The 61,363-nt window shown below is 42.4% G+C and overlaps 1 protein-coding gene across 1 annotated transcript; it reads right to left on the bottom strand.

Moving 5' to 3' along the window:
- Positions 1–17,402: 17,402 nt before the first annotated feature.
- On the bottom strand, positions 17,403–47,383 carry ATP7B (ATPase, Cu++ transporting, beta polypeptide). Its single transcript, XM_009882364.1, has 21 exons — positions 47,135–47,383; positions 39,052–40,276; positions 37,248–37,484; positions 35,942–36,105; positions 34,889–35,050; positions 33,312–33,388; positions 32,782–32,956; positions 31,970–32,203; positions 31,692–31,783; positions 31,422–31,549; positions 30,148–30,302; positions 29,804–29,938; positions 28,865–29,059; positions 27,114–27,296; positions 25,366–25,564; positions 23,870–24,016; positions 22,411–22,553; positions 20,621–20,824; positions 20,398–20,515; positions 19,452–19,554; positions 17,403–17,942 (listed from the first exon to the last, which is right to left on the bottom strand). The coding sequence occupies exons 1-21, from the start codon at positions 47,381–47,383 to the stop codon at positions 17,678–17,680; spliced, it is 4,590 nt and encodes a 1,529-aa protein (XP_009880666.1). The 3' UTR covers positions 17,403–17,677.
- Positions 47,384–61,363: the final 13,980 nt, after the last annotated feature.

Here is a 61,363-nt window from a genome sequence, read left to right as displayed (position 1 = left end):
CTTCTTTTGATGCAGCCCAGATTATGGTTGGCCTTCTGGGCTGCGATTGCAGAGATCGATCGCAGAGATAGATGAGGCATTTGCCATTGTGGCAAAGCTTTTAAGCAGCTTCCACCAAAAATCCTCATTTCCGAATGAAGCAGTAAATGTCTCAGTGTAACGACTACGTTGATGGTTTTTAATATCTGTAAACATATGTGCATTTATGTGTGCAAATGTGTATATGCAAACAAGCATCTCTGGGTGTATAGTCACACCCACAATGAGACTCAGACCCAACTGAGGCCACATAAGCTTTACAAAGTGCTTTTTGCTCAAAGATTTACTCTAAGGGCTCTAAAAGCTGGAGGAAAATTCCACCACTTCCTCCTGCAGTGCTTGGATGCTTTTCATGGCCTGAAAATCACAGGACCCAGCCTTGCCCCCCAAATTGTCCACATTTGGTTTTGGCTAGTGCATAGTGAACTCTGGACTTCCGGAAAGTGGAGTTGGAAGACAGTACAGGAAGATTTCAGGTCTTTAAAAAGGTCTGTACAGAGCAGCTGGCACCACCAAGATGGAAACATGGATATGCACAGGGTTACAAGCCCTGCATTTTCACTGCATTATAACTCAATGGGTCCAAAAGCCGTGGTGGCATCATTAAACTCAAACCTACACCCCACAGCCTGTTGGTCCATCTCATCCTCGGCTGTCCTGGGAGAGAGAGCTGCCAGGACTATGGTTCTGCTCACTTCTGTCAAGGAGGTTTTACTGATATGAGGGAAATGTGCCCTGTGATGTTTGGAGAGGGCTTGGACTATTCTTCTGAAAATAATATGTTGTCCCTGTTGGATCAGTTCCAGGATACATTGCTGTTTTTCCATCTCAGAGTCATAATAATCATTCACATGCATTCATAATTAGTTTGCAGTGATTTAGCAACAGGGAACGTAAAAGGTAGAGTCATGTAATTACAGCCCAGGAACAATGGGTCTGTGTGAGCTTAATGTCAAGGTGTTCTGCGCACGAGGTGCTGGCAGTATTTTTGGATGTCTATTCCTTTTTTTGGAACAGATCCCTGGAAGAGGAGGGTGAGGGCAGTGGGCAATGAGCACTGGGGGGAAACCAGGACAGGGGGAGGGGCTGGGGTGGAAGGTGGAGCTGGGAAGGGATGGGAAAGTCCCAGCCAGGGAGAGTGGGGGGTCACGGGTGGGCAGAGCAGGAGCTCTCAGACCGGCCAGCTCCACACATGCAACTCCTTCTCCACACTGCACTGCTGGAGAAGGAAATTGGTTCTTCCTCGCTCTCCTCTGCCCTGCCCTGCGGGTCTGGACTGACTTCTCTGGTCAGGAGTGTGACCAGGGGAATATAATACACAGAGCAGTTCAAACATCAACACGCTGATCAAAGGGGACCAAAGAAGCAAAACAAATGTTGGGAATTAACTGAAAAGAAACAGAGTAGAGCAGAAAAATGTAAGTATGCCACTGGTCCATGGTGTGTCACCTGTTGGACAGTGTGTGCAGGTTTGGTATTTCCATCTCCAGAAGCAGAAAGGATGCACGTGATGGGAACCTGGGAAATGAAAAATGTGGGATGGGTCCTGCACAGCTCAGCCTGGAAAAGAGGTGAGTGGAGACAGAAATTAAAAATGTCTCTGAAGTCCTGAGGGGCAAAGGCGAAGCTACTAGCCTCCACTAGTACTACATTCAGGAGGCATCAAAAGAAGGGAGCTGTGTTGGCATGCACCGTATTCCCTGTTTTAAGTGCTCAGCATTTACTGGTTTCCAGAAATTTAGTTTTAATCACTAGCCCTTTCCAAGTCTTCAGAGGTTTGAAGTATGTGACCCTCAACATAACATACCAACGGCAACCTTAATTCCCCTTTAACCAAGTTCTGCTGCAGGGTTTATCACCAGGTGCAAGCCAACCAGCCATTTCCAAGGGACTAGAAGTCTTTTAGCACCTGGAAAGCCATCAGAGAGATCCTGCATGATTTTTAGGTCACTGTACTGTGAAAACCACAAGAGATGTCAAACACCACAACCACCTCCATTGTACTTCCACAAAAAGCAAAGCTAGCACAAAGCAGGTGAAGAAAGGAGCATCCATGCAATGTGACGCTGCTGCTGTGCAGTACCATGTCCCTGCTCCCAAGGGCTCTGACCTTGCCACATCACTCCCAGGGCTGGCCCAGGGCACGGCCATGCAAGAATCACAAGAAACTCTCGGGAGCTTCCCAAGCAGCCGCCCAATTTCTCACCGCTCCACTGCTAGACAAACTTTTATTAGAGCCTGGTAGGAGTTTAGGTAAACCCATTTATTATTTTTATTACTGCCTCAGCAAAAGCATTCCCGCTGTCAGCAATATTGGGGAAGTTTTATGGGCTCATACGGAAGAGACAGATCCTGGCATCGGTAAATTCTCATCACATGTCCTAAACAACCTCTGTGGTGTCAGTGTTTCTTCTGTTAGATGCCATCTGTAATTCTGTCTCTCTCATTCATCAATTAATATTCATAATGAAAATCTACATGGTGAATTTATCTCACAAGCAACTCTGCTGTGTTTGTCATCGTGGCATCTGAATGTCCAGTAGTACAATTGCAATGAAAGTGAGACATCACCCATGGTATGATTTTTCTCTCATTCCCCAGAGCCAGCCAGAAGAAAACAGCAGTAGGGGACAAAATAGCTCTCCTGTTGCTTTTAAACATCAGCCACAACCTCAGAAGAGCTGAAGAAACGGACGTCTCATTAAATTGTAAATTGCTGATGCCATATCTAACAGATTATGTTCGGCTATTTACATTTTACTACATTAGATCAGCAGTGTCCTTTTTTTTTTTTACCCCCAGTTTGACAAAAGAGCTGCATCCTGACTGGTTTTATCAGTTAAACTCTTCAGGAGGTGAGAAGCACACCCAACCAGTTGTGCCTACCTGTCTTTCTATGTTAAAGAGAGCTGCAGAGGTGGGATCTGTTCCCTACCCCAAAACATTGCAAGGAGCAGGTCTGGAAGCTGGTTACGTACCCTAACTAATACTGGGAGCTGCTGCAGTTGTTAAAGAGCTCATAGATGTTTTGCCTGAAGTAGGGGGAGAAGGCAAGTACTTACAAATACTTACTGTGCGGAAAGGCCCAGATGGCAAAATACTACGTCAGCAATAAAGCCACCCCAGGAGTCCACTTGCAACAGAGCTGTCCCATAACACAGTTAAAAATATAGTGGAACTGGGATCTTACTATTTTTTATGGTTTTTCTCTAGCACCTGAGAACAGTAACTACGTGCACAGATAAATATTCAAGCAGGGTTTAGACATGGCCTTATAACACTGCATCAAAAGAAGCGTGGTTGAGGGAGGTGATTCTACCCCTCTACTCCACTCTTGTGAGACCCCACCTGGAGTACTGCATCCAGCTCTGGAGCCCTCAACATAAGATGGACATGGACCTGTTGGAGTGGGTCCAGAGGAGGGCCACGAAGATGATCAGAGGGCTGGAGCACCTCTCCTGTGAAGACAGATTAAGAGAGTTGGGGTTGTTCAGCCTGGAGAAGAGAAGGCTCTGGGGAAACCTTATAGCAGCTTTCCAGTATCTGAAGGGCACCTACAAGAAAGCTGGAGAGGGACTTTTTACAAGGGCATGTAGTGATAGAACGAGGGGTAATGGCTTCAAAGGGGAAGAGGGTAGAATTACATTGGATATTAGGAAGAAATTTTTCGCTCTGAGGGTGGTGAGACACTGGAACAGGTTGCCCAGGGAAGTTGTGGGTGCCCCATCATTGGAGGTGTTCAAGGCCAGGCTGGATGGAGCTTTGAGCAACCTGGTCTAGTGGGAGGTGTCCCTGTCTATGGCAGGGGGGGTGGAACCAGATGATCTTTAAAGTCCCTTCCAACCTAAACCATTCTATGATTCTATGATTTTTCTCATTATAATTTTCATTCTGAAAATGGATTTTTAAAGGCTTTCAGGAATATGAAGTGTTTTCAACACATGCACTGTGGTGGCCACCGAATTGACCATGAGCCAACAATGTGGCCGTACAGCACAGAAGGTGGATGGTATCCTGGACTGCATTAGGAGGAGTGTTGCCAGCAGGTTGAAGGAGGTGATCCTTCTCCTCTGCTCCGCACTGGTGAGGCCACTCCTGGAGTGCTGTGTCTAGTTTTGGGCCCCCCAGTACAAGAGAGACAGAGACATACTGGAGAGAGTTCAACAAAGGGCCTCGAGGATGATGAAGGGACTGGAGCATCTCTCCTGTGAGGAAAGGACGGGAGAGCTGGGACTGTTCAGCCTGGAGAAGAGAAGGCTCAGAGGGATCTCATCAATGTATATAGATACCTGAAGGGAGGATGCAAAGAGGATGGAGCCAGGCTCTTTCCAGTGGTGCCCAGTGACAAGACCAGAGGCAATGGGCACAAACTGAAACACAGGAGGGTCCCTCTGAGCATCCAGAAAGACTTTTCCACTGTGGGGGTGACCAAGCACTGGCACAGGTTGCCCAGATATGTTGTGGAGTGTCCATCCTTGGAGGTATGCAAAAGCTGTCTGGACATGCTCCAGGGCAACTGGCTTTCAAGGCGGCCCTTGCTTGAGCAGGGGGCTTGGACCAGATGACCTCCAGAGGTCCATCCCAACTGCAACCATTCTGTGATTCTGTGAATCTAATTGCTCCCACCGGCGTGTGCTCTTAACACATTAATCTTTCTCATTAAAACTTTCTTAGCAATGAAGTGACATGGAGAAATGCTGGTAAATGTTGGTTGGCAGTCATGACCTCTTTCCAATTCTCAGCTTCTGGAGGCAGACACAAGCAGTGCATTTCCGTATGGTGACAGGAGTGGCTCTAGGAAATGTGTGTTCCCAACACTGTGATACATGATCCTCAGCACAGGACCAGTGATGGTGGGAACAGCACATCTGAAGTGGACGGAAAGACAGGATGTCCACATGGGCTTTTGTGGCTGAAATGCATTCCCCAGCTTTCTGAAGCCATGGGAAATGCTGGTTCCTGGCTCTTCCTGTAGTCAAACCAATCTTTTTGAGTAGGAAAGGCATCTCCCAGCTCCCTGGTAATTGCTTTTGTGATAAAAACAGTTTGGGATGAATAACACTAATATGGATAGCTTTTCTGCAATTAATTATTTTCAAAAGGAACTGGGATTCAGCCAAACACTAATGAAGTCAGTGGGAAATGGAACTGGGCCATGCATGAAGCAATGAAAAAGCTTTACCAGCAGTTTAAAAGCTGTATCATTTTCTTCACAAAACCAGATGGAGACATCTTTCTCCAGCCCTTTGCAGTTACTTTTCACACTTACGCTCTCCTTTCCTTCTGCAAATAGTATCACTTAAATCCTGCACTAGTATTTTAAAAGAGAAACCAATGTAAGATGAAAGACTGCTGGACAGTGGGAAAGCCTGAGCCAGAACTTGAAAATATTAATAGAGTGAATGAGAAATGGCTTGTTTAGTCTTAAATAACTTGCTTAGTGTGGAAAATAGGATGGTGAGAAAGGCAAAGTGGAAAGAAACCCATGCAAGACAGACTGCCTAATATTTTTTAAGCACCAGATAGAAAAAGAGATATAGGGAAACAGCGGCTTACAGGGCTGCAAGTTGTGCTGTCAAGACTGGTCTTAGGATAAATGAATGAGAGGGTGTGGTGGTCCTGGTGGTCCTACGCCCACCTGCAAGAGCAGCAACGAGCCAAGGCCGTAAGTACTGCTTGATCACACAGAGCTACCAGGGAACGGATGGTGGGGTGAGTGGTAGATGAAACCCTCATGCTGACACACTGCTAGTGGCTGGGATGATTGGCAGTCTGTATATTTAAAGTGAGACCATGTGGATTGTCAGCTTTTTCTCAAAGCTTTTCAGTCCTATTTTGGAATAACAGCCAAAGTGTATGGCTAATCCAGCACATGGGTATTTACTATCTGGCAGCCCAGGTTCTTGAGCTTTTGCTGTATAGAAATACGCCCACCTCATCTTTATGATCCAAATGACTTTATGCACCTTCTCTTAGGCATGAAAAACATCTTCGCTTAAACCTTCCCATTCATATGCAGATACACAACACAGAGGTCTTGCCAACGTCTCCTCCATATTTGAAGAAAGCTCAGCCATCCTCCTCTTTTCCAAATCATCCAGCCTCTAGTTGAAACGTCTTTTATTTTTCAATCAGTTGTATGAAATTGCTGTGTTTCAGAGTCCAGGAGAGGGTAAGGCAGACAAGCTCGCTGGGGCCAAACAGAGGAGAGCTGTAAAGACCAGAAAAGGGAAATGTATGACCACCCCAATAAAAAGCATGCTTACAATCCGCACTAAGTTACTGAGAAACAACTAGTTGCCTTCATGTCTCTTGACAATGGGCTGCTATTGGCCAGAATGATATATTTAAAATTACTCAAACCAGGCAGTTTGGAAGTCCTACCCATTCTCCTGTTCCACCTGCCCAGCTATCTCTCTCTGGGATTTCTGGGTCTGAAATACGTTAAAACATGCCTTGCAAATATGCGCAAGGTTTGATACAGTATGTGTGGGGGGGATTTACTGCACATACTGTATGAAGTTGACTTGCAGATGGACCATGGCCATTTGCCAAGGGCATGGAAGTGTCTGGCAGCCGGCTTAGAATTACTTTGTATATCCAGAGTTTCTGGGCAAATGCTCAAAATTTTCCAATGCCATCCCAAGTTTCTAGGCAGAAAAAGAAACCGTCACATGGGGAAAAGACCCAGGCATATGTCAGCCCCAATTACATGTCTGGGGATGATATACCCGAGTCCCACTATTCTGAACAAGGTACATCAGTCCACTTCAGCCTTAGCAGGGTGAAGAAAGGGGAGATGGACCTGAAGGCAGTGCATGATGACTCAGTCCAAGAAGGTCAGCGTTGCTCCAGTCTGTGCGTCACATGGGACTGAAAAAATAAAGATGACACTGGGATCTGCTAAAACTGGGCATCACCCAGCGGTGATGGTGGAAACCACCTTCACAGGCAGCAAGGAGGCCTTTTCTCTCAGTTAGTAAAACAGGAGAGGTGGCGTAAGATACTGGGGACTTAGGCTTGGTGTCTCTAGACTCTGCCCTTGAGCTGCTGTGCCTGCGCAGCCTCTGCTGCATTTCCACACACAAATCCCAAAGCGTGTTACACAGGGGACACCAGCTAAACCTGTAGGGGAAGGTAAGAAACAGAGAGTGAAGTATTGTCACAAGTGGCAAATTTAGCTGACCTATGTGCATCCTCTTGCCAGGCCAGTGACTTAAGCTTGGAGTGGCCTCATTACGTAAATGCAGAGATAATTTTCTTTCTGAGGCAACAGGAGACCCTCAGCAGAGGAGAAACCATGGTCATCAAAGCACCGAACTCTGCAAAAAGGAATCTTGGGATCAATAGAAAACTGTGAAGAAAAGAAAAAAAAAAAGACAGGACTAATTTTCTCTCAAAATAACAGAGGATAAAATGGGATAGCAGCTGATGCAGGTGAAGCAGCCCTCGGGGGAGATGTGCTGGCACTTTCCAGTTATTGCTTTGGTACTGCCCTGTATGCAGGAGATGGTGTCAAGAGCTCACGTTGCTTGGAGTGCCACGGCTTGGTCTGTGCCCCAGCGCCTGTCTGAGCAACTAACTGGAATAAAGAGAACAGAGAATATATAGTTTGCTGTGGTTTGCCATTTCTGTCCCTGTTTTCTTGGTTCTTGGGTGTTAAAAGTGCTTTTTTTGCTGAAGCCAGCGTACGCACCGCAAAAACACTGTGGCCATTCACAGCACCAGATGTGCATGTGTACAGCACAGTAAATTGAACTGGTATACTGGTAGATGTGCAGTCATTCTCATTACACCTACTGCCATTTCTAAACACATGTTTTAATTAATAAAAAAGTAAGCGGAGGAAGAGCATGCAGAGGGAGCACCGTCATTAGTACAGATGTGTAAATGTGATGCACAGATAATACGCGCACCTTGGCACCATTTGTAATCTGCTCATGTCACTACTCTTCAGGTCTCTTACTGCAGGGTTTTCCAATGTGTCTCTTTGCTGACTTACTCATACGAGATGCTGAAAATGATGGAAGAGCTGGTGAGGATGGAGGGGGGGAAGAAGTTGTTGAGGAAATAATCATACATGTCTGAATCAGAAACTAACAACTTGTCTGCTGGTGAGATATGTTTTTGTTCATTTGTTTTTATGAAGCTAAGTGAGTTCTTTTTAATTCAATTCAATTCAATTTTTATTTTATTTTATTTTATTTTTTTACAAACAAGCCAAGCAATCAGGAGAACAAGGCAAGATGGTGGTGAAGAGGCAGGACTGAAACGAAAAACATCCTGGTCCTTGCTGGACTTTGACATCGTTCAGGTCACTTCACCTGTGCCTCAGCTCAGCCTTGTGTAGGATGCAATCAATACTTTCCTGGTGGATGTGGCTTGATGTTTTATTGCTCTAAAGCACCTTTTGCTCAGGGCTTACATTTAATAAATGCGCAGGGAATTAAAGAACAGCAATGACAGTGCTACCAAATCATAGAATCGTCTAGGTTGGAAGGGACCTTGAAGATCATCAAGTCCAACCATCAACCTAACACTGCCAAAACCACCACTAAACCATGTCCCTAAGCACCATGTCTACCCGCCTTTTAAATAATTCCAGGCACGGTGGTGTGTTTTTCTGGAGAATTTAATGCTTTTTCAAAGGAAGAAAACAGTGAGGCTGCTTCGAGCTCAGCCTTGGTTCCACCTCCCTCCCCATCCCTCCCCCTCAGCAGGGCCGCAGAGGCCCTGCCCTCTCTGGGCCAAGATCCCGGGATGAAAGTCTCTGGGCAAAGCAAATCTTGTGACTTTAAAGATTGCTTAAGAGCCTATTTTTCTGCTGCCTTACCTTTGTCCAACCTGCTTATTATTTAAGCAAGAGGATCTTGTCCTGCAACCTAACATGTTCTGAAGGGAAAGCTCTCTGTCAAGTTCCCATGCTCTCCCTTCTCTTCAGGCATGTGGAGCTATTGCTGGCGCCACTAATAACTCCTTAATGGCTTCTGCAGGGAAAGGGACTTGATCTGCTGCCTCCTTCACTGCAAAGGTGCTGTGTGAAACCTGCCATGGACTCATAGGTTTTGGAGTGCTCTCAGCTGCGGTGGGCGCTCCTCAGACCCTGGCAACCCTCTGAACGGCTGAGGCTTTCCACCCTCTGGGATCCCCCAGCAGAGTGCCCTGGTGGCCTGAAAATCTGGGTGCTGCCTCCCTACAAAAGCAACCTTCAAGTCCCAGTTTCTCTCTCTGCTCATAACAGGTCGTGGCAAGCAGCTCCTACCCCCTTTAAGATACCTGTGTGCCTTGAAAATATTTCTCCTCCTTGTACTTTCCCTTTCCCACCTTACCCAGTAGCACCATATAAGCCTGTATTTTATGGTTCACAGACCACACAAATCATACTTTCCTGGCGGCACAGCTGTTATCCGCCACAGCAGCCACAAGCAAAGATCAGGCACCCTGTTTTCGGAATAGACTGGGGGTCACCTGGTGTTCCCGACCCTGCCAGCATCACCAGGAGGAGGCTACAGCAAACCTTCACAGAGGAGGAAAATAAGTTATGGCAGAGATGCTCTGCCCACAGCATCCTTCAACGAGTGCTGCCGGTCAGCAGGGCAGGCATGGTGGGACCTTACACCCAGCACCCACCTCTGGCTTTCTCAGCCCACCCATCCCAGCGGTGGGTACCTGCACCAGCAGAAGCAGGTGAGTACAGGCACCTTCCACCAAAACTTCCCTTTCAGCAGCTTCTTGTGAGCGACGGGTACAAACTTTCTCACTGCAACATGGCCTTGGCTGGGGTAGGTCAAGTCACCGTTGGCCAAGTCACCTTGACAGCCAAAATCAGCCTCCCCCTTGGGCATGAAGGAAGCAGCATGTTACCCAAAAGCCTTGCCTGCTTCCCCTTCATCCCCGAGATGATGATACGCTTAATGATCTCCATCATCTGTAAAGAGAACGATCAAACAACAGCCTCTGAGTAAGTTACCTGTGGCATGAATATATTGGCAGGTATATGTGGGGTTTTTTTAATCCTCTTGCCATAGCGAGAGGATAAAATTCCCAACACAAATGGCAACTCTGCAGCAAGTATCTGACATAATTACAGTAATTATATTGTCTCCACACTCTCTTATAAATCAGTGACAGTATATATTTAATGAGCTCTTTCCTGTTCAGCATTTTCAGGTTGTTCTCAGCTGCTCAGATTTGCGACTGCAAAGCAGAGGTATTTTAAAATAACATTAACCCTCGGAGGCGATGTCCCTTTCTGCGGGGATGCAGCCGGGGGGTCCTTCACAGCAAGGCCTGACTCCGCAGGCCCTTCCCCGCGCCGCCGGAAAGCACGGGCGGGCTTTGGAGCAGTCCCCCACACGGGTCTGATTTGTCCCAGTGGGTACAATTTTGCCCATTCTGCCTGCGTGAGCTGGATGCGGTGGGCACAACGCTGCTGGGACGTAACCCGCTGGTCACCTGAGTACAGGTGACAAGCAGCTCAGCCCGCAGTGGCTTACGTTGTATAGTTTGATGCTCTGTCCTGTGGGAAAGCCAAGGTTTTTTGTTTCTTTTCACTGCAACCAAATATTTTTGCAGCCCCTGGGCTAGCAAGCATCCAGGAAATAGTCCACGGGCTTTGCCCATGCAGAGGCCCCCCTGGAGGCACAGCAGGACACACGTGTGGCAGTGACGATGCTCTCTGTGCACAGAGCGTGCAGCTGGCCACAGCTCTCAGCACATCCTGCGCATCCCCGTCAATGGAGAGGTAACACAGGTCACTTCGGGGACATACCACATCTGGGCCATCTAAAATCCAGCATGCTTCTGCAGAGAAGCCCGTTACATTTTCACTCCAGGGACAAAATTTATCATGTCTGTCACCAGGAGCGTGTGATGAAGCAATCCCCCCACCTGGCAGTAAAGCCGGCACACACCCGTGTACTAAAGCACCTACACCTGACCTTCACTGCCGACTCAGAAGTCCTCTGCCCTCCCTGACCGAGACCTTTAGCTGTGTCCCCTGCTTCAGCCACATAAACCGGCCCACTGACACGCAGGGAATTTAAGATCCAGCTCTAAAAACTGAAAATGAGTGCACACAAGAGGACACAGAGAGCTGCAGAACCTCTCCTATGAAGACAGGCTGAGAGAGTTGGGGTTGTTCAGCCTGGAGAAGAGAAGGCTCCGGGGAGACCTTATTGCAGCCTTCCAGTACCGAAAGGGGGCCTACAGGAAAGATGGGGAGGGACTCTTTATCAGGGAGTGTAGCGACAGGATGAAGGGTAATGGTTTTAAACTAAAAGAGGGTAGATTTAGGTTAGATATAAGGAAGAAATTTTTTACTGTGAGAGTGGTGAGACACTGGAACAGGTTGCCCAGGGAAGCTGTGGATGCCCCATCCCTGGAGGTGTTCAAGGCCAGGCTGGATGGGGCTTTGAGCAACCTGGTCTAGTGGGAGGTGTCCGTGCCCATGGCAGGGGCGTTGGAACTAGATGATTTTTAGATGATCTAGATGACCTAACCATTCCATGATTTTATGACCGCAGCCAACTCCCTGATGCCTGGCCCCACCAGCACAGAGGGAAGGCGCCCCAGCCTTTCCCAGCAGAGGGCTTGGCACCAGCTCCTGCTTACCCCCCCGCAGCTGGAAAGCACTGGGTCCCCCAAGGGGCCTGATTAAATCCACGTGTGTGTTGTGCATCCAGCTCATGCCTCCAGCACCGTGTGCTGCCCGCCAGGCAAGGAAAAAGCTACAGAGCTGCAGGACAGCTGAGGAGTACCAGGTTTGCTGTGCAGCCCCTCTATGCCTGGCCAGAGGACACCATGCCCTCCTCCTGCCACCCATGGCTCCTCCTCCTGCCACCCATGGCTCGGGGACAGGGTGCCACCTCCAGCCCTTGATCCTAACGCATCACCCTCGTGCATGTGTAGCAGAAAGGTGAAGAGCTCAGGGGACACTAATGCTCAGCCAGGTGTTCCCAAACAATAGAAATGGTAAAAAAATAAAGAAGCCAATTTTAAAGTGATTAGCTTTAAGCAAAACTGCCACCAACCATCCACTACCAAAGTAGAGTGATCCCGTTGAACCTCGGTATCTCCATCAGCATCTTTGGCACTGCCTGGAAGCTGCTCCTCTTCCTCTTCAGCAGCCGGTGTCACCTGGGAGCTCCTCACGCTGCTGGGGGCTGAAGGCAAGCAGGGCTGTAGTGGTTTAAATTATAATACAGAGTTACAGCGCTTCGTGACGGTGGCACTGCTGCGTTTCACAGCAGTGACGTGCCATCTGCCAACCGCACACACACGTTCTGCACTGTGTCCATCTTAAAAAGAGGTGGCAGAGGAGGAAAACCAGTTTGGGGAATTTCTTTCAAGCCCAGTCTATTTATTTATTTTAAAGGAAGTAACCTGAATTTTGGGTAGCTCCCCAAGTCTGTGGAGGCCTCAAATATTCAGATTTATGCCTAAATTTTTTTTATATCTATCATGAGACACATGCAGCTGTAGTTCAGAGAAGTGCTGAGCATGTGCCTTACCTTCATTGACTCCAAAAGGATTTACACTTGTGCCTTGGTGCTCCTCTGAACAGAAATGCATTCCTGGACCCTTATGGTGCGTCTACAAGGTGACTTCCCCTAAGGTAAGAGTCTGCAAAAAACCAAAAACCAACCAAACAAGCAGTCTTGCACCCTCAGCTGCCTGGGGAGCTTAAACTCGCATCGCAAGGCGCAGGTTTGCTCTGAGGGTGCAGGCACCATGCTTCGCCTTCCTGCAGCACTGCTTTTCTTCTTGAATCTCAGCTTGTCGAAGGAAAAAGAAAGCCAACAGTAATTTCAGCAGACAGCATATGTGGAGCTTAGGATTTACTTAAGAGTCAAATAATACAAAGAAAGTAGCAAGTCAGAGCTCAAGGCAAATAAATGCTAGCCTAAAATCTTTTCCTGGGCTATATAATGCCAAGTCAGCCCCAAATTTTAGACACGCTGTATTATTTGACTTAAACTGCTCCCTTTGCATTTTTTTCCCTCGCTAGTAACCAGCACTGAATGTATGGGATTTTCAGATGCTTTACAGATTAAGGGGATTCTCTGGCTTGGGCTGGACCTGCAGTGACATCTCGTGGTCCCCAGCGAGGTGAGGTGCTGGCTGTCAGGCGCCACAGCCCCCCAACCCAAAACTCGCACCGATGCCCCTGAACCGCAGCACTGACCAGCACAAATCTCCCAGGGGATTTACCTCCACCTGGGGCGGCTGAACACCCAAGTGGGGAAACAAACACACACCTCCTCCTGCGACATCCCTTCCCCTTCACCTGCAGCATCAGTGGAAACTTCAGAAATCATCCTTTTATGCATGAAGATAAACAAAACATGAAAATCAGATCAGTGCACAGAGAGCCTGTGGGTGGGCTGTGCTTGCCTGTAAAGTCTGGGTGCTTTTAACTCGAGACAAGGAGAGGAATTATTCTGCCTCCTCCCGTGTTTGAGCCTAAGACTCACATGTGAGCAGGATGCTTTGCCCTTCACCACTTCTTTTGTTGTGACTCTCAAGTGATTTCCCACTGAAAACCAACACGCTTGCTGTTGGCGCTTTAGTAGAGGAAATTAAATCTGACATTTCAGTGTTATCTGATTTCCCATCCCTGTACACCATTGTATAATTTCACCACCTACTCGTTTGTTTTCTTCGCACACAAGTGCATCTAGAGAAAATACAGTCCTTGGAAGAACTTTTAGCCAGAGAAGGGTTGTAATTAGCTCAGATAGAAATCAGACAGTCAATTTGCTTAAAAAAGGAGGAAGGGAGGAAGAAATGAAATGGAATAATTTCTGTCTTGTGAACTTAGGGCACCAAAAAAATTTATGGCAAAATTGTAGCGGGAGAAGAAAAACAGTTGAAAAACTTCACAGGAAACATTGCTCCTGAGCTATTGCACTAAAAATGACATGAAAGCCAAAGATCTGATTCATTAGGTGTCTTTTGTGTTCCTAAAAGAAAAAAAAAGTTACAGGAAAAGACTCACTCCAGGGCAAAATAACAAGATGTCCCACGTAAATCATCAGCTATATCAATCTTTAGGGTCAGATCAGCAGTAACTGAGTCATGCAGGGAGAACATGCGCAATGCAGACACCTAAGACCAAAGCTGGCATTTGAAAAGCTCCTCCACACTCTCTAATCCATCAAAATACTCAGTCCTGGGCACGCGTTGAAGTGTGGTGTACTGGCAAGGAGCCAGGGCACCGAGCTTCGGGATTACCCCAAGAGCCTGTCCTCTTGGGCACCGTCCTCCAGCCCTTTTACTGGACCTGAGTCATAGCACAGAGGACCGCCAGTCACAGGCCAACACCTTGCTCTGCTGGGGGGTCTGCAGGCCGGTGGTCACAGTGAAGTTAAAGAAAGGTCATAATTATGTTACACAGAAATGTAGATGCTGTCCTCCATCAGACACCTTCCAGTGAGTCAGCTCAGGTTTAACAAGAGCACATGATCACAAATGTCAGGACTAGCACTTATATTTATTTTTCTTGACTCTGTGTAGCTATGCTAACTTCCTTATCGGCATTTATGCAAGTTTCACAGCAGTTTACAGTCTAAGACATTATGCAAATATAGTTAGGAAACCTTAACATATTTTCCAGTTCATTTCAAGTTATTAAATAAAGTCAAAGCCGATTTTTCTTCCGGTCCTTTGGCACCTCTTGAGAGCAGGACAGTGTGATCAGTCCTCTACTCCAACAATTTTCCAGTTCATGTTACGTTCACAGAAATAAGAGAAAGGCCAGCTGGAGAGAAGGTCAGGGGATTGTCCAGGGCAGTCACCTGCCTCAAGGCAGGATTCACCTCTGGCTAACGCATTGTCATCAGATACATGCCTGATGATTGCCATATGCATCTGAAGAGCCCCCTTGGCGATCTCTTCCAGTGCTCCATAATCTTTCCTGTTTCACGGTTCCTCCCTGGTGACTAATCTAAATCTTCTTTGATTCAATAAGCCTATTATTTCTTGTTCTAGCCACCACGAACATAAAAGACACTGAAAAGATGAAAGGAATAAATTGTTCTCTTTGTGTTTGGAGGTTTGTATTTCCTTTGAGTATTCTGTAGGCAAACCTACTTAAACTCCTTCGATATTCTTCTTATATTTCTCATTCTCATGTACTTATGTTCACATGTTTTCTAGATTTCTGTTAAATCTCATTGCTCTCCTCCGTTTTTTCCTAACAAGTATGACATATAAAACTAGACCTGATACTTCAGCTGATGCCTCTCCAGAGTTGAACAGAAAGAGGTATTTTATGTCATATGGATGATGCAGTCTTTATACATCTCAATGTTTCTGTCCATTTTGGAGCACCACTATGTTTTTAGAAGGGGTCACAAAATGAATGCCAGCCAACTACCTGACCTTTTTCTGCCGAGCTGACTTTTAATTCCTCTCTTTCCTGTTTGCAAAGTTTGTCAGTTCTGTCCAATTTCTCAAGATGATTTTGAATCCTAACTCCATCCTTCAACATGCTTGCAACCTCACCTGCCTCAGCACATGATATGAAACGGTCTCTTTTTTCCCTTCTATATATACCACCTGAAATAGATCATAAAGCAGTCACAAAATCTCTCTTGTGTATATGTATCCTGCAATCCAACAGTCACTGTTTATGCTCTTTTTTTTTTCTGCTGTACCCCTCCAAAAAAAGAAAAACAAAGACACAAAGTTGTTTGGTTTTCAGTTTGGGTTGTTTTTTTTTTTAAAAAAAAAAACACAGTATTTTTACTGTAAGCACTGGTAAGAAAACATAAAACAGTGAAACAGTAGACCATCTTCCCCACAGGGACATGTATAGGAACCCCCGGCATGTTTGAAAAGTGTGTGTGCTGTGAAAGTAACCTCTACACATGTAAAGAGATTTTAGAGTTTTAAAACTGATTTGTATTTGTACTTAAGACAGTGCTGTTGATGTTTGCTAAGGAGAGCTCAAATATAACACTAAGAGGAAGAGAGAACAGGAAGACCGGCTCAATGCTTTAACCACAGTTCTTTTCCTCTTTGACTTGTTTTTCACTTTTACATTAGGAGGAACAGGATTTGAATCCATGTTGGAAACAGTTCTGTATTTAAGTCAGTGAAACTAAGTGGTTATTTCGCATTGCTTAGCAGTGTAATTCCTGTTCATTCACTGTTTAGATTAGACTATAAAACTCTGGTCTGCTGGCTTCAGAGTCCCACAGTGGAGCAATGCAGCACCCCAAGACTGGATCCAGCACACCAAAGCCATTGATTCCTACTGTCCTGACTAAAAAGTGTTAAGGGATGAATCTGACATTCACAGTGATAAAGTTACTGCAAGCTTTGGTAAAGACATTAAAGTGAAAAAGGGTTGTTCAGCACCTTGATTTCTCATGAAACTAGAGCAAAGAAGGAAATTAAAACCAATTCAAAACATGAATACAAATTTACATTAAAATTCACCCTATTACAAATCTTCTTAGTTCAAGTCTTTCTGTAATCAGAAAAGGTTATTTATATAACAAAAGCCCCACATTTTAAGGCCATTTTTCCACCTTTACCATTTAAACTTTTGGCTCCATTTTAAGCAACTGGCAAGCTGGGGTTAACTCATGCAATAAACTCACTCCATTTAGCCATGCTGGAGTCACACCAGTGCTAGTTCTTCTCTCAGTCACACCACGGTAAATACCACCTTCACTCACACTGGCATAAATTTTTCACTCTGTCAGAGAGAAGAGACAGACAACTGCCCAATTGTCAGGAGCTTCAGAGGGTTCTACAAGGTCTCCACAGGAAAATGATATGGTAACTTGGACCAGGAATTGCTCTGCCTTCGTGGACTTCAATAGGAACAGAATAGTTCCTGGTGACTTAAAGGAGTTTGTCCCAAACAATGTCTGTAAACACGATAATAACTCATAGAACATATCTTGCACAAAGAAAGGGGAAAAAAGGGCTCATATGGAGCAGAAGAGAAAATCTAGGAGAGCAGCGGAAATGACAGAACAAGTTTAGCATTGGAAATGTGCATCAAAAGGATGCAATACCTGAAAGCAAGTGGAAGTCTTTGAAACAGACCTTTCAGATGGTTATAGTCAGTGAAACACCGAAGCATTTTTGGTCCAAGGAGATGCACGTGAATCCTAAATACAAAGTGCTCTCACAGTCACATGACTAGTTAGGATTCTGTATGAAAATACAACTTCCAACCACAGAACTCCTTATGCCCTGGCTGTTTTCACTTGCACACAGAAATTAATATTTGGCAGCTCTGAAAATACTTTTTCTTCATGTGCTCTTAAAAGCATTAAGTTAGAAAGAATTAAAGGTATGAAATTTGGTGCCCAACAAACAGTTTAGAAGACAGAAACTCTTTTAGACTCTGAAAATTACAATTTTACATTCTTTCACTAATCGCTGTGTGCAAAGGAGCCAGTTCATTATAGAGCCACAGATCTTTTCTATGACTAGAAATAACTGGTGACCTGAAAAAAATCCACAATCCATACAACTCAACATCAAGCTGAGTAGCAATTGTTTTGTGAGCTGAAGGAATGACTTCACTTACAACCTTGAAGCTCTCGATGACATAAGTCGGTCCCTCCCGTCGCTGATGAGGAGGAATATTTCCTCCTTAATTGCGTACAGTGCTTCAGATGTACTGTTCTTCATCTTCTCTGTTCATGAGCAATGACCACTTGTCCCCTTCCTCCTCAACAAAACCATTACGTCTCGGCAGCTTGTCTGAAGTCAAGGAAGAGAGAGACACTTGGCTAATCTGATCCCAAGGAGCCGGTCTGGAAGAATCCCTCCTCCTGTCATCCATTCCAATATGAACACTAATTTGGGAAGGAGTAAGTGGCTTCATGCGGCCTTGAGCTTGTGCTTCATAACTTTCTGTGTCTGGCTTCTTATAACTAAGAAGAGAAAGAGAAGACATGTTTAGTACCAAGAGGCCAATGTGTAGAAGTGTCTTCAACATTAGAACAAATCAGAAACTTCTGACCACCTAAATGTTACCTGCACTTCAGACACAATATTTATGGCTAAGCGTACTCATCACACAGCATTAAGACATTTCAATAGTAAAAGAGAGGAACTCTCAAAGTGAGATTCTTTAAGAAAAACTATGAGTTTGCTGAATTATGAAAGGGTTTGTAGTAGACAACTGCAGAGAAATGGAGCAGATGACCCAAAAATCACTTTCTGATTCAATGTATTCTAGGTCCAAAAAAGCCCAGCAATGGCAAGGGTGCATAATCTTCTTCACATGTATGTATTATCGTGTTCTTTGGAATCTGAAGTTCTGTTCAGCTGATGTGGGGCTTCAAGAAAAATTATTGTCCTACAGAGTATACTGTAATGCAGCTTCCATAAGTCTGGAGCCAAATATGTTTGGGGCAGGGTTCTCAATATCTAACCACAAAGGTGTCCGATATTTAGTGTAACCAGCATAAGATGAAAAGAATTGGAGAATAAAGGAATCCCTTTGTAGAAATTTCTCATCCTTCGGATAACTACACACAATTTTTTTAGGATGAAAATCCTGTAGTAGTAGTAGTGCTGATTCTGCAAACAGATATGAGCATGTATGTAGTTTTTATTCTAGGTTGTGGTCTTATTGAGCATTTGCAAGATCAGAATCATGATGCAGCAACAGATTTCCTATATTAGTTTATACTATACTGAACTGTACTATAGTATAGTATAGTATAGTATACTATACAATACAATACACTACGGGAGACCCCAGCTACAATAGAAGCATTTGAAGGTTTGGACTAATTTCAGACACCATAAAAAGTGTTATTTTTGAAAGATGTTTGCTCACAATGCTATTAAAAACAGGTCCACTGTAACTGTACCCCAAAAAATGTAGCATAAAAAAATTAATAGAATTTGAAAAATCTTGTTATGGTACAGAAATTGGTTTGCTTCCAAAAAATTGAGCAAAATACTTTATCTGTAGCAAGGTCCAAAAGAATAAATACACAGATTCTCTGTCTCTCTCTAGCTAAATTAAATAGATAAAAATTAAAATCAGGTACAAATCTTCAAAAAAAACCATCTACTGCTACATTATGGATAACTGTCTTTTGAATGATTTGTTCACTTGATAGTCACAGCAAAACCAGTGCTGATCATTACCTCACTTGGTATTGAACAAGGCGTCCAACACAGGTGCTCAGGTGGCATCCAGTCACACTTTTAGCTGCTAGTTAAAGAATGCTGAGTACAGTCCTAGTCCGGGTGTGTTCACAATAGTGACATCTGTCTCTTTTGGAGCCAAGGATGAGAAAGAACAACCCCAAGCTAAAGGACTGTCAGGTACATTCAGGTATACAAAGCCCAAAGTAACATCTCACTTGAGTCCCAGCAGCAGTGCTGCCTACGGTTCCCCAATGGATTAGTATAAGACAACTTGCCATTTCAGCTGCAGGGAAGACAGCACAACGGACACCGAAGAAGCTGCCATTGCAGCTGATCCCATCCAAGGCTGAAGCACGAGGCCAACTGGCATGAACACACCTAGCAAAAAAACATATGGACATCAGCCAGAGCCACCTGTCCCAATCACGAGGCCAACTGGCATGAACACACCTGTCAAAAAAACATATGGACATCAGCCACCAGGACAGACATTTCTGTCCCTGCATATCATAGAACAGATCAGCAGTTCTACAACGTGACTTGCTGAGACCTCCATAAACACAACTAGATTGATATATATTTACTCACTTATTTTTAAATGTCTCTTCCATTGCAAGGGATGACCTTTGCACCAATTCAACTACAATACTGCAGCCACAAGATAAGACTATTTATCCCTTCCAGCTATTCTGCACATATAAAACAAAGCAAAAGCAACAGAAAGACAAGGCAATAGTCCAGGCAAAGGACGGAGAGGTTACTAATGAAGAAAAAGAGGAATGCTTGACGTAAGTTTTAAGGAGGAATTTGGAGATGAGAAGATATCTGCCAGAAGCAGAGAGAATGCAAGTAGTAGGAGAGAAAATGTGTGATTCGGGGTGAATAGAAGAGGGAATACCGAGAAGTGGTCTGATATCTCCAATTAGACCTGCATTTGAATATACAGAAACTAATCCCCGAGTACTGCTATAAGAAATAAGAGCACGGTTTTAATTTCATCATATAAGAATGTATTCTTAAAAGTTTAAAATTTGGGAAACAAAGATTTTTTCTATAACATGAAAAAAATACTTTTTAAAATTTGTTTTGTCTTTCTTCTGCCAAGTTTTAAATACTCTGAGAACCTCTCTTTGGTTCCTCAAGCAGGAAATCCTGCGAGAGGCACCACAGAGCTCAACTGTGCTGCTGTCTTCGACAAGCTGAGCTCTGGCAGTCACATACCTGCTGCTATGGGTATTCCAAGGAGATTATAAATTAAGGCAAGAATGAGATTTATTCGTATTCTTCGAACTGTTCTCTTTGATAAGTGAATACTGGCAACCACATCCAGCAAGTCATTCTGCAAGACATAAGAGAAAGTTTTCCACAAGCAGTCTTCAGAACACCAAACCAAAAAGAAGAGCGTCAGTGATAAAAGAGGACAGGTCAGAACCGTAGTGCTCACTCGGATAAGAACAACATCTGCTGCTTCAATGGCAACATCGGTGCCCGTTCCAATTGCAATTCCAACGTCAGCCCTGGCTAGTGCAGGGGAATCATTGACTCCATCACCAACCATGGCAACCTTCCTCCTCCCATTTTGGAGTTCCTGGACCTTTGCAACCTTGTGAGACGGAAGAACCTCGGCAAAGACTTTTTTGATCCCAACCTATGTACAAAGAAAGAAACATACCCAGTTGATGATACGCTTCCTGCTAAAAGGAAGAGCCATTTGCTGTTCTGGGTGAAGGGGAAACAAAGGAAGATGAACCAAACTGATTCTGGTGGACGCAACACTTGCAAGCTACACAGAAAGCTGAAGAGCAACATGCTTTTGGTAACTGCAAAGAGGCTGGCAAACCACACTCTGCCCTTAGTGTCATACCCGACAGCGCTTCTGAAGCTCTACTGCCCTGGCAATAAAGGTCGGATGGTTAAAAGAGCCAGTTTTCAGCTAATCATGCTGCTTGATGCACCAATAATGGTTTCAGTGAAATGCAACACAGGAACAATATATGATCAGGCAGTTACCCCAGGGGAAACACAGAAATGCAAGTATGTGCAAGTCTCAAAAGAACTATGAAAATAAAGCAGATGGCTGGCTAAACACTTGTACCCATCCACATCTCAACTAATATGGAGTTACTACCAATGGCTTTAGTGCTGGTAGCTGATAAACAAGTGGGTGTACCAAAGAGGGCTGGGATCATATCCCTGGTTTGGCTGCCTCACCAGGCAGAGATCAGCTTTTCACTACACAAGGTAGTAGCTCTCTTTTAGCCTTTCAAAAAGTTACATTTCTAAAAGTTTTTAGGACTGGCTTACCATTTTTCCATGGGAAAGGAAGTAAGTGCCAAAAATTCAATGAAAATACAGGTTGGCACAGAATAAGCTTGTTTGAAAATTTCACTTGAGTGCCTGGAACCATAAATTGAAGCTTGTTTCTGAAAGGCTTCTCTTAACAAAGAAAGGTGGGGTGGGAAAGTGCTTTACCACAATTTGACAGAAAAGTGAAAGCATGACTCAAAACAAAGGAAGGATTAAAGCATCACACTGAGAAACAAACCAGACGTCACAACATACAAGAACATGTATACCATGTTGCTGGCTGAGTTAGCTGTGTGGTGGGATACCTTAGGAAAGCAAGGTGGCACACAGTAGATTAGAAGTAGACCAGTGCAAAATGAAAGAGGGAAATGAAGATGGAGAGGGTGGAAATGTAGCACAGTAGAATGAGAATTTGGCTTTGCCTTTGGAGCAACACTTGTAGTTTGAGATCACGGAAATCTCATATAAACCCAACCTCTTTTAGACTGCCATGCTTCTTAACAATAATTCTCCTTTTTATTACTATATTTCCCGTAAAGATAATCATAAATCCCCATTTCCATTATTGGGAACAGGACTGGACCTTAAAGGAACTTCTCGTTATCACTAACCAAACACAAGCCCATCAGTGAAAGGAAGCAGAAGGCTTCATTTTAGCAACAGACTAATTACTGCAAGAAACTCTGTACCTCTGGAGAAGTACTGACTACTTGTCCTCAGTGGGATCTTAATGCAGCCACTGGCCTTTACAGTGCCATTGTATGTGACCTGATTTTCAGTCCAATTCAAGAAAAGTTAGTCTTCATTTAATGCATTCAGGGAACTTGAGTTCCTGCTCCAAATTCACTGGGCTAAGCAGAGTTTTAGAACCTCATCATGGTTTTTTTTTTTGGTTTTTTTTTTTTTGAAATGCAAAGAAGCAAATACCTGAGTAGCAATGGCTTTTGCAGTTTTTCTGTTGTCCCCCGTTATCAGCACCACATCTATTCCCATGTTTTTCAGCGTGTGCACAGCAAGGGCTGCCTCCTGCTTGACGGTGTCTGCTATTGCAATCATTCCGCACAATACACCTGCACAAAGAAACATCCTCTGTTAGACAGAACTGTGGTAGGCAAAGTGGCAGCAAGAGAATGGGACGTCCCCTCCATCACACCATGGTGGCTTGTGAAATAACATGTTCTGGGCAATACTGACACTCATAAGCCTGAACAACTATCTACAATTTTCTAAGTGATGGTCTCTTTCTTACACACAAACACACTTTTCTTATTTATCTGTTTCAGATCAAACAACAAACACCTTTGATGTTTAGGGACCAAGAGGAAGGGGAGAAGAGGAGGGTAGCTTTTAAATATGCCCAACTTCTAGGTTTTATGGTATGGACAAATACAAGAGTGGGCCAAAGAAAGGTTTGGTATTTGTGCCCAGGTTAGATATTGAAGCCATTCCACCAGGAGGAAGCATGTACAGTATCTGGTTTTATTTCCCCTAATCTTTCTAGGTTGGATCTCTATTATAATTAAGTACTTTCATACAAAAGTGTTGCACCCGCCTTCCAACATATTGACTTAAAAGTGCATCCACACTTCCTTCACATGACTTACAAAAATCTCACACTGGTTTATCATTGCATGCTACCTTTCAAAAGTAAGGACTTAAGTAGGTTTTGCACCCCTGTGTCTCTGTTTGCTATCACCAGCAGTGATAGGAATGCCAGCGGTACATCAGAGCCCTTATTTCCATGTTAAGTGTACTTGATTTTCCTGGACTGCTGATGGAGCCCAGGCTGAGACATGCAAATGCCTCTCAAAACTGCTCTGGAGGAGCACCAAGAATATTTATTCAGTAATTGAATCAGAGGCCCCATTTCAGGATCACAGATGACCTGACAATCTATCACTGTTATTGCAGTTTCTCATATAAAGGTGTTATCTGGGATCTTTTTCTGTGTAGCACAGAACAGAACCCCTCTGGCAAAACTCATTTAGTCTAATCTATTACACTTGAATGATCTAATGAATCATCATGTTTATTCACGAAATGTTTTGAAATATGTGATGCAATACGTTGGCCTGTGATCCTTAAGTGATGTAAAGTCAGGATGGGACAGGGCACTGCACTGGCACTGCTCTTCTGAACAACAGTCCTACACAACAGGAGGTTCAGAAATAATTATTTAAATTAAAAACTACCCAACAAAATCTTATAAAGACTGTTCTGAGGGGAAATCTTCTTTTAAGAACACCTTGATACTTTGCAGTTCTGCACTAAGATTAGTGGTTTATTGACAGTAAGCCACTGATCAATTGCTCCAGAGTTTGTTTTTATCCATTCCATGGTAGGATCAATTGATATGTATTAAGTCACTCCAAAGAACAGCAGTTACCATCTATAGCCACGAGTATGGCAGTCTGTCCTTTCGTTTCATGGTCTGTCATTGCATCATTTACATCATTTGCAATATGCAAGCCATTGCGTCGCATCCACTCACGATTTCCGATCAACACTGAGTATGTATGAGAAGCTGATGGACCTTTGTGCACAAACAAAAAGAAAAATGAGCAACTCAAAAATAGTGAACACAAGCCAGAGATGTTTGAGGATGACAATGTCAGGCTGCATTAGGTAGAGAAAGACATTCTGAAGAGGTTTTCCTAATTTTTTTGTGTGTGTGTTCCAGACCGGCAATGGTCACACCCAAGACACAAACAGAATTAGTCTTGTTGAAGTGCTGGTGTCATGGCCAAACACAAATGCATAGGCACTACCTGAAGATAGCCGCACAAAATTTAACCTTCAAGACTCAATCTGTGCCTGTTTATACACAGAACTGCGTCATGAACGTAATGGAAGTATTTGCCTGTATTTGCCTTTTCCAGTTGGCATTGTTTTTCTGGATAAGTGCAGTGTGCACATTTCATAAATACCATGCTGCTTTGTTCTCACAACTAATGACTTCTTTCAAATATAAAGGCTATTTCTGGTAAGAAAAAAGTAGTTTTGTTCTAACAAACAATGAAACGGTATGTAGAGCACCTCATTATGAATTCAATTCAACTTCACAGGAGCTGTACAAAGCAGGTGAGAAAATATTACATTAACACCATTCATAAATGGCACAGTTCTGATGATTAAAGTTCTTATTTTATTTAATTTTTCTAATAGCTTTCTCAAAAAGGTCAGAAGAGCCACAGTCTTCTGAAGAGAACTGATGAGCTTCTTAAGGAAGGCTTTAAATACTTTTTCTCTCTCTCCTACACTACAAAAGAGCAAAGTGGTTTCCACTGAGCCAGAAACAAAAACAAACATATCAGCCTAATCAAAAACATCAGGCACTGAAACTTCGTTTGCAGATATAACACACTTTATTGTGCATCTGCTGAATAGATTTTTTTTTAAAAGTAAATGCCTTGAGAGATCTATGAACAGAAAACAAAAGGTCCAAGGTAATATAGACCTAAAGGCTAGGATGCAAAAAGTAGCAGAAAGATAACATATGTTAAACGTAATTGCTCTAAATGGGAAGATAATGCTAATTGGCAAACTTTGCTCTCTGCTGGACCATTCTTCTCTCCAAAAGGGACATTGCTGTATATGCCTTATTACCTATGTATTATATGGGCTTTTCAAGTACCTGTCACTGTAGTCTCTAAATTCTTATTTAGGTTTCTGAATTGCAGAGAGATTGAGAGTAAGGGAAAGAAACAGCTTCAATTTTTGTTAAGGTACATTTTCGTCCCTTGTTTTCTTTGTCTCCTTCTACCGTAAATCCATCTTTCTGTTGTTCCTAGTCCAATAAGATTGTTTCTTACAGTGGTTGGCACTGTTGATACACTAGTCCTCTCATTGCAACTGGTGGTCACTTCAAGGGGGCAGACGTACCATGTGATTTGGAGAGTGTGATCAGCTCATTATCTCCCAGAGGAGCATTGCTGTCCCTGCTCCTGTTTGGATCCAGCTTATCGAGACCCTCCTCAGCCGTGCCCAGGACAGCCTCAACACCTCCAACTTTGCAGCTGATGCCACAGCCTGGGACTGCCTGGAAGTCAGTGCAGTATCCCAGGCTCTGAGTGCCAAGCTCCTGCGGACATAACCAGAGTTCATCATCAGTCTGTGCTGACCACGTGGGGTACAAATATTAGATAATTCCTGCCAAAAAGAGTCCTCATTCCTCCTCTTGACAATGACTGACTGAAAGAAAAGCAGCATGGAGTATCAGTAGCACAGGACTAAAAATAAGGATGTTCTGGACGTGCTGTGGTTTAGACTAGAAAGGGGCAGCCATACAGATCAGATCCAGGTCTCAGCCCTGGCAGCAGCAAACCACACAGGACAGCTTTTCCTGGTAGTTCAAGGGCAAAGCAGTTACATTGGTGGTTCATGAACTCAGCCAAGACTAGGAACTAACAAGAAATCCTGTAACAATAAGCCATACAGCTTCTGGAAAGATGCAACTTCTAATTAACCTCACAGACAACTGGCTGTGGGGAATCAGGCCTTTTATATATATGTAAAAGTACAGTGAAAAACTGTATCTAATTCCTGGAGTGATCTGGCCAGATGACAAAGAAACTGGGTCTTTCTCTTGAGTTAGAGAGAGAAGCCAGTGAGCACCTTCAAGATGAGAAAAGGGATTACCTATGAGTTACAAAAAGAATGGAGAAAATATGCATTTATAAACATGTTATTCTGGGTTGTCTCTGGGAGTTGGAATTACATGTAACTTTCAGTGACCTTCTTACAACAAAGTGATGATAAGGTGGGTAGTAAGAATATTAGCAAACAGTATAGTATTGCAATTCATGTAAGCCATGATCCAGTAATAAGTAGTGCATAGGATGACTACGGAAGTGTCAGAGAACTAAGACAAATTTGAAAACAGAAAATGTAAAATACGAGAGAGACAACCGAATCATTACCCAAACTCTCTTTTTCCTTCTAAATTTGTTATCTTCCTAATTTTACTTCTGAAAGATCTATCACTAATAAGTTTGATATATTCTTGCCAATGAATTTTTCCATAAATCAATTAATTACTTGTCTTAGCAGAAAGAACTTATTTATTTAAATCAGGTTTCCTATTTTAGTTACTATTTGTGCTTTTATTCTTCCTGAAACATTTGAGGAACACATGCAATATATAAGTGACCTTTGAGGATCTGCAAAATTTGCGAAGACTTGAGTAATCTATTAATTCAATTGTGAAATTCACAAATATCACAGTTAAATATTCAGGTTTTAAAGCTTTTTGCCTAATCTATAAGCAAGTGACTAATAGAAATTACTACAGTCAGGTAACATATGAAATGTCACCACACACATTTGCTTCATAAGTCTATTTTAAGCATAAGTATTCCTCCTGCACATATTCCACAGTCCTTATTTTCCCACCAGTTCAGGAAAAAAAAATTTAAGATCTTGAGAACTCCACAGCGTTACCAGAAAAGCAAAGCTAAGAATATCCCTCGTGGTATTGTCCAGACTAAGATGCACAATCATAAAATCTGCCAGCTTTCCAGCCTGTTACTTTTCAGGGAGGCCTGACCCTCTGGGACTTGCTCATTTTATATAACATTGCTGCATTTGCACACATTCCTTCAGGCCTTAGATGAAATAGGAAGGCTAAGTACCTCTTTGCAATATTTAGTGACTGCCACTCCTAAAGGATGCTCGCTGCTGGCTTCTGCAGTGCCAACCACCGCCAGTACCTTCTTCAGAGAGAGCACAGCCGTGTCTCCCAGCAAAAGCACCCTCATGACTTTAGGAACTCCACAGGTGATGGTCCCAGTTTTATCAAACATCACAGTCTTGATCTGCAAGAAATAAACCAGATTTACGGCCTAAACCCACAAGCATAGGGATGCTCATCTGCTTTAGGCACATAAATACACGCAAGACCTTAATAATCAGTTGACTATATCCACACCAAGACAGAATGAATCTACAAAAGTAGGTATTCCTGTATGTACCTTGAACTATCTGTACAGTAGGTCTCCTTAAGTTTTCTTATGCATTCCCCATACAGTGATTTCACTGAAGCTGCAACATCATCCTGTATCTACATCAGGATCTCACACAACAGAGTCATTGCAGGACTTGTACTGTCCTTTGTTTGTGCATGTATGTATCCACATGCAGGATTCAGATAATGACTTTTATCACAAGGTATATGATTCAAGGAGGACTTTTACAAATCCTGTTCTAAACAATTAACAACAGCACTGAGGAAAGAGGACTCAGGAAGTTATTTGGTGATAAGAGCAGGTGGGAAGAGTGCAAAAAGCTGCAATGAGTTCCATAAACAACAACCTAACCAAACTCAAACTCATGCTATTCACCAAATTCAGCAATCACTTGTTAGCCAGCCCAATAGGTCTTGAGGAATCAGGAATGAACAAAAAACCACAGCCCTGCATACCCTGAAACCCAAAGATAAAGCCAATTCCAATCCTGAAAATAAACACATCACAGAGACACAGACAAACCAAAAAACTCAATAAAGGACCAGAAACCTCAGTAAAGTAGACACTATTTCCATTCCCAGCTATTCCAACTTGCCAACCTTGCAGAATCCAACAGGTTACCTAATTTTCCAAGCCCTGACCCTAGCCTCACTTAGATTCAAAAGGTAAAAAGTCCTGAGAATATTTAGCAGTAATTTTGGGTTGTTGGGGTTTTTTTGCAGAGCCTTGGAAAAACTTCTGGTCTGTACTTTATAATGTACAGTAAGAACAAGAATGATCAGTCTGATTAACTTATTCTTACCATCCTTTTCACTTAAAATGTTCTGCCTCTATCTAATCCAGTCTACCACAACATGCTTTAAACTCGTATTCTTTTCACTGGCTGGGGACATACCAAACCTCCTCCTCCTTCAATCTTCTTCTCTTTTCAACAGTTTTCTGTCTTTGAAGGGCTTTTCCTGCCTCCCTTCCATCTTTTTTCTATACACTAAAAGAATTTCATTCTGGTTTTCTCTTACACCCTACATTGTAAACTACTGATCGTGAACAATATGCGTTTCACAAGACCCCTCTGAGGAAAGAAGGAAAACACTGGATTATCGTGCTCTTTTGCAGAATAGGTAAAGGGAGTGCAAAAGTCAGAAACCTCTGAGGTCATGCAGAAGATTAGCAGCCTCACTGGCAGAAGATTGCAGGCACTGTTGGCTCTGAACACTTTACTCTCACTACTTTGAAGAAAGAAGGTCAGATCTGTCTTCTTTACCTTAATGAGCAGCAACCAATAGAAAACAAAAAAAAAAAACAAAACCAAACCAACATTCTGCAGTCTTTCTCTGGACTAGCAGGATTTCCTGGGAAATTATATTTCATGTAGCAACAGCTGGGTAAGCTACAAAAGTACGGAATGAACTATTAACCTTGTGTGCCATTTCCAGGGGTTTTCCACCTTTGATGAGAATACCATTCTGCGCAGCAACTCCTGTGCCCACCATCACAGCTGTGGGGGTAGCCAAGCCTAAAGAACAGGGGCATGCAATGCTCAGCACAGTGATTGAGGTTTGAAATGCAAACCTCAGTATTAGTTCAGCTTTTGAAACGTGTTTGTTCTGATTCTGCAAGAAGAGGGAAAAGAGGGAGAAAAAAAAAAGAGAGATGTATGATTGCTGATAGAAGATAATATAGATGTACAATCAATCATAGCCATTTCAAAAAACACATTTACCTGGAAACCTCCAGTATAGGAAAGCAATCTATTATTGTTACTGTAATGGCAGACAAAGGTCAATGTTATGAATCGTTTATGGCAGTATTTTCTGGGTTTTTTTCTGCTCAAGCACACATATGCCTGACTCTGCTCTCAGGCTCCCAGATGACAATATGACTTGCTGGCATTTCCTTTACAACTTAGTAAAAGAGAACCCTGTTTCCAGGTACACGGATACCCACAGTTACTGACCATAGCAAATACACATACTAAAGATAACAGAAGCTCATCTTCTTTCTACAGCCAAACCCACTATCTGCCATCAGGAACAAGGGCATCCAAAAAAATTACAGGCAATATAGGAATGGCTTAGCTCCTTGCGGTGCAGCTATAGATCATGTTTAGTTCAGAAAGACTGCCAATAATTTCAGTTTGTAGGAACCCCGTGCAGAGCTAAGGGCTAAACGCAAAAGTATACTTATACCTGCAGACAGATTTTAATTACTGTAATTACTCTGCTCTGTGTAGAAAACACCACATTGTACAAAAGTATTTGCCAGGTTGCAACATCAAACCCCCCACACAGAAGGTATCTTAATTACACTGGAAGATATCCTAACACCAAAATCCAGCTCTTAATGAAATTACTTACAGGAAAATATTTCTGAATAACATCAAAATTTATAAAACCGATTGTGATCCATGCTATCAATGTCAGTGTTGAAATGATGATGATAAATGGAACAAAATATCCACTAAACTTATCTGCCAGTTGCTGGATGGGTGCCTATAAAAAAGATAAACAATTATTTGTATGTTTATGATCAAAACACGTAAGTATGTAGAGTTCATGAAAATATCTAATATTCTTCATCTGATTCTACTTTGAAGTCTGGAAAACACAGTTTGTTGAACAAGTAAATATATAAAAATACAGAATCTTTTTCCCATATAAACAAAATCTGTGAAGAAGTTTTCCTTTTCTATTATTTTTACCTTTGACATTTGAGCTTCTTCCACCAATTTCACGATTTGTGCTAGAGTGGTATCATTACCAACATGAGTTGCACTAACAAGAACTGAGCCATGTGCATTTATAGAACCAGCAATCACAGTGCTCCCAGGCTTTTTAGTGACTGGCATAGCTTCCCCTAGAAAGAAAAGGTAAGAATAAATGAGGCAATACCCCTAATAGTAGTGAACATAGTTCGTTAGCACACAGCTGATTATATGCCAGCAAAATCAGCATGCTAAGCAATAATAACAAGAAATTACATATTGTATATCTCTGTCTCGTGAAGACATGTATAAGTGCTGTCATACTTCTATAAACCTTTTTCTAGGTTTAGTTTCAAAGCAAGTGCTATTTCCTTGGTCCTAACCCTCCAGTACGCCATCCTTCAAAAGGGCCAGGAACAAATTGGTTGTAAAAGGAACTGCTAAGAATTTCTCTGATTAACAATTTTCATAGCCATGGGAGCTTGAGCAATCTGTCTTTATTTCCACCACCCTCGGTTTTCAAAGACTAGAAAAGTTGTCCCTGTGGGAAAGTCTCAAACCAGGACAATCCTGTTCTCACACTGCCTCTTCAAGAATACTAGCTCTACAAAATCTTTATTTTATCTATTTTTAGGGTTAGTGATTATGACTGGTTCTCTCAAACTAAGGGTGTTCCTGTTCCCCAAGCAAAGTAAATAAATAACTAAAACATGTAAAGTTTTTATATCCTTTGTTTATAAGAATTACATGATGCAATAAATCCTTATTATATTTACAAAATGAAATGAAAATTTCAAAAGCTGTGAAGACGTCCCATCACCCTTAATGAGTATCAAGTTGTAAGGTTTTCTTTCCCCCTTCTTGCTCACTGGCAGATCCCTGTCAGAAGCCCTGTTCAGTGCCCATGCCTACACAACCCAATATCTCAGCATTATTTCCCCATCGCCCTTTAGAAGTTATTTCTGAGAAGGAACCATCTCTACAAATACATTCAGGGGAAACTCCCACCAGATCTGTGGAATAATGACAATAGCATTTAGATTCTACCCGTCCCATCTGTTAGTAAAAGTGACCAAACTGAGCGGAAATTCTTCAGCTTTTTAGGGTGTGTGCAGACGAGGAATTTGAATTCAAGCTCACAAAGGCCAGGCACAGCATCTATTAAGGTGGGAGGTTATTCAGACAGCAGCTTTTGGGTTGGGTCTACTCTTTTCTTGTAAAATAATGTTCTAGAAGATGTAATTTCTTTGTGTAAGTGTAAGGGAAATTACCAGTAATGAGAGACTCATCTGCCATAGAACTGCCTTCAATGACCTTTCCATCCACTGGGAACTTTCCACCAGGAACAACCTTTACAATATCACCTCTTTGAACCAGTTCAACAGCTACCTGCTCCTCCCTGCAAAAAGCCCAACAAGTAGAACAGACAGATTATTTACGCCATCAGCTTCAAAAGAATAGTAATGGTTTCACATTAATTGCATCAAGTCTAGTCTGTGCACTCAGGCAGGCTGAAGGGGTTTTGGTTCACAAATACATACCTGACGATAGAGTGGTCAGGTCCAAGAGTCACCACAGTGGCTTCTGTGGCTTGAAGAGATATAAGTTTAGCAAGAGCTTCTGAGGTTTTACTCTAAGAAACAGAGAAAAATGTTTAAAATATATTGATATCTATAAATGGTGATGTCTACTTACAATAAACTCTAAATGACCTTGTATTATATAGGCTACATCAGAAACATCTGACTCAAAATTCCTCTGAACAGTTTTATTCTCCTCTCATCAGAAATACACAATAATTAGTGTGAAAATGAGTTACCTTTGCTATGTGTTCCAGCCATCTCCCAAGGGCAATGAACACAAACAGCATTGGAGGAGTGTCAAAGAAAGTGACAGGGCTTTTCTCTGCCTTTTCAATTATCGCTACCAACAGGATCACACAGGAATACACATAAGCAATCGTCGTGGCCAGTACGATGAGCACATCCATATTGGCCGTCTTGTGCTTCAGTGATTTGTAAGCTTGTACATAAAAATACCATCCACCAAGAAACTGTTGGTGTAAGCATGGACAGACTTGTATTAAGATCACAGCAACGAAAGCACAGTACATAATACTGCCTATAGCAGAAATATAAACACATAGTAGATAAGGGAAAGCATTGCTGCCCCATGCAAATTTTATATTGATAGAACTTCAGTGGAGTGGTCCACTGGGAGGCTGACTCCACTGCCATCCTCTCCCTTGCCCTTTCTTGTTCTCAAAACAATTCTGCCAGCTAAATATCATCCTTTTCCTCCGCAATGCAAAGTATATAAGACACAAAAGTTGAAGGGATTTACCTATAGCTATCCAATTAGTTGGCACCTGATCAGGTATTTCTTCATTTTACTACTAGCTTCCCCACTTGGAAAGGGGAACTTTGACACAACTTTGGCAAGAGTAAGTGCTGTGAGCAATTACAGAATGGACAACTTGCTGAAAAGTGCCACTTCATTCTGCATAGGTGGTACAGACAAGAGGGCAGTGCTAATCCTCTAAACCTTTCCAGTTTCCTGTCTTTATCACATCAGGTTGCATAAATGGGAGGTGAATATAAAGCAAACTCCTAGGAAGTACTGTGGACATACCTGAACAAAAGTGCAGAGGACAAAGAAGAGAAGATTTAAAATAGATAATCCAGGAATGAGATTCTGTTCCAGCACCATAGACCCATGGTGCTCACCGCCGGGTATTAGCATATAAATCATTAAGATCAAGACAGGGATACCAAACAGTAGGCTGCACAAGAAAGACTTCCTCCACCTGAAAAGTAGAAGCTGTAAATCCCTGGTTGTCATACACCCTGCAATACCCAGGCCAAACAGTGTGCTTGCAGTGCAGAGCTTGGGGTATTAGTACTGTACTGACACACAGCTTTGGAATATTGGGGCAGTGTCAGTGTCTCCTACATGTTTAACTTTATAGATTTCTATAGACTTCTATCAGTTAAGAACTGGAACTAATGAAAGGAATAAAAGTATTTGAACTAAATGGCAAGTTGTAAAAATTAAATATGCTTTACACAAGGATAAGGTAAATTAACTGGGGCCGGGGGGGGATGAGTTACAAGAGATGATCTATACACGTTTGTTAGTGACAGAGAAATAGAAATACTTACTGCCGTATTTCCTTTTTATGATCCAGGTTATGTGCATTTGGAATTCTTCTAGCCACAGAAGCATGAAAGCCAATTTCCTTTTTATGAAAGGGAAGCAAAAAAGAGTTAGTTTCGATTAAACCAATTGTATTACTTATAACATATTCAAATGACACTACTTTTAGAAGAAATGTCAGAAAAGGACACTGTTCTATATTCAATAAATGCCAACTTCTTATATATTTTTAGATGCTGTCAACATGAGAGGATACTTCAGACAGCACTCAAAATGTGGACTGCAAAGGATTTCTGCTGCCTACATATGGACACAGTGTATAGATGCTGTAAGTGTCCCAGGTTTCTTAGGCACAGGAAGCTCCCACTCACAGCTGGAGTTCTGCTGCAGTCCTCCTCAAGGGAAATTTATGCCCTTTCATTTTCACTGGAATAAGTATGAGAGACGGGAAATACCACAAAGGAAGGTAAAAATGTACAAGCCACTGGGCTAGTCAGCCTTGCAAGCATCTCCTTAACACTACAGTTGAATAGATATACCTGAAGTTGAAAATCAAAGTCGCTAGAATCAGTTTAAACCTGTAAAACAACAAACTGCAAGGCAAAGGATCACAGAAACAAATATATGCAAAAAGCCAGTTTTGACTGACGCTTCAGTGAGTTACTGAAGTCAAACTACCTCTCCCACAAAAACAAAACAAAACAAAACACAACACAAAAACCCCCAAAGAACACTTGCAAGTACAATACATTTAAACTTTATATCTGCATAATGAGATGCTCCTGTGGCAAGGTGCACTTTACAGAACTGCTCTGCCAGCCTGAAAAGTCTACTAGTTGACATGTTAATCAGGGCTGCCGCACCAATTCTGCAGTCTAGAATCTTTTTTCTGAGTAAATACGTTAGAAGACGAAAGGCAAACAGTCTCTGCTGTCCTCCTGAATACTCACTGTGTGCACCTCATACAGTAAGTTCTCTTCACTTCTGGTGGGGCAGAGAAAGAAAAAGTTTTATCCACACTTGGACCATGATAATGGCAGATTTTATGATCTGTGTGGTTACTGGTAAGCCTGGATTTTTTTTCCTTCAGTGGCTGTATCACAAGCTTGTTCGGTTTAAAAAGTTCTCTGAATTGACGTGGGAATAGATGCCAGCGTATACAGAGACATGTAATACTTGTGGTATAAGCTGTTGTAAAACTTCTTTTACAGCTTCGTTCACTGGCAAGAGAAAGTAGTATTTTCTTCTGAAGTATCAACACTTCACTGAAATGACTGGAAATCAGAGACACATGATTCTACACACAGAACTGCAAAGAATGACTATACGACACTTCCACCAGATATAGAGAAAAAAAGGCTTCTTTTGTAGTTTTTAGGATGTGCTTTTAAAGTAACAACCTGGGACACTATAGACCACAGTGCAGCACAGCAGCTTCACCGCAACAGCATAAAAACATATGGCAATTACCCTGTCATCTGCAAAAGCCAGTGAAACCTCTCAAATATCAGCTGCTTTATTTCCTTTTTAACTTCATGTTATAATTATTCATTTTAAAAAAAAAAAAAAGATTAAAGCTTACCTCAATTATTTTTATAATATCTCGAGGTCCAGTAATTTCAGGATCAAACTGGATGTGAGCTTTGCAAGTAGCAAGTGCAACTGAGGCGTAGAATATGCCATTTGTTCTCATGAGTTTGGATTCAATACTGTGAACACAGGAAGCACAAGTCATCCCTGTAATCTGAAGAAAAAACAAATTTAGGTACAGTTAGCAGTCCTCCACATTCACCTAATATTTTTGGGTGAATTTGAGACAAGGCCTCCCCATGTCAAAAAGGTACTAACAACTATTCAAGCTCTGCTGGTACTGACACAAGGCCTCAGCATGAAGATTTTATAGAGCTGTCTAAAAAAAACAAAGCTGAGAACAGCACTATCTGCTTTTATTATAAAATTCTGCAACCCGCAGTTATAGTCACAGCTATGTATTTGTATAGCAGCATTCATACATTGTTATTAACTGTAGTAGTATTGCAAATATAGTTCTATCAGCAGCTATAGTAACATTGCCAAAGTCAAACTCTGCATGTGTAACTTCATCTCGCTTACTTAAATTTTCCTGTGGCTTCAATAAGGCATGTTCCCACTTTCTGATCTATTAGCACAATTGCAGACTGTTGTTATCTGTCTTTTAGTAGGTATATGTCAGAGAATAAAAATAGACTGTTGAAGAATCTGTCCTTCATATAAACAATTTACTGATTTTACCCAAAGTTGTCAGACCTCTATACAAAGCGTCAGGCATTACTAACACATATTTGGTGATACATTCTCAGTTGCTCAGCCTGTACTGTTGACCGAAGTGCCTTTACAGAAAAGTTCCATTTCATTTCTTCTTGCTAAGAAAAGTCTATTCTGTATATACAACTATCACTTTTTATTTAAGTGCCTTTGGACAGCTTCTAAGACAAATTCATTTTGTCTTTTCAGCAATTAAGACAAAATAGTATCACCAGCCAGAAATGACCCACTGAAGCCACAACTCCTTAAACAAAAGCATTTCCATGAAAATGAATCTTCCAGACCTGACTTTTCCAAAACCAACATATCATTTCAAATACACGTGACTTACAAGAAGCTCCACATTTCCTTCTGTTTCTGCATGATCTTCTATGACAGTAGCTTCAAAACCCAAATTCTGGATCAGCTGTGCTATTTCAAGAGGCTGTATGAATTCTGGTTTGTATTTTATCTCTGCTTTACCTGCCATCAGTGCTACCAACACTGAAACAATTCCTGCAGTGGCAATAATAAAAAATATTAGATGATGTAGCTCCTTTGGTGGGAAGAAAAATAAAATATTACAAGTGTTTGTCAATGAGGGCTGTAACAACTTAGAGATGTTATAAACGTAATGATTTCCCTCTGCCTCCTTCTAGTGTTGTTCCCTAGTCACAACAGCATAGTTTTTACTGAGATCCAGCAACGCTGTGGTTCCCTTTAGCAATGAGAGTAACTGCATGCGTTACACAGGGAAGGAGGTGAGTTTTGCTATGATCTAATGAGACAAAAAGGATGTTCAGAAGCAATCGTTGCACTCATTGCTGCAAGCTCTACCCTGGACTCTCTGAGTTTGGAAAGCCCTAAACAAACGCCACAGCACAATGCTATGCCTTTTTGTTTTCTTGGTTTTCCCTTGTTTTTTTTTTCTTCTTTAAAAAAAAAAATAAACCCCCAGAAATCTACATTTAGAATTGAAAAGCAAAACATAAAAATCACAGGCAAAAAAAATTATTCTAAAGTGCTAATGGTTTCCTGCATTTTTAAATAAAGGCAGTAAGACCATCACTGGGAGACTTGGGGGCGCAGGAATCAATCAGCAAAACCCTCCAAAGGGATACCTACCCAAATTAAATCAGACATTGCTAAGGCTCATATGTTCATCTTCTGTATGGCCAGAGGAAAGGCAGCTCCAGTCTGCAGACTTCTAACCTAATAAGCTTTGCTGTGCCTAAGCTAATATAATTACCCAGGCACTGGAGCCATGCATTTGCACCTGCAAATGTGCCCTGAAGGGTAAGTTTCACATCGCAAACATGTCAGAGCTCTCAACAGCTCTGGAAGAGATGGATTGATCTGTAAAGCAATAAGGCCCTGAAAACTAAATGAGAACCATTTCCCTTTTCTTGTCTTGAGCCTTATTCAAAATTTTGATCACATTACAACAACTTAATGTTACAATACAAGTAGTCCATTTGGTTTGTCCACCAGTGCAGTAGGATAGTTAAACAGTGATGCAGTTACATTAGCACTAAGAAAGAGCACTGACTATTTAACCTCCAGATGCCGTACCACAGCCTCTTACATCAACCGCATAGAATACCTTTTCCATCCCATAGTCCCTTATAGACTCATTATAGGAATCTGAAATTTATTACCGTCTTCTTTCTGCAAATTTCTTTCAATGGTAGACACACACGACGCACAGGTCATGCCTGTAATTTGTAAAAAACACTTTTCAGCTGGTGCTCCGCTGGGCTGATTTGGCTCATCAAGGTGAGGACTGTCTGGAAGAGCATCTGAGGCACAGCCTTGGGGAGGAGGCTCTGGAGCTCGAGGCTGCACAGCAGCATTACTTGCATCAGGTTGGTGCCTACGTCCTCCAGCAGCGGTATCTTGAATAAAAGCACAACAAACTGAACAAACACTATTTACAGTGCAATCAGATGATGTAAAAATAAAAGCAGGTCACATTTATCAATCATGAAAAATCTTTTAGTTGTTTGAAAGGTGACATGGTAATCTTGATCTCTTCATGGAAATAATATAGATTGTTACTAAGTGTATAACAATATAAACTCACCAGTACCACTTGCATAACCATTTAACTCTATGGAACTGATTTTCCACTTTCAGATGGCAAATGATTCCCTCCAATTTCAATGCCTAGACCTGACAGCTACCTCCACTCAATAAAGATACAGTGGTATCTAGAGGGTACTTATCCAGCACAGAGAACACGGTCCAGTCATATCCATTCTGTCCTTGTCATCTATGCAGGACTCAGCACTTCATCTCAAACAAGGAAAAGGACAAGTTGCTCAACAGGTTTCTCTTTATGGCACAATATTTACACTGCAAGTATGGCAAAATGAGTAGTGGAAGGATTTGCAGCATCCAGAAGACCTCCACACACACAGGCCTATCGCAATCATTTTTGTTCTTTACGAGATACTGAACAGACACCCAACAGCTCCAGCTGCGTTCACAAGATGCCTCCCTTGGGCAGAGGTTTGTATAAAGGAGTAAAAACTGCTTCTGAACACGCTAAACACAGGAGCTCCCCTCCTTTTCTACAAATGGATCAGAAGGTCTCCCACAAACAAATTATAAACAAAATAAATCATAATTAAACACCACATACAGTCTCCTCCTCCTCCTCTGCAGCAGTTCCACAGACTCAGAGGGATTGGACTCATGAGAAAAGCTAATAAGATGTGGTCTGTTGCGATCAAACTAATTCAGTCCAGGTAAACTACATCAGTATCCCAAAGCAAATCTGTTGAGTTGAAGCTGACAAATATTGCCGTATTTGCTATTTGCTAGAGAGGAGATTGTGCACCATAGCAACTTCTTAATCATTGAGCACGTGTACAAAATGTACCAACTGTGCTGCAGCTGACATGTAAAAGCACTCGCTCCCACCAAAGAGTACCTGCACCCTGCCACTTACCTCGCTTAAAGTAAGGCTTAGTAAAGCAGGGATAGTAAAAATACTCAAGAAATAAAGGTCAAAGGATTAGGACACCAAAAAGAGACTTTAACTTGGTAAAAAGTGGTTTAAAATGAAAGAGATTTCATTAAGTTTGTGGGTTTTAGTATTTTGGAACATAAATTAAAACATTTGATTTGCTACTTACAGCAGCCTGTAGACATAGGAGGAAACCTACTTCAATGGGTAAGGGGATCAGCTATTTGAAAGACCTTGTACCAAGTTCCAAACCTTTTGGCTTCATAATGTAACTCAAGTCTTCCACCCACTCTTGTGGTTATTAAGGGCTGTTCACAGCTGAAATCTCTCTCCTTTGCTAAGTGAGGTTAGCAAAGATCCTAGATCAGGCTGGTCACTTAGAAAAGACAATGCCAATGTGATGTTTAAGAGTTTCTCTCCAGAAGAGAGCCTCAATGCAGGTGTCGCATGGCCCAGCTTGGCACGCTACCCACGGAAGATAAAACAGTTACCTGTCAGCACAGAAGCATCAAACCCCATGTCTTCTATGGCAGCTCTTAACTCTTCTCCATTAGTAACAGCTGGATCATAATGTATGGTCCCAGTTCTGCCAGCTAGAGAAACTGCTATATGTTGCACTCCTTGTCTCTGTGATATGGTCCCTTCTATGGACTTGACACAAGAATTGCAGGTCATGCCATCAATCCTAAAAACAGCCGTGCTTGTCGTGTCTTGCAGTGGCTCTCTGAAGAGATCGCATAACGAAGCAGGCGATGGAGATGCTCCTTTATTTGCTTCTGAACCGTTAAGGAGGCATACTTTAAAGTTTCCAGGTGGAAGGGATTCAATAGCTTCCTGCAAAGCTGACAGGGTAATTAAATTTGGGCTATACTGTATCACAGCACGTTTATGCTCCAAAGACACTTTAATACTTTGTATGCCAGGAAGATCTGATATATTTCCTTCAATGTTTCTGACACAGGACTTGCAGTGCATGCCTTCTATCCGTACAGCCACTGTAGCTGTGCTACTCATCTCAATGACCAGCGAATCCACCCCATCACTCTCAAGACTTGCTGGTGTCTCCTTGGGGTTTGCATTCTGCAAGCGCTCAAGATCGAGGATGCCCAGCTTCAAAGGGGCTGATTTACTTTTAATGGTGCATTCATACCCCAGGTTACTGATATGGCTCTTGAGGTCATCAGGCTGGATGATGTAAGGATAGTAAGCAATAATTGCTTCCTGGTTACCAAGTGACACCTTTATTTTTGCCACACCATGCAGTTTCCTAATCTTTCCTTCAATGTTGGTGACACAAGACTGGCATGTCATGCCTTCTACCCGAAGCTTAACTACTGCTTCTCTCAAGCATGACAAATTTACAGTTGCTGTTGTCAACCTCTCTTCTGAAATGTTGGTGTCAAAGCCCATATCCTGAATTTCCTGGCAAATCTGTTCAGGACTTATTTCCGACTGCAGATACTTTATTACAGCGTTGTTCTGTTCAAGGGAGACTTTAATACTCACAATGCCCTTCACCTTGGAAATTCGGCCTTCTATCGACTGCACACACGATTGGCAAGTCATTCCCACAATGTTGACTGCTAAAGTGTGTTCTTGGGAAGATGGAGAGGCCACAGTTTCAAAGCTCTCCTCATAGCCCATGTTGTCAAAAGCAAAATGATGTTTCATTGTAGGCTGCAGTTCACAGTCAGGAGAATCAGTGTTGGACAAAGCCTAAGGAGCAAGAGCAAAAATGAAAATAAATTTCATGTACCTTTAGACCTATAAAGTAGCAATATTCTGCATGTGCTCTCAAGCATGTACTAAAAGTGCTCTCAAGTCAGTCTATACTGCCAAAATGCTTCACAATGTTCACTTACAGTTTGACTATATTACCAGTGAGCTATGCCCAGGATGTTGAATCAAGCCTCTGACACTACTCTTGAGCAGCAATTTAAAAAATATTCACTAGGGATATAAAAGCAAAATTGTCCCTATATTCCCACCCTAATCCAATCATTTAAAGCTTGAGCTCTCTGCAGCCATGGGACACTTTCACCATGGAGCCCAAGCCCTGCTCTTCAGAGCACACTGACACTGGCACAAAGGGTCACAGCAGAATGTGCTGAATGCCCCTCCACAAACGTCAGAAGCTGCGTCACTTCGGCCAGCCTGCTACTGCTCAGCAGGAGTTCAAATCAAAGCAAAACAATACAAACCAAAACAAAATGCCCACAGAAAACAGAATCAAGAATTTCCTAGGAGCCTGAAACAAGCTGGCACAGGGAGGACCAGTTACATGACAATTGAAGAGCTATATGCATGCACGCAAAGGCCTGGGCTGTCTGCATACAGGCAGATCTTTTAAGTTAAAATCTATATCTGACAAAGATTTTGAAAGACACAAAACTATATGCAGACACTTCCACTATGGTTTAGCTTCGTCTACCTCCTTGTGAGGCACCTAAGAAAGACCATGTATCGAGCTACAAGAACTCACTGGCTTAACCAACATCGATTTTCAGGATGCAACGGCCACTATTGAAGTAGACCGGCCAGAAGCGGATTATGTCTCAGTCATATCACGGGCTCCGTAGTACTGGGACTCTACAGTTTAATGCATTCAATTCAATTAAAAATGAAATATTAAAAAAAAAAAAAGTGATAAAGGCAATGCTTCTCGCAGAACAGGTAATCAGAGCACAGCCTCTGTTGTCAAAGGAAATTGCTGGCGATAAGTGATGAGGAAGACTGAGAAGGGGAGGGACAAGTCCCAGATTGTCAGATTTCATGGAAAAAACATCAAAATTCGTGTCTGTGACTTAAGGCAGTTTTAACTACTAAAGATCTAGATACAACCTACTACGACACATCTATTCTGTCACCTGCGAAGACAAGGGCTTTCCAACATTCAATAAAGCACCTGACACTGGGTATTACTGCAGGGAGGAGCCCCTGGGAAGGGGCCACTGGATCAGGCTCAGTAGCACAAATCTTTTTCCTACCACCCACAAGAAAACTCCCTCCTCAGTACCACAGCGCAGATGAGAAGCATTTAGGCTGCTTATTAACACTAGACTGCATCCAGTTCATTTGATGCAGTATTCAAAATTCATTAACTTGATTTTGTTTCACGCTTAGACAGCTTGGGAATAATGAGGTCTGGGTTGATGGCCAAACCGGCAAAAATTTAACATGAGAAATTTGCTTTCAGCCTTCTCCATACTGTATTTATTAGAACAGGAGGAGGAATGAGCAACTTCAACTCTTCAGCATTACGGTGCAGCCCCTCACTATCCCGACCATAAGGTCTCCCCCCGGTGCCTCCTCCCCCTCCGCTTGGCCTCAAGGCTGTGCACGAGGGATGCTGGGGAAGAAGAGTCAGGAGAATATTTTAGCCTTGACATCCCATTTTACTCCCCCCCGTCCCCCGCCCCCGCCAGGCCTGGCAGCACCTGGGGCATGTAGCCTTGTCCTTGCACTTCCCTTCCCAGAAGTTACTGAAATCCCCAACATACACGGAAATGGAAATGCATAGCCAGCCCCTCCTTTCAAAAGAAAACATAAACGGTTATTTGGACCTCCCTGCGAAGGTGGTTCCCTGTTTAAGTGCACACAAGAACGACCACATGCTTATTTCCTCCTATTTGTGACTTCCCATGGTTTGAAATAATAATATGGCCTTGTATATGGAAAAGAAGCCCATGTGAAAATGAAAACAGTCTCTCATCCACCGCATTTCAAATGCTGCTTAAACTCAAACTTGCATTTATTATAATGTATACCTCAAGAAATGTTATTTGAATATTGTCCCTCATCTCCTCTTCCCTATCCTGTCCCCAGCCCCCCAAGGACACTTTGCTCACGGTGGCCAGCTCTTATTTTCACAAACACCCGGTAAAGTGAAAGTCCAGGTGCGAGTTACAGGAGCTCACCCAGTACATTTACTTTGGCTCGTATGACAAAGGCATTTGCCTTCCACATCCTTTGGTGAAACAGAGCGTGAGAGACGGGAGAGAGGAACATCCTCTGCTCTCCTGCCCCCCTTCACCACCTTTCTGGCAGCCACTTGCAGATGAAAACCAGGAACTATCACAGGCCTTATGTCCTCCACTGCATTCCCTCCACCCCCACACTCACCAACCCTCTCAGTTTTCCTAGGTACCCAGTGATATAAAAGCAATTAAAATTAAACCTATAAAAAGATTAAAGGGTATTTCTCATCCTCCGGTCTTTTGAAAAACATAAAAGCAAGGACTGATTGTACTATTTCAATGCATTGTAAGCCACAGAAACATCAAAACTTGGCCGCCACTTTATATTTTGGATAAAAAGCTATCCCGACATTCAGAAGAATTGGCAAAAATATTTTGTTTATTACTTGGCAAAACCAGATGTTTATGCCTGTAGGAGAAAAATCCTTGCAAACAAATTTTTCAGTGAGAAGGAAAAAATCAGAGAAGGGACATGGATATATATATAAAAAAGGTTTATTTCCCTTTAAAAAAAAACAACAAAACAACTAACACCTCCCTCCCCCGACATGACAAATCATTGAAGAACCTCCCCCCCCCAAAAAAGTGCACAGGTTCAAATACAGTATTTACAAAGCCTTTAGTATTGTTTAACAGCTTAGGAAAAAAAAAAAAAAAGAAGGGGTACAAATACATCTATGTGTGTATTTGCGAGAAGGGGTGTGTCTACACTAGATCAGAAGAAAAAAGCAGGTTCACATAAGGACACAAAGACAAGGCATACAGAAATGTGCACATCCTCAGGCACACGCTAGGTCTCAAAAGAGGGTTTCCTGTTACCAGCTAACACCCAGACATAAAATGGCATCTATGAGCCTGTATAGTAATTCAGAGAGACCATCTGCAAGAGCATCAGAGACGCAATCACCTCCAAAAATGCCAATAAAGGTGCCTGGGATTCTCCTCCTTGCTTCTGCCTAGAGAGGAATCCTAACGAAATAATGAAAATGCATCTGACTCCACATCCACGTGGGAGTGTGAAAAACCAGTCGCAATTACCAACTGTTTTGTCTCTCACACCAAAGGAGTCCTACTTACTCTTAAGGGCAGGTGTACACCAAGTCTGTTAGTCTATTTGCTCTACCAGTCTCACGCATATTTTTACAGTGACTATGTAAAAAATATGTAAATAATGAAAACATGAAATTATGACAATTCTTTCCCTCCACCATTCTGCACATAAAATTTTCCACTCAAAATGCACAGCAGAGCGAGGCTCTAGTCTGAAAGTGAAGAAACCCTACAGAAAGCAGTGTTATGAAGCTCATTTAAACAATATAGAAAAAAAAAAAGAAGAAAATTAAAAAGGGACTCATTGACGCAGAAGCAGCAGTAGCTGGAGAGAGCTTTAAAGAAAGCACCAGAGCTGAATGGAAAACGTTCCCACCTGATGGCTCTAAACCAGATCCAAGTCGAGTCGCAAGTGAAACTGTTGATGTGCATGAGTGAGGCATCTGAAGTCCAGCTCTCAATATAAGAATTTCAGAGCAAACCCCCTGGCATGGAGAGGAACCCTTGCTGCCCCAGACAGGAGTGGGAGCACTCATACTTGCCCTGGGGCAAAGCATGGCTTGGGGGCAGCAGGAAGAGGCAAAGGCTCCTCCTCCCCATCCTGACTGCCTCCCAGCAGGAAGGAGATCATCCAACAGGAATAAGCCCTGGGGCTGGAAAACTTTTTGGGAAAGCACGGAGGTGGAGCAGGGCAGGGAGACACTGCTGGATTGGGAGCACCAAGTCTCATGCCCTGGCTTGGCGCGCAGCTCTTGGCGTTATGGCATCCAGAGGTCAGTGGCTGGTCCTGGGGGAAAAGTGGTTATTGTCCATGGCCTGTGTGACTGGTGGGGCAAAACCAGTCCATCAAGGGCTGCCCTCAGTGGCCTGGCATCAGGCTGACCCACTGCCCACTAAAATGGGCTATTTCTTTTAGGTACTCCCGTTCAGAAGTGCAAAGGTTGAGGGTTTAACACAGCAGTGAGGTGATACAGAGTAAATGTAAGAAAGTCAACTGAACTGGGATAAAACAACCCAAAGAACAAGAAACCACAGCACTGGGTGAGACCCTCCTGTACATGCATATGGTGACTGGCATGCTGACAACAGATGCAGCCCCATAGCTGTAAATTCAACAAGGTTTGTGCCCTCCTCAGCTCTGCGCCCCAGCTGCTAGCCGCCCTTGGCTGCGTCCTCATGCTTCCTCCACCCCTGTGATCCCCGGTCACCCTATGGGGTGGCTTGTCTCCGGGAAAGCCATCCCTCTCTCCCCCACTTCCCCTTTTCAAAGAGGTGCAGCCACCTCTGAAACACTAGTGTAAAGCTCTCAGCCCCTGCAGCACAAGGCTGAGGCCGTGCCCGCTGCGCCCCACACCTCCCTGAGCATCACCCACACTAAGATCCCCCACGGCTGCTGCTCCTCTTTGGTGCTCCAGCAAGGCTCTCGCCCCAGGGCTGGCACTGCCCTCCCACCCTCCTTCTCCTGGCCTGCAGGGATGCCAATTTTCACATCCTGGAATTCAAGCACAGGACTCCTCACCTCGATGCCAGGCAGTCAGCTGGCGAGGAGACAGGGCCCAGCCCATTCAGCACCTTCCCCTCTGCCTCTCCCTGTCTGCTCATCCACAAACGCCAGACCTCACTGAACCTCTCACCTGGTGTCTCCAAAGGTTTTGGGCTGCTCTTCTCTCCGTACCTCCGCAGGCTGAAACCAGTTATCGCCCTCTCACCTCTGAGCACAACTGCCAAAGAATTATCTTATCTGTGTTGCTGTTTTACCTTTCCTGCTTCGTTCTTTCACAACCCGCTGATTCACGGCTTTGGATTCAGGCAGGCAGTAACACACAACTGAAAAGCCACATACTATTAATTAAATACTTCAGATGCTTTCCCAGTTTGTTATAGGCAGCCAGCGAACAACAAAAGAAGGACAGAGCAGCCTCAGGAACATCAAAGGTCCCGAGTGTTCAATTTTGGGCCTATAAAAGCAGCACTTCAGAGTGGGCAGAAGTGCAACACTCATCCTCCTTAATAAATTTCGGTGCAACTTGTCCATCCATCTTGTTAACATGTATTGTTTAAATGTATTACAACTTAAGTGGTTGTCCTTCCTTCCCTTTCCCCAAAAAGCTTAGCGAAGATTAGCAAATGTCAGTAGCTACTATTTTCAGTAACCACTTGTAACACAACTCATTATTTTTCAAAGAGTTCCTGAGTCCTGAGTTCATTCATTCCTGAATGAAGGAAAAAACACCCTCTCCACCTGGATATCAAGACTCAATGAAAGTATTACTTTAAAGTACCCTTTATGGTGCTTTTGTTTCCAAAATACTAAGTTAGTTGCCCTAATGCATCTGCCAAGGGACTGCCATTCTCCATCTGGGAACAGGTTTAACCAACAGTACAGATGATGGGGAAAGATTCAGGCAGTTGCAGTTAGTCTTACTGAAAAGATAGCTAGGTACACCATAGTTAACAAACCTTAGAGACCTTAACAGATACTCTTAAATTAAAGGGAGCTATGTAAAACATGCTTGGTTTAGTGGGAAAGAGGAAAGCCTTGTTGTAAATGGAATGTTTCAAATTTAGAATTAAAGAAAAACACTTTGTGATGTTCTTCATGGCTCCAGTACAAGCAACGCATATATCCTAGTGAAATGAATACAGCAAAGAGATTCTTTGGTAGATCAAAGTCATTTATGTCATGATTGTTCTCTAGCAAACATTTACAATGTGAGAAGTAACTCAAGGCAGAAAAACCCTTCAGGTATATTTGGTCTGTCCTGACTGTTACTTCATTCCAGTCTGACACTAATTACTTAAGCCATTCTAAGCATACACGGTTTCAAAGGACACAAAATTTGTTCTGAGAGGTTTTTTTCCTTAAATATTCAAAATATTCACTGATCCGAACTACATTACTGTAATTTACATACCTTTTAAATAGCAAAACCTCTTTCTAAAAGAACAAACCTCATCATGTTTTTATCAGCATTGATCTTTCTATGCCTCTTCTTCACAACAGTTTATCTCCAAAAATACCATAGTTATATACAACACTGAATAAAAAAAATAAATGTTGCCAGAGATGTATTATCAAGAACTTTCACTAGCATCCACTTAGTAGTTATAAATAAACTACTTACCTACAATTAGGACCTTTTAATGTTTCTGCAATTTCTATCATTCCACAGAATATCTGGTAAGAGCTGCTGTCAAACTACTCAAGCAATTGCAGTTTAAAAGGAGAAATACTAATATGTTTCCTTACTAAGAATCACGACTCTATATTATTAGAGGTGGAGCTGAAAAAATACTCATTAGTTACTACAGCATAACTCATCATTAATATCTGCTTTCAAGGATTACTTTCAGAGGATCTCCAGAGGACTTTGCATGTGAGTACTGCTTGTTATGGGGCAAGCATCCATGCTGGGGATTGAGACAATTTAGATAAAGAAGGTTTAACCTCCTTTAATACACAACTCGCGTCCAACATGCTTTCTTTTACATTCTCCGGTTCAGAAACACCTCTTCCCTCCCAACACACACACACCAGCTCACTGACCTGTCTTTCAACTGTATTGACTTCTGGCATTCCCATGGAATAACTCTGCAAAAGTTTTTCTTCTTTCTGCAAGTTACTGCTTGCTTTTACTGGAGATCCTGTCTTGGACTTTTCACCAATAATCAGTAGTTCAGGCACATCATGAGCTGCCTGCCGCTTACGAATAGACACCAGGGTTATGTTTTTGTTGTTTAAAGTTGCTAAGCAGGACAGTTCCCTTTTCATTTTATTGTCCAGTTTTCTCTCCATTATCTTCCTGGGCTTTAAATATTGCAACGCCAAAGGGAAGCTTTACGAGAACGGTTATTTGGTGTCTTATCGGCCACGCTTCTTTCAGCTACATTTACAACGGCTTGAAGAGTTCTGCCCGCCTAATCAATGTGCTCATTAGGCATTCATCACGAAATCCCAGGCGTAACCTGTGATCCTTGTGTACACTGCTCGCTGCGCTCGGCTACCTGCTCTTCCTGCCAGTTTAAATGCTTCCCACCAATTGCCATCCCTTGTGCTTACCGAGCGAGCGGCATTCGGCACTGCTAATCTTTGCACACGGCGTTAGAGCAAGCTCAGCCAAGGCTGCCTTTCATAAGCTAGTCAAACATGACCTGTGTGCAGCAAGCCAGTGCATAATTAACTCAGCCAGCCAGGCATTAGCTCCTCGTGGCCACGTGCATAATCACAACTCCTACAAAGGGCAATGCTATTCCATGTCTTTCTTCTATGAAATTGCCAGTTTTGGGGTTTTTTTGGATAAAATGTGGTCCCTTCTAACATTGAAAATGTGCCTATGATTATATCATTAGATAAGGTTCCTGGACCGACGGCCTTTCACTCATTTAGAGCACAAGAACATGGAAGAGTGAGTACAATATTTATGCTTCTTAAAATGCGCATCTTTACGATCATCAAGCTTTACTAAAAAACAAACAAACAAACAAAATTAAACCAACAATTAGTGCCAGAAAATAAAGAAAAAAGAATAAGATATTCCCTTTGGCAAACCCAGTTCCTCTTAAATCCTCTGGGCAACTACGGGAACATCTATCTGATTTAGACAGCCATATACATGATAGGTACCGTCACTTGAAGTACCTTGAGCCAAGCCTGGATATATTTCTTGGATTGCCTGCAGCAAATTCACAGCACTGTGCTAACTTGGTGAGTGGGATCACTAGTTCCCTAAACCCACAGTAGTGCAGTTCATTTCCGAAGACACCCCTGAACAGGGACACCTAAAGAATGGCCATGCAGGGAATTTATGTAATATAATTGATGTGTCATCAACTCACACCCTCCCTGGCTATGCAGTGACCTCATTGCACAGGCAAGCCTTAAAATAATTGTTTTATATTTAATCAGAATCTCTCGGACTTTACTCATATGCAGAGGTTCCCACACAGGGTTAAAATCTCAGCATATCTCCATCACATCACAAAAACCTGAGGGAACGGATGATACTCCATCTGCCTGGCAGGACAAACTCAGATTCTGTTTACTTCCAAAAGCAGAGGTAGGTCCCTCACACCCTTGCCACAAGGACAGTGGTCCAGAAAGCCACCATGCATGACATTAGCATCCTGGCTTGTCTTCCTATCATAACTTCCCCACAAAGATGAATCCTCTGCTTTGCTCACACCATCCAGTTCTTGGCTCCAGAGTTAAGAACCATCTTTGGAAAAAGAAAGTCTTCTGCCAAAGAAACGAAACTCAAAATACTGTTGTAGCACTATTTTGTATCATTGTCTTAATATACAAGATCAGTGATAATATTAAAACTTTTTAAAGGGGTTATTTTGAAGATGTTTTGAGAAATAGCCCTTCTAAAGAGTAGTATTACAAAGAGTAAAGCATCTGTGTTTGTTCTGTATTTATCAATGAAACTGATTAAAAACACCTGAATTCAGATGAAACTTTTCTGAAAAAGGAAACTGTTAAAGGTGAAATATTTTCAGGAATTACCGATTTTAACTGATTTTGAAACAAAAAATTGAAAATCACACAATTTGACTTATGTGAAAACATGTCATTACAATGTCTTTAAATACTAACGCTACACCTCCATGCTAAAGATACATACATATTTAAAATCTGGTTTTTGTCTGTCTGGAACAAAACAATTCTCTAATCCCAAATCAAAGATATTCAGAAATTCAGCTCCGCATCCTAATTTCAAATAATGTAAATTTCAAATTCTAGAATGCATAGGGAACAGAAATTCCAGTTTCTGTCCAGCTTTAAAGTATATACTTGGTCCACTCATCTCAGACAGTATCTTTGCTATTAAAAATATCCCAGACCCTACAGAGCATGTCTCTACAAGTGACTAACATTCATGAAATTATCACATGATGAAACATACTTTAAAAACAAGTTGGGTTTTTTCTCCTTCATTTCAGGTTCACCAGCAAAGCTCAATTTAGGCTGACAGAAGTTTAGTGAGTATCTTCTCTCTGATTCCTCTCATTCATCCTCCACTCCCTCTCCTGCCCCCCCCACCCCCCCAACGTCTGAGCAAGTCTAAGGTAAAAATCTGTTTGTTTCTAAAAGCAGTGGAGACAAGTTCTTACTTAGTGCCCCATAGTCCTTTGCCTTCGGCAGAGTCCTGAATACTGATTTGGAGGTAGAGAAGAAACATAGGAGGTTGTGCTTTGAACATATTCAGTTTACAAGGTATTTCCCCACATTAAAAAGAATTATTTGGCAGGGAAAAAAAGTTTGCTACAGTTCTTCAGATGAAAGGGGCACAAGATATATTTCAAACAGTCTAGCTGATTTAAAATAGCTCAAGCAGAGCTATATGGCAGTGGCAAATGAAACCTCTGCAGCTGAGTTACAAGCACCAGCTCTTGGAGAAGAGGTGCCATTCACAAAGCAGAAACCACTGAGCAACTTGTAAAACCAAACATTTTCCATTTACCTTAATACACCAGACTGAAAGCTCAGAGGTCCTGCCCCATCCCAACCACTCAACAAGTCTCTTATCGTTCAGGAAGGGATCTGATGTCAGCACCTCAACAGTGGCAGTATCTGCCAGGGAAGGGAGGCAGCTCCTTGGAGTTAACTGTCGTGATTTCCTGCTGCTGAGCTCTGACAGACTCCTACTTTTTTAGCGTTTTAGTGAAGGCTGAAATAAGAAAGGCAATGTTGCCCGTATCATCTGATACCACTATCATGACCTGGTTCAAGGCTAGATTTTGCACAACTTAGGAGTTTCACCAGGAAGAGTCACTCAGGTTTGGTAGCGTGAGGTTTAGATGGCAAACAGAAAGTATGCCTGCTGCCTTTGCAGCTCTCTGCTAATATCAGTCAGAGATGCTTGCATTTGCATGTCAGAAAATGCAGAACATCCCAAGCAAATTAAATCCTTTTGACCTAAAGGCTCAAGAGCTGCTAAAACATGAGTTTTGCCCCTTTTCATTACCCACTACTATTGGAGAGTATGATAAACACACAAGAACTACGTGTCTTCAGGTAAATTACGCTTCCTGGGTGCATTCATCCCCGGCTTTATAGGATGATCTGGCCTGTGTCTAATCCCTCTGGCTCCTTGCCCAAAGAAAGTCTCTTAAAATAGTCTTAACAAAGCCTTGAAAGATGAGAAGCTTGGGTTCAGGGAAAAAAATAGGAGCCTGGAGGTAAGGGGGTCATATTCCCTTAATCTGACAGACAGACAAGACGAACCGGTTGATACGTGCACATCACATCAGTGCAAAGAGGGATGTATTAGTACTAATACATCACTCTAGAAATCCAGTCTGCCTTTGAATGTTAATCATTTTCCTACTCTTCTCCTCAGACATCATTTTAAACCACTGAAATACAATCCATCCCGAGGCATACAAGCAATGATTATGAGGCTAAAACCCAAGCAATTTCACATTTGACAGTATTTTGAGTTCTTTTTAATCTGTCTTCAGGATGAAGTCAGCTAATTTATTTTTTTTTTATTTTTTTCCCCATCATAACAGAGCTAGATTGACTTTGGTTTTTACACATGTAATGCCACTGCAGGAACTGGAGCTTTAAGAAAAAAAGAGGGGTGGGAAACAAAGTATTGCAAAGCTCCCAGTAACATCACAAACAACAGGGCTGGTAATAAGTCGCAGTTATCAACAAGTTGTTAACAGCTTTGCTTGGGGGAGGGGGGGAACCCGTGAAACACCCAGTCCTTGTGTAAAACAACTATTTCTCCTCTGTCGGTGTCCTCTTTAAGCCAAAAGAGAAGTTGTTAGTAAAACTATACAATTTTTCTTCAAGCAAAGCCCTGCGCTTTCTCAGCAGTCATTTTTCAGGGCTACTAAGCAACACAAGCCTCGCATTTCCCCCCCATGCAGTCAATCAGTCGCAGCTGAAAGTTCAGTGAAAGCTTGGTCAGATTCAAGGTACATAACTACATCCTTGACTTCTCCAAACTAACTGACATACTTATTACAGAAAATATAAAAAAGGCCATACCTTTTTAGCATTGGACAGGTAAAAAAAACCCTCGTCACCTACATTTGCTCCTAATTTTGAGCCATGAAATCAGAAAGAATTCTTTGGCTACAGTCCTAAGAAAACTGGCAGCCATCAGATACACAAGTGTTTCTACAGCATGAATGGTATACATATTTCTTTCAACAGATGAAGAAGCTTGATCATATTTCTTATGCTGTAAGTAAAAAGGAAATCATACACAACTCTGAAATACGAGGAATTGAATTCCTACCTGCCATGAATAAAATTGCTTAAGAGTTGATGACCTCATTTCAAATCAGATCAGCTCAGACTTTGGCTTCAGTTTTTCAGGAAGCAGTCTCAATCTTCGTTAAATATTTAAAAAAGGTTTGTTTGCTCTAAACCGGCAAAACTCAATGGAGTGACTCTTTTGTAACAGGGCCCCAAAAGGTGTACTAATTTTTTCCTTCCATGGCTTCTAATACGATTGCAAATTGTGTGGACTTGGTACTTTGTCTGCTTTTAGCAATGTTGATTTCATTATGATAATTTCTGTTATCTGTTTATTTATACTGCAGGAATTTGTTTTCAAGTGCCTGGAAACTACCAGGCCGATCATATTACCACAGGAAAAGGCACACCTTTTGGGTCAGGGTTTAAGTGCAAAGAACAATTGCAATCTGCATGAATTAATTTGAGTTCAGATTTACAGTAACATTCATTCACCCAGCAGGTGAAGGCGGCTGGCAGAACTCACCAGGCAGTGCCACTGTGAAACCAGTGTTTTCACTTCTGTGTTTCCAACTTAATTTTCTGACGTTGTCCATGCTTCGCTCTTGCTCGGAGCTGGTTTTGGCTTGAAAAGTGTCAGCAAAAGCTTTTTTGAATTCCATACAGAGAAAAGGGACCTACAATTTATCTACCTTAACTGCAATATTTCAAATATAACTTGACAATGAGTAATATTACAAAAATAACTATTTGTAAAGGCTAATTTGAGAAGACAGTAAAACCTATTTCTCGTGAACTAGCTCTCTGGGCAGCCTGTTCCAGTGAACTATATCAGTTATTGCTAAAGATCATAGTTTTTGTCACCTACATTTGCTATCCACATTTAGAAATAAGACACAAGTTCTTAATTACAGTTTTGTTTTGTAAATGCCTCAGTATTTTTTGTGGATTTTTAAAAATATCCTTTACACTTGTTTTGAATAAATAAAGTTATAAGTCTCTGAATTGTGGTTTAAGTAAATGGGAAGACTGATTTTTCCTTTTCCAAAGCAAGCTGCTGTTTACCCTGTAGAAGGCAAACTAATACCAGACCCTAAAATGCCTTGCCAAATCTGCAATTATTTTTCCCTATACAGATCAGGAATGTAAGTGTGTGGATTAAGTGACATTCAAATATAATATATATCCTCTAAACTGTCCCTGACTGTAGAGTCCACACCATTTAAATTTACTATTACTTCGTTGCCAGCACGTTTCAAATCATTCTTGTCATGTTTGACAGCCACTGAGAGAGCTTTCACTTTGATGAGACACCTCACACTATGTAAATAACATAAAGCACATCGTAAATGTAAAGCATGTGGAAAAAAGAAAAGTGGCCAGAAAAAAAGTTAAAGGAATGTAACTCTGATTTAAGCCTGTATTTCTGGTTCTCTGGCCAGTGTTTAATCCCAAATCAAACTGCTCAGCCTCTGAATAAAAGGTTATTTCATCCCATTTCATTTATATACACCACAATCGCCTTCATTTCAAGAAAAAAAGACAAACCAGCATCTTGTGTTTGCATTACAAGTGCCATGTCTAAAATACAAACATACTGCCTTTGTTATGACAGGCTAGAAATGTAAAGGCAAGCCTAAATTCAGTTTCTCTTAACAGTTGTTTCTGGCTATCCTGGCCGAAACCACCTCTATACAGAAAGAGAGGAATTTCCAGCAATACCCAAATCCCTAAGAAAGCTTGATGGCAGCGCTCCTCACCACAGGTCCTGGGGTCCTCCAATATAGAGTCCTGAGCAAAGTCCTACCTGTTTTCTTGGTGTTCCAGGCAAAACTCTGCCTGGGAAGTAAGGTTTTCACTTTCTATGTCATCCGTTTCGTTCTTTTACTCCTTTTTTTCCCTCTTCTCCTGTGGACTGTTTGCAGTTACTGGGTAGCAAAAGGCATGAGGGTGTTAGGGCCCTCTCTATGATCTCACCTTTGCAGAGAGGGTAGACTCTCAGGAGACAGACTCACAGGGGCTCAGCCACAGCCCGGCCAGGCCAGCACGAAGGCCCTTCTCACCTGTCCTCCACTACTTGCCCTTTCGGGCTCTGCCACGTGCTGCCAAGACAAGGCTACTGCCCTCCCGGGAGCGAACAAACCAGGGCACTGCTCACACGCCACTGACCTCTGCATCACTGTACTCACGGTGGGACTGAAGGGAGAGGAGGGTCCAGGCGTTCAGCGGCAGGGGCCTCCCTAACTAGAGCGCTGCATTAGGCAGGTTTTTCTTCCTGATTTGGAAACAGATGAAGATCTGCCAGCTCTCTGGCTGACTCCCTCTGCCACAGCAGGCAAGAAGTGAAGAGGGAAACCTCTGATGAGGACAGTACAGGCGCATGGGGTAGAGGTTTTGCTGTTCCCAGTTGTCAGAGGTCCAAACTGTAATGTATGTGAGCTGCTATTTAGCCAACTTATTTTTCTACAAAAAATCCTGTTAATTATTTGCTCTTCAGGGCTACGAACTGTTACAGCACTGCCCTGTCCAGGTCTAATATCTCGCATGAACTTACAGTCAACTCTCAGGCAAGAACCACAGGCAGGGAGGTGCCAGTTTCTATCTGTGGATAAAGTATACTTCCAAGTGACCATGAAATACATGGAGTTTGCCTGGATAGGGCAATACTGATTCACTGCAGAGGCTTATGGAAACTGAGGGGAGAAATAAAAAATAAAGGTTAAATCTTATTTGCTGCTATTTTTATCTGCTGATAGTAATTCCCTACTACATGAAATAACACCAGCAGCCTACAACAAGTAGCAGGGAAGAATTCAGGTGGAAATGTCAGAACTAAAGTGACAGTCAGGGATGAAAGTATCAACACAGGAAACTGTGCTACTAATTTTATGCAATCTCTTCCATACAAACAGAGGCTTCGAAAAACATCTAAGGGAAATGGCAATACAAAGTAAACCTCTTTCTGTTTACAAGTATTTTTATCTGAAACATTTAACACTTGGATTGAAATATGCAGGAAAAATACTGCTTTCAAACTTAGACAGCTTTTCTCAGGTTGTTCTCTGTGGCATGCATGCTGGCTCAGCACAACTCACACTCACTGTAAAAACAGTGTTTGTTTATTACATGAGCACACAGAGGAAACTGGAGACATTTGACTCCTAAGAAAGAGTTCCTGGGAGCCTGCAGTTGTGAGAAAAGGGAAATACAAAAAAGCTTTCCGACAGTGAAATGGAGGTTTTTTCAGCTCTCAACAATCCTGCCATTTCCAAATTTCACCTCAGTCTGCTATCCAGACAAAGAATGTTTCTTCCAAGGACATCTTTAGTCAAAACTGATGCATTCTGCAGCTCAGTATAAAAAAAGGTGACCATCCTGAGAGTTGCTGAGCAACCTTCTGAGATTTATTAACTGCCCTCCATTCCTGGGAAGCAGAGATGCTAATCCATGGAAATTCAGGCTCAGTTCATTTATCATTCCCTCCTGGTACCTCTGCTTGTTGAAAGAAAAGGTAGTGCAGCAGGGAACTACTTTTAAGCAGCCCTAGTTCACCCCCCAGAAGAGACTCTCTGATTGAATCAACCCCATGGGAAAATCACCGACCTTTCAAGCTTTCTTCAACCCCAGAATAGAAATAAGTCAGAGGAGGTGACGAGGCACAGTGCCTGCATCTGTCATGTCTGGACTAGCCAAACAGTCTCCTCCAATAATTGTAACTCCCTTCTGTCCTGCTCTGCAGCCAGTTTCTGGCTCCTTTTTCTTTCCTGATCAGTGCCAGGGAGCCAGACATGAGCACAGAATGCAAATCCTGCCTCGTCCTGGCTTCATGTGAAACAATTTGAATTTTCAGCTAAATAGCACTCTCCCTTGCTTCCTGAAACAGGCAAAGAGAAGCACGCACAAACACATATGCACAAATGCACCTTGAACAAATTAGTGTAGTGTGTTTCTTTTTCAATATGTGAACTTTTTAAAGTTTGACGATGGAGGTGCCTAACTCAGTAAAAATTTCACACTGAAGTTTTGCAGCTTCTTGAGCAGTTTCATAATTGATTTAAATAGATGTTAAGGTACGACTGTGAAAGAGGTGGTCTTTCATGATCCCCTTCATGTCCTGATTAGGTGCAGATGGCCACAGAGACATTAGTATCTGCAGAAGAGAGAAAGAGGCGCAAGAAGGGTTTGGGTCTGCTGTAACAGACACTTAAAAATAGTCTCCAGCTCCTCAAGAATCCCAAACTTCCAGCTGAAAAAGCTGGGACTTAGGGTGAGTCTATATGTTACTTTGCAAGTTCAGTGATGGCTACATCATTTGCCACCTCATTTCTGCCTGTGGTCTGAGCTGCTTGAATACATTTCCTTCACCCACCCTAAAAAATGGCAGACATTTTGATTTCTCCTGCTGATGACTGTTTAAGAGAACTGACAGAAGAGTCCATGGGAAGTTAAAACACTGGCACAATCTAGAGGATTAAACTCCAACAGTGGAACTGATTTGTTTTCCTACACGGTTCTTGTCCAACTGGGACAATTTGGGTGAAAATAATCTTCTGTTAATCAAAAGCTACGGGTTCAACCTGCTTAAATTGCCTGGTGATACAAATAAATGTGGCTTATAGGAGCTCTTGCAAAAATTCTGTGTAGACCCAAGCTGCTTAATTCTTCATTGCTTCTGCCAAAAAAAGGGCAGCTTTTGCTCACAGATACACAGTACAAGAACCTATGCCCTAGAACATCTAGCTCAAAAGTAAAGATGACGGTTAAATATTTTTTTTTACGAGAATTGCTCATATTTAGCAACTTTAATATTACAACATATCAGTAAAAACACCACCATGATGGTTTGCCCTACATATATTAGCACCGCAATTTATTTCCAATACTTGCTTTTTGCTTCACAAATACTTAGCACACAACTGGTGCAACTTTATTTCTGCCTCCTGCTACTACGTAATGAAGAACAAATGTACTGTAACATTTAACAGCGTATCACAAGACACGTGCAAAAAGGAAAAACTTACTGTGTATATGAATGATCTAAGATGCCTTCTGCTAAAAACAGTCCCAGGCATTTTGGTAGTTGGGACAGCAGCCCCGAATGAGAGACTCAGCACTACACAGTGCATGTTTCTAACAGAGTGTAACCAACTGTACAACAAAGTATAAAAGACCACATGACTGTCATATGAATATCCTTACACAATATTAATCCAGTTTCTTTGTGTTATTACTTGCCAGTAGTTTTATCTTACCAAGCTACCCGTATGTGGAATACTCAGCAAGAACGAGAGTTACAAAAACATGCTTTAAAACTGTCTCAGATGCCTTGCAGGCTTGCAGAGAACACACTGTGAGTGGATTCTGCTGTTTGTTCTGAATACCACTCACTTCACAAGGCCTGTTTACATGGATTTTCCTCCAGAGTAGTGACCTTAATAAGGAAAGCAATTAAACCAGAACAAAAATGCTTACAGAGGCAGCAAAAGATTAAAACCTTGGTACATCTCTGGGAAGGTGAAAACAAAGCTGACTTCATGACAAGGCTAGTTTAATTTCGTTGGCATGTCAGCCACATGGAATTTCTACAGACAAGGTTTTTAATAGCGTTCTCACTGCTGGAGTGGGAACATCACAGAAAGCTCAGCGCTGCTCTTGCTGAAGTTATTGCCAATACCCTAAATGTATGCATACAATATCATCTACTACATATGCATTAAGGTGGGAAAGTTGTTAAGCGGTGACAACTCAATTAGTCTGTGTTGGACGTTCACACGTTAAAGGTATCCCTTGCAGTTTGCAATGCTGTCAGCAACAGAGTTTTCCTATTGCTCACGTCAGAAGCCGAATAGCCTATGATTAAAGAAAAGTTAACAAAAGAACTTTGAAAGTATTAATATTTTTTTTAATTACCACTAGATGGACTACAGAAAAAATAAAACAGCTAAGATGATTAAGAGATCAGAGCACCACCCCTATGAGGAAAAGCTGAGACAGCTGAGACTGTTTCCCCTAGAGAAAGCTCAGGGAGGATCTCATTAATGTATACAAATACCTGAAGAGAAGATGCAAAGAAAACAGACCCAGGCTCTTTCCAGTGGTGCCCAGTGACAAGACCAAAGGCAATGGGCACAAACTGAAACACAAGACGTCCCCTCTGAACATCCAGAAACACTTTCTCACTGCAAGGGTGACCGAGCAGGTTGTCCAGGGAGGTTGTAGAGTCTCCATTGCTGGAGATATTCAAAAGCTGACTGAACGTGGTCCTAGGCAACTGGCTGTAGGTGGCCCAGCTTGGGCAGGGGGCAAGATAACTTCCAGAGTTCCCAGCCAATCTCAACTATTCTGTGACTCTGCAAACTATAAATTATTAGAACCAAGGAAAATGTTTGATACTCCCACCATCATGCAGATTTCTCCCTACAACAAGCAAGTGAACACTACTTCCAAAATAAAAATAGCCCTCCATGAAAAGAAGACCATCTGAGGTGACTACAAAACACATAGGAAGAACTGCAGAAGCAACAAGGGGCCATCAAACAAAACATCTTCTGACTGCAAAGTCAGGTCTGAGGAATTTGTGCCTGGACTGGCAGAGGTTTCAAAATTATCATTTGAACTTGTGTGACAGTTTGTGTGTGTAGCAATTCATGTTGTTTTTGAGACAAAAAAACCAAAGACATATCTAGACTGGGTGGAGAGTACAAGTAGATGCACTGTAGCTTTTCTTCAAATCCTTTTCTATCTAGTCTGGTTGTATTGTGAAGAACTCTGTCCCTGTTTAGCATTGGTAAGGATCTGGAAAAGTTATCCAAATACAGAATAACTATTTGTTTATGCAGATGCTTTATTACAATGTGCCAAAAATACAACTTATAGGTCATATGCATATGCAGCCTGCAAGGACATCACGTTTCCTGGCTTAGTCCACTCAAGAAACAAGTGCACAAGGTAATGAAAAGCCTACAAAGCTTAAAAAAAGAAAAAAGGAATATAAATCAGAGAGGGCTTCTACGAAAATCATTCCTCTGTTCTATCTGTTGTTTACCATGGGAGCAAAAGCAAGACAAGAACAGTGTCTATGAATTGTTCTCCCAAAAACAACTTGCCTGACTTGCTGTCACCAGGAGAATTATATGCTGTGTAACACTAACACTGGATAGTCAATCTGCATGCATGCAAAAATGTCAATATTTCTAGGAAGTGCCAGACTTACATCTCACACTGGCTATGCTGTGCACGCAGCGTACATCTGGCTGTACAGCTAGTTGAATCAAGTCTGAGGCTCACCCTGCCGGAAAGTTCATGCACTGCAAATACGGTATGCTGCCACGAGGCAGCTGTTTCCATTGTTACTGTGCAAATCAGTCTTTTTTTTTTCCAGCTGTCAGATGCACAGACATACGCATTCGCGAATAGGAGATTTGGGGAACTTCCAAAAAATTGATTAGGTGGTTTTGGGAAAAGCAAGATATTTTGCTGGGCTCAAGCTAAAACATATTTCCGACACTTAGGACTGAAACTTGAAGAAAGTGTAGGACCTGTGCTGGAAGCTTCATAGGGTAAATCCTGATTTCAGTACAGCTAACTTTGCAATGAGGCTTGACTGGAAAGAACAAGTTGTACTCTTCTAGCCACATGAAGCCAAAGGCTTTTCCGAGTACTTTTGCTGTATGATTTACTGAACAGAGAGCTGAATATAAACCAAAAACACTGCATCTGCCATTTACGGCTCAGGCAACTCAAAAGTCAGGTATGTAAGTGTCTCCCTCATTAATTATTCTTCTTGCTTCCTGGAACTCTTGAGCATTACTTAAGTCTAATCTTAATTAGGCCCTGGCTAACCTGTGATCCTTCAGCTTCATAAAGACACTCAATCTAAGATTCATACCTTCCAAGGGAGTGGCCATAAGCTCCTTTTCAAGTCAGTGGGGAGACATGAACTTCATCTAAAACAGACCAGACTTCTTGTTCCCTAGAAGAACTGTTCCTCTTCTCTGAATCCAGACAATTATCTTCAAATGTTGACATTACAAGAGAGGTATCTTGAGCTGAGAAATGTAAATCCAGCAAAGGTGTCTTCTGCAAGCATCTCACATGCTTCTCGGGCAACTGGTGGTCTGTTGGGGAAGAGGAAAAAGATTAAGGGAGAGGGACTAATGCCTGTGGCATTCTGCTTATGAGAGCTGTTGGTTCAGAAATTAAATGTTAGGTCATGCTTGCTGGACCTCCCAACAGAACTGTTCCAATTTACCTGCTTACATTAAGGCAGAGATGACCTGGTAAAAACTACAGTCAGTGGTAGATGTGTCGGTGAAGATATTTAAATAAAACCATCAGTAAAATAAACAATAAAACTCTAACTTTGAGGGCTTGACACATTTCCAGTTCACTCCCCGCATGGTGACTTTCTATAAACAAAAAATTCAATCCAGGAAGATCATAAACAAATAACCATTACTTAAGCTGAACTCTTCTTGCTTCCACTATAGTAGGGACATTGTCCGTCTGCTTCAGGCTATAGCAATGGCCAAACAAACTAATGATCCAGCATTTTCCAACCAGCACTCTTCTGATGAAGAAGACACAGGATGACCTTCATAAGCATCTGTAACAACTTCTAGACCTCAACCTGCACAAGCAGCTGTGACATGAAAGAGATCACACTGACCTCAAAGAGGCTGAAACATCATAGGTTCTGAAGAGGCCCTATTCAAAGAAACAGGGCTTGAAATGCCCTCAAATTTTGGACAACCTGAACCCTGCACAAGACTGAAGACTGAGTTATCTGGATCAAATTTACCGCATCAAGCATTTTGGGTTTCTTTTAAATGGAGAACACGGTGGGGGAAAAAAGCACCTAGTGATGTGACAGGAGATCAGAAATGTTGTTGCCCGTTCTGCCTAAGCACCTCCTCACCTACAGTCTGGTGTTTTCACTCAACCCATCCCAGCATCCAGGAGAGCAGGGTAAGTTTCTTACATTGTTCCAGGGGAAGCCATGTTAGAAATACTAAGTCTTGCTGTTTGCTCACACATCATTAGCAGCATTTTAAAAAATAACAGCACTGTTCAGTCTTATCTCTACACTAATCCTCTGGTCTGTGCACGTACTCCTGAATCACAACAAAATCGGAGACAAAGTATATTAGCCAGCAACAGCCTGGACATCCTCCACTGGGAATTGCCCAGTGAGCATGTTCACAGGGATCTTTTTAGACATGGCACCAGGTGCCGGGGTATTTTGGACATCCTGTCCTCGGCCTCACAGAAGTGACTTGCACACACTCGCAGAGAGCAGACCAGGTACCCCTCTGTAAAGAGGGATTCACTTACAAGCAGGAGACTACGGCAGGGCTGGAAGCCAGGGCATCGACTGCCATCCTCCTCTGGGCAAAGAGAGGCGCCAGTATTTACACGGACAAAATTTGCGTGTGATGGACGCAGGAGAAGAAACCCCTCCAGTGCCGGGGAGGCCCCTGCCGCCTCCTCACACACCACAGCGTCCCGCCGCCTCCCGGGCCCGGGCTCTGCCCGCAGGGACGGGCGGGAGGAGATGTCCCC

Source organism: Charadrius vociferus, unplaced genomic scaffold, assembly GCF_000708025.1.
Source record: "Charadrius vociferus isolate BGI_N301 unplaced genomic scaffold, ASM70802v2 scaffold263, whole genome shotgun sequence".
In the NCBI taxonomy this organism is placed as follows: Eukaryota; Metazoa; Chordata; class Aves; order Charadriiformes; family Charadriidae; genus Charadrius; species Charadrius vociferus.
The sequence above is the reverse complement of the archived record's forward strand: the minus strand, read 5'-3'. Positions and strand labels throughout refer to the sequence as shown.

Coding starts and splice junctions, on each gene's coding strand:
- ATP7B (XM_009882364.1), bottom strand. CDS start 47,383: ATGGAGAGAAAACTGGACAATAAAATGAAAAGGGAACTGTCCTGCTTA. Junction 35,051..35,941: donor AAGGAAATGTGGAGCTTCTT/GTAAGTCACGTG, acceptor TTTTTTCTTCAG/ATTACAGGGATGACTTGTGC. Junction 31,550..31,691: donor CCTGACCACTCTATCGTCAG/GTATGTATTTGT, acceptor GGCTTTTTGCAG/GGAGGAGCAGGTAGCTGTTG.